This window comes from Poromitra crassiceps, assembly GCF_964638095.1.
Source record: "Poromitra crassiceps genome assembly, chromosome: 13".
Classification (NCBI taxonomy): Eukaryota; Metazoa; Chordata; class Actinopteri; order Beryciformes; family Melamphaidae; genus Poromitra; species Poromitra crassiceps.
This window is the reverse complement of record NC_139644.1, coordinates 11,202,015-11,274,103: the sequence shown is the minus strand read 5'-3', so window position 1 is coordinate 11,274,103 and position 72,089 is coordinate 11,202,015. Positions and strand designations below refer to the sequence as shown.

The window sequence follows — 72,089 nt, the reverse complement described above, 5'->3', positions numbered from 1 at the left end:
GACAGTTGTGTGTGTGCTGTGTTTGGATCCAGTGTGAGTTGACCTGAATATTGTAAGAATCTGGCTCTGGTCTTGGGCTCTGGTTGTGGCAGTAAAACATTCGCTTCACTCACTGTCAATGAGATCTTAGTCCATTCCTCTGTCAGAATGTCCTGTAGTTTCTCTCTGGCCTCTGACAAAGCCGCAGTCACATCGTCAAAGTGGCGCAGAGAGCACATATTGGTGCTGAGTGAGTCTGTAGATTCGCTGAGGCGTGACAGCGAGGGGTAACTGTGTAGAAAGTGGATGTGATTCTCTGTGTGTGAGAGCTGCTCCAGCTCAGCATACTTCCTCTTCAGCTCAGCAATCTCCTGCTTCAGCTTCTCCTGAAGTTCTTCGGCCCGACTCGCTTCCTCTTTCTGCTGAGATCTGATCTGCTCCTTCACCTCAGAGCTTCTCTTTTCAATGAGACGGACCAGCTCAGTGAAGATCTTCTCGCTGTCCTCCACTGCTTTATCAGCAGAGAGATCAATAGCCTTCACCTCCTGTTGAAGCAGTTTCACATCTTTCTCTCTGTCCTGGAGTCTCTGCTGGATTTGTTGCTGACTCACCCCGAGCTCTTTCTGCCTCTCGCTCCTTTCTGCTGCAGCTGAGACTGTGTCGTGGCCTCTATGGTCATCCATGGAGCAGAGATAACAGATACACTGCTGATCGGTGCGGCAGAAAACCTTCATCACCTCATCGTGACGAGAGCAGATGTTCTCCTGAAGCTGCACGGTGGCTTCCACCAGCCTGTGTTTCTTTAGTGGAGCTACATCATAGTGAGGCTGGAGGTGCTGCTCACAGTAAGAGGCCAGACACACCAGACAGGACTTGATGGCTTTGAGCTTTCTCCCAGTGCAGAAATCACAGGCCACATCTCCTGGTCCAGCATAGCAGCGGTCAGGAGGTGCAGCTTGGAGTCCGGTCTTCTTCAGTTCTTCCACTAAATTTGCAAACATGGTATTTTTCACAAGATCAGGCCTTGGTGTGAAGGTCTGTCTGCACTGGGGGCAGCTGTTGATTTTATTCTGCTCCTCTTCATCCCAGTATCCTTTAATACAGCTCATGCAGTAGTTGTGCCCACAGGGAATAGTCACCGGATCTTTCAGTAGATCCAGACATATCGAACAGCAAATAGTGTCTTGGTCCAGCTGAATTCCTTGCTGCGCCATTTCACTTCTCAATGTGAATGTCAAATAGTTTCACTTTTCTCTCAACAGATAACAGTTGTGCTGATCTGCAGTGAACGGGCTTGTCAGCTCTTGCACTCCACGTACATGTTTACACCCATCTTTAAACTGGCAGATCTGTGAAAGGGGAAGGAACAAGTGAGACCAGGAAGAAGAGGGGGAGGGGTTATCAAGCATTGCTTTGTTCCAGGAAGAGGAGCTGTGTTAAAGAGGCAGTGTGTTTTTAGCCCTCATTTACAGTATGAAATGAAGATCATGAGAAATAAAAATGGAATTGTTAAACTTGGGGTCAATGACTTTACTAGGATTTAAAAATCTCGCTCTTTCTCTCTAGTCACACCGTTACACATGAGAAACCAGTATCATGAATATGTTTTATCTTTGATTGTTCTAAAGATTGATTCCCTTTAGTTTTTCCACTTCCTCTCCTCACCCAGTTCACTTCCTTTACCCCACTTCTTTCCCTAGCTTTTTAGGCCGTGTAGCATCTTTTTCTGACCGTTAAACGCTGGAAGTACGCTGGGGAGCACTGATCTCAGCGCACAATATGCAAGGAAGCAGTCTGAAAGTAACGTTAGCTCAGTGAAGTTAGTAACTAGCTTGATAGCTACAGCTAATATTAGCTAACAACACATAGTGATTTAGCTCAACACTCACCAGAAATATTAAGTGTCTAGCCAATCTGCTCCCACAATTGAGCCGTTCTGTCTCGGTTGTGATAGTTTCTCCATATGATTAGTTGTCTGAAAGGAGCACCCGACACCCTGGTCTTTCTGAAAAGTTAAAATATTTTCAGCTGGGAGCTGGGCGCACAAAAACGCTGGAGCGCTGTGAAAACGCTGGGCGCTGCACACTTTCTCTAGACGTCCGTGTGCGCCAGGATACGCTCGCTGCTCATTGGAAACAAACAACTGAAAAAAGACGCTAGGTGGACACAGGCCCTAATTAGTTATTTTGTTCACCTGTTGGTTCCCTCGATCACTGATTGTCCCCATTCATTTCACCTGAGTTCCCTCCCTCCTTATTTAAAGTCTGCACTTCTCAGTTTCCTCCAATCCTTCCACACCAATGCATGGGGCGGCATGATTCATAGTCTGGGCACCTTCCACCCCGCTTTTTGTCATGGGGGCGTAAACCCCGGACCCAGAATTAACACCGGATGGCAATGCGCCTAACAACGTCTTTGTTGCCGTTAGCTTGACGCGGTGATGTTACCTAAACTAGAGTCTGATCAAAACAAAGCTAGCGTTACATAAAACAAAACGTTTATGCAATATGGCATCTCCGCCAGCACCGCCTGACACACCGGTCAAAACGGTGAAAGAGGATTCTGATACTTGGGTCAAATTGTCAAGTTAACGTGAAAGTTGACGAGCTAGAAACGCTGCCATCCGGTCTAGGGCGGGCTCTAGGCCGGAGCCAGTAGGGTGACAAAATCAATTGTGGGCGGGAGCCAGGCTCTTTCTCGCCGAGAAGAGCCTGGTGACGCGAGGTTATGATTCATAGACAGCACTGCATTAAAGGGCAGCTCCTGTGTTTTTCCTTATTGCCCAAATATTGTGTGCTGGAACAATAAATATTTTCACCTGGACAAAAACTGTTTCTGAACACTCATTATATTTTCTGCATCCTGACCGATGCCCATGGTGACAAGTCAAAGTGAAACTTAGAACCAGAGCTCTCCTTTACATTGATCTTTCGATTGTAAGCCTACTATGAAATCATTAGAATAATATTGAATTCAGATAGATATTGGAACATAACTTCTGTCTTTGAGCCCTAGCAAAGAAACCACATGATCAAAACCACATGGCTTTATCGGTGTGATGTATCGCACCTCCAGATCGCCTCGCTCGTGGGCTCAAAAGTCGCTTGTCCCGATCTTGACTCTTCTCGTTCCTGGCGCCACAATGGTGGAATGAGCTCCACCCTTTGGTCAGAACTGCCGAATCGCTGCCAATCTTTCGGCGGAGACTAAAAACTCACCTTTTCAGGCTACATCTGGGCCCTTTTTGAACTAACATCTTTTAATAAATAAAAAAATCATTCTCAAACCTACTAATGCTGCATGTTACTTCCTTCTCAAACTACTTCCTACATGGTGCTACTCTAGTCTATCCAAATATCTTAGCTGTCATTGATTGTGTTGCATAGTTGTTTTCTGTACTTTTGACAAAATGTGATATTGTAAGTCGCTTTGGACAAAAGCTAAATGACGTAATGTAATGTAATGTAATGTAATGTAATGTAATGATGTCACATGTGGGGGTGTGGCTAGCATCAAACACAAACACACAGTGGCTGGATCCCATTTGGCCTCTCCTCCATCCTCACGGCCTCGGCTCCTCGCTGACCCGGCATCACAAAATAACCCGCCATCATGAAGGACGTTCCATTTGGTTAAAAAAAAAGCATGAATGATCCTACACGTTCTTGTTCATCGTTCTTGGACGAATTAACTCGCTAGGTCACAACTGGTACCACACTTTTAAATACTTTTAAAAACCCACTTGTATAGCCTGTCGTTTTTATAACTTTGTTTCTTTGCAATATTGGTTTTATTTGTCTTTTAACTTTGTTTGTTGCTTTTATTGTTGAGTGTTTGCATTGTATAAATTGTATTTTTACTTGCTGTTTCATGCTGTGCAGTGCACTATTATGCATTTTTATGATCAAAACTGTAAAACACTTTGTGACTGCTGTATTGAGAAGTGTGATACAAATAAAGTAACGTAAAGTGAGTAAAGGGTGTATCTTGGGGTGTATGCGCAATAAAGATATCGAGTCCAACATTTTCTAGGAAAAATGTTTTCTTTTAAATCTTTGAACAGCTGAGGAGCTGCTGTAATTAAATTGCTGTTACTCTTTTGCAATCAGGCAAGAAAAAAAAATCAATTGTTGTCTTGAGGGAAAGATGAAAATGAAGAGAGGAAATCAATCCTATCGATGCAATTCGAGGGAGGGAGTAAGCGTTCCTTTGGTTGTTCTGAACAATGCTGAACGGGACAAGTCTTTAAACCTCAAGCCACACACAGGAAGTGGCACTTCCACTGTCAAAGTGGAATTTTACCAATAAATCACATTAGCCCAATGTCTGACGGAGCAGCTCATTGACAAAACTGTCACCAACAACTTGACCGTAATCTATTCGCGTTTTTCTTTTAACTGGGTAACTGGGTATTTTAGATGGTGCTGAAGAAGGGACCGCATGCTCTCACTATCTGAACTGGATCAAAGTCAAAGGCATGTTTTTGTTCTGCGGTAGCCTGTAGGCCTGATTACCATTCAGACAACATCATCATCCTTATAAATGAACCAAAGAGGAGCAAATCATTCATAGTCAAATCATATCAATTTAAGTTAAAGGGGCAGTGAGTAAGGTTTTTACTGGCCCATAGCTGAAAATGACCATCCCCATCTGTGTGGGCTTTGATGGGGTGGTTAATCAATACTCAATGAGTCTTGGGCAGGTGCAGAGATTTGTAGCTTTCGTTTTGAAAAGCAGGAATCACTTTCCAGCCTGTAGTCTGTTTTGGAACATCAACTCCCCACTCACTGAGTTTTAAGACTCTCACAGCCTGAGATAACAAACCCAATATGCAGAGAGAGAGAGAGAGAGAGAGAGAGAGAGAGAGAGAGAGAGAGAGAGAGAGAGAGAGAGAGAGAGAGAGAGAGAGAGAGAGATGAATACTTTATGGGGCAACAGTTAATTACATTACATTACATCACATTACGTCATTTAGCAGACGCTTTTATCCAAAGCGACTTACAATATCACATTTTGTCAACAGTAGAGAAATCAACTATGCAACACAGTCTATGACAGCTAAGACTTTCTGAAGGAATAGAGTAGCACTTCTAGAAAGTAGTTTGAGAAGGAGTAACATTAGTTGGATTTTTTTTTAATGAGAAATGTTTTAATGGCATTTTTTTATGAAATATTATTAAGCTGAATGTGATTTTCTGATGTTTGTTTGATGATTATATTGAAAGAAAAGCTGATCTGTGTGAGCTACTAATCTACTTGCAATACACTTCAAATAAAGGGCTTTTCAAATAGAATGTCTTCATTCCTTCCAACAGTTTGAGATTGTTATAGCGTCTATTGTAATGAAGAAAGAGTTACTCAGGATACTATATTAGAAAAAAAAACGGGTTGCAGAAATGGGGAAAACAGTGCTTGTGATTATGATCACATGCCATAAACTAATAAAGTGCACTCAGTAGTGTGCAGATCTCTGCCAGGCACCGCTACACCAGGGCCGGCACCACGGGGGGGTGGGGGGGTTGTTTGGCAGTGGGATTTCAGAGGCTGTGGCATTTTTAAAGGTAGAGTGAAGATACTTGTATCATATGAAACTAGAATTCCTAGGCATCTGTTGGTACCAACCCTGTCATGCTAGCTTGTCGGGAAGTGGGTGCAATAATGTTCCAAATTTGAGCTAACTTTTGGTGAGGGAAAAACTGCCGTGGCCATTTTCAAATTGCCCCTCACCATTTTTAACTGACCCCTCAGTCACTTCATCCTGCGCTACGCCTAACAATGGCCAAACCGAAACCCAACTGCGAAGGGAACCGCTTGCCGATAACAAGGCAACACATTGTTTAATTGAGTTTGGCGTACAGAGAAGAGTGAATGGCACATATCGTGCTTATAGCCTGTCTTACAGTGAGTAGCCTATATACAGTATCGTATACAATAAAGATTTACAAGCTCGTTGGATTCAGTTACGTTGGAGAAAGGGTGGGGGGAAATAAAAAATAAAGCAATAGACTGCTGCCCCCGCCATACAAAACGAAAATCCTGGTTTTCATTCACGTGAAATGCCAACATTTTATTTTGGCGATTGGGTTGCTTTATAATGGGGAGATGTAACGTTAACGTCACAGGGTTTTCAATGGGCTTTCGATGGCCAGAAAAAAATTGTTGGTCACATTTCAATAACCGTTTCAATAATCGTCCAAAAACTGTCTCTGCACTGTTAGCCGTATACGAGGGATCAGCCGAGCAGCATTTTGGCAAACAAACCGCGTCACTGGGTGGCAACGGCAATGGAACCCTATGGAGCCCAAGTGGCGCGAGGCTTGATTGTCTGACTCTAGCCAGTTAACTCTGTTTACATTTTTAAAACTGCGACAGTTCACACAACTTTAACACGACATGCATATATTATACATCAAACTCTTGAGCTACTTCTGCTCTCACTCGGAATGTCAAAATATAAGCGATGTGATGTATAGTTTTTGAGATATTAACGTTTGTTTGGCACAACTCATACTATTAACTGCTGCGGGGTTCCGCATTTCTGGGTGTCAAGTGACGTCACGCTGATTCGTCCTATTCAGACAGCCTGTCCCGGCTGACAGGGAGACAGGGAGGTTCTTGGATGTCCCCGTCGCCAATAGCGATGCAATTCTTTCTGAAATGCTGTCACAAACGAAATACACACATCCACACACCCACAGTCCTTTGTATCTACATTAACCTTAATATTCAAATTTGTTTGTAACTGGGTTTAGGCCAAAGTCAGGTTATAACTTTTAAAAGCTCTGGTTCTCGGCCTCTCTCTCTTGTCTAGTGCTCTGTGGTGTGAGAATGAGCTGCCCAGCCCCGCCTCCCTGCCCCGCCCCACCCCGCCTCCCCGCACTGCTCTCTCTCCCATTGACATATAATGATCTGTAGCGAGCAACAGGGAACACACTCACACAGACACACTCACACCAGGCCCGGCGTTGGGGGAGGGGGCAGACCGGGCCAGGCCCCCCCCCATTCCCCAAACAGGCCCCCCTGTTAGTACAGTGTACTTTCACAGAAACATACAGGTGCTGCAACACACGTAACACGCCCATGCACACTGTCTTTGTGTTTCAAAACTAGCACAGCCTTTTTTGTATTTATTTATTTATTTATTTATTTATTTATTTATTTATTTGTGTGGATTTCCCTGTTAATTTTCCAAACTCATGTTGATATGGAAGTTTGAACGTTAAATTTAGACTTTTGACTTTAAAGTGGCAGCCCTATTCAGCTATTATTGGAGACGACTTGTGGATTTCTGCTCATTCCGCTATAATCCGGTCATGCAAGGCTGTGGAGTGAGACCAGATGAATGAGGCCCTAAAGGAGGTAGGCTATAGTCCAACAGAGGCCACAATGCTACCACTGCACCACCGTGCCCCCTTACATTATTTTTTAAAAATAATCCAACAGTATTCATTATGTATCATCATCGATTATTATTCTCATAGTGCTTCTTCGAATATATTCAAATACTTGTCGCTTCGAAGCTCAAAAATGGTATTTGGGACAGCCCTAGTGGACAGTCTACGTGTGTGCAGTCTAATGCCGGTGGATTTCTTGCTGTGTCAGCAACTCCAAGGCTCAGCGGATCGAGGAGGACCTCCTGAAACTGGAGGACGTCCAGTCAGTGGATGAGCTCAACGTGTGGTGTGGGCGCTGACTGCTGATAAGACTGGTGCATCTCCAAATTTGACTGGACACATGACTTCAGTGCATCCAATAAGAGAGAAATAAGAAATCTCTACATAAGTACCATCAGTACCAGCAGTGAATGCATTCCGAGAGCAATATGACTTCGGATTTCCAACATAAAAAACATTCTACATAAGTCTAAAGCACACAGAAGCCATTAATTAAATAGTTTTATTTTGAAAAGCTAGCAGAAGCTGGCTACTAGGTAGTGAAAATGGCTCCGCCTGTAATATTATCTGAGTCAGGGGAGACAGACAGACCTCTCACACACATGACCCAACACATTATCTCCTGGCAGAGATAATAAAACAAAGCGACTCATTGGCTCAGGACCAATAGCTGCTCTTTGCTCTGTCCAAATGTTACGCTGAAGCGATCGCTGCAGCAAAGAAACGGGAAGATAAGAGATGCAAAAATAACAAGCAATAGAGCAAAAACACATAGCAGCAAATTCATACTTTTCTGACATATGACTCTGACATATAAATTGACTGCACTTGAATAATAGGTTAACTTCATCCAACACTGCGGTAACGCTGCTGCTGCAGTATGGGGAAAATTCATGAAATCACTTCCTTCCACAGAAAGCGGACGGAACAGCCCATCATCTCGATTGTTTATGAGAGCCGGTCCCCGCGGTCGCAATTCACGGCGGCCGTAACAAGAAATGGCAATTTTACCTCACGCTTCGGAATGGAGGATAATACACCGCCTGACACGCGAGATCAACCTTTGCCTCGGGCTGGCAGGCATGACGCCTCGCTGATAAACAACACATTAGCCTATCATTCACCTGGAACGTTCAGGGAAACGTGGAAGAGAAGCGATCGACCAGACTAGAAAAAGTCTCTGTTTGGAGAGATTCGTGAAAGGGGGACGTCTGCCCATTGTTCCCCCGAGACCCCAAGAGTCTGAAAAATGTCCACCATATTGGACCGAAAGCCCAGCCCACGTTATCCCTGGAGGTGGTTGTGTTTCTGCATAGGGGTCACTGTTAGGATTAGAGCAAGCTTACGGACAAAGCTGTCAGAACAAGGTACGGTTGTGAATGGAGATACCAGAAGAGATACCAGACAGGAGGTGTTTAGAAATGGAAAACCTTTCATGAACTTGGAATAGGCGTATTAATTATTAGTATTAGTATTACTATTACTATTACTTTAAAAGTGGAGTATTATTGCCGTTCCTGTTCTGCAAAGTAATAGTAAAAGCAAATATTGTGCGATGTGGCACTTAGGCAGAAATTGCCGAATCGATTTACAGTAGAAAGCCACCTTGTTCTTTTGCAATTTGCTGTGAGAGCCCCAAACTGTTTTCTCCTGAGTAATCTAAAGTCTGCAAGGCCACAGCGCTCCACGGGGACTTTCCCCAGGTAACGCAGCATGGCCACCATATTGAATTTCCAGCATGCAAGAAAATAGCCCTCATTTATCTTGATTAGGCCTCAACATCTGTACGGCCTCGGCCATCAAACTGTCATTGAACGTTGGACCCGCCGAGGACACTCTGCGCCGACTCACGCAAAAAATATTGAGGTCTGTGATGGGGAGGGGGACGGGGCGGGGGTAGAGAAAGGGGACGGTAAAACACTTATCCATATGACCGTGAGACCATCTCCTTACTGCTTAAGGGGCGTGCCGGGTCGATACCGACCATCGATCGGACCCGCCGCTCCGAGGGGGGGGATTAGCATTTCAAAAGGATCTCTAGCTACAGCTGTGATATTACATCTGCCTGGGGGGTTCTCCATCCGTGCGCTTTTACAATTTTCGAGACAAGGCCGCGCACCTCCCAGATCAACCCGCTCATAATAAAGTGGCACTTGTCAAAGCTCACTCATATTTACGGGGCGAGGGTGGCGGCGTGGATGGCTGCACTGCTTTTATTCCTTTGACCCCTGCTAGATTGCTCTTATTTCCCATGGTTCAGGATGCCGCGGAACCCCTACGGTACGGTTTGAGTCTCTCTATTGATATCTGAAATGAGATGTCAGAGTGTCTCTTGTGAAGCACCATCATAACTCGCTGTATATTGCTTTAGCTGGTTTGTAACCTCGACGGAAGCCTCTCAACCCCCCGTTTTGGGGCTGACATTAGAGCTTTATTGCTTTTAGGAGGATCATACAGAACTGAAGATGGCACGCTGTAAAGGTCCCCCCCCCCCCCCCAAAAAAAAGAAACGCAAGACTGAGTTTTTGTTTATGGGATGGAGTTTCTCTCTCTCTCTCTCCATCCTCTTCCTCATTTTGTGTGGGTGGGTGTGTGTGTGTGTGTGTGTGTGTGTGTGCGTGTGTGTGTGTGTGTGTGTGTGTGTGTGTGTGTGTGTGTGTGTGTGTGCGTGCGTGCGTGCGTGCGTGCGTGCGTGTGTGTGTGTGTGTGCGCGTGCGTGTGTACAGTACTGGACCTCCTGTAAAATAGCTGAATGTGTAGGATGAAGGATCCTCCAGAAAATCCTAAATAGTATCGACACATTCAAGCCTCACTTGATCTCAGATGGCATCTTGAAGATGTGATATTCACAACTAAGAGATGAAGCTGTCTGCTGCCATTCCCTCTAAGACAGCGATGTCAAACATCCTGGCTGGCTCGCCAGAAGGTCCGATCTGGCGCACGGCATGAGTTTGTGAAGGTGTGAAAATTGCACTAATGAAATTAATGAGATGATGAAACTATTTTCATTACTCTTGAATATAGAGAAAAATTGCTATTGCCGTCAATTACAGTTGACACTAGACTTGATTGTTTGCTAGGCCAATGTTAACTGAGATAATTAGCCTGGTAAAACCATCCGGTCACGTGAACTCACGTTTGTGTTTCGTTCTGCGAGACCGTCTGACCTCCGCCCCGGGGCAGGGGCTATTTCAGAATCCACAAGGCGGACGGGCCAATCAGGGACCTGCCTCGTAGTTGACATCGTAACCGGCCAATCGGGAACGCCGCTGGCAAAACCGTTATGGCTGCCTCCATGGCTCTCAGGCGTCAACGTTTGTCGAGTTAAACAGCCCTAAGTGCAGTTATTGCAGAAAAACACTCAATAACAACAATTAACACATTGAGTGCGACGCCATATGGCGTCAAGAGAAATTTACCGTAGGCTGCCAGCGACGCCAAATGGCGTCAATAACTCCAAATTCATATTTTGACGGGGGAATGTCGATCTAAGCCTCTTACATCGCCTCTTACAATATGGGAGCTATTGAATGTGTCTAACCTATTTTACAGAACCCTTAGGTGGCGACAGTGCCCTCCCGATTAGACAAAGGCCAGGAGAAAAGAGAGAAGAAGTCATGAGGAAACGGAAATCGCCATTGATATGCTTGAAGCATAACGTCGTTAGCTGTGCCTGTGAACAGCAGTCATCTGCTGCCACAATTGAGCCCCATCCGTGTCCGCTGCGATAGTCCATCCATATGATTTAGTTGCCGACACGGCGACACCAGCGTCTTTATGAAAAGTTACATTATTCTCAGCTGGGAGCCGAGGACACGCTGTAAAAAAGCGGAGGGTGCAGGCAGCGGACTTTTCAGTGCAGAGCAAACCGCAGCAGAGCAGAGACACTCGACTCCTCCCAGCACGGAGGAGGAGGAGGAGGGGGGTGGGGCACGCAGGGCACTAACAGCATACAACCATTGACAGTACACACACACCCAGGCAGCAGCAGGCTCGCATTTTGTTCAACTCAAAGCAGAATTCATTCTGTCGCCTTTCTAACATAAAGATGTGATTATCTCAGAAACTAATTTCAGCATGCTCTTTTCGGTCGAAAACACTCTTTTTCAGAGGGGTGTATTTCCAAAATGGAACGGTTTATAAACACAGTTTTTTTTTTAAATGAAACAGAAGGGTTCAAAGTTTCATTGAGGCTATTGGTTGTCCATATAAGAGGAACACAAAAAATGATATGGCTATATTAAAATGCATTGCGGCCTATGTGGCACAGTACAGCACCTTTTGCCCAAGGGCCGTGGCACTCAAAGTGTTAAACAAGAACAGGAGTATGCAATCTGAGTGGATTTGGATTTGACTGGATCCGACGCAGATTATTATTATTTCAGTTTGGATGTCTGTATTAATACAAGTACGGCCATTAACCTGCGCATTTGACCATTAATCGGCCCTAATTACGAAATTTCAAAATCTGGCTCAGTTAGATCACCAGCAGGGGTGCTCTTTACACCTGCTGAAAGATTCAGCGCGATCTCATGTAAAATGGCATAGCTCACTCCCACACAGACAGACAGACAGACAGACAGACAGACAGACAGACAGACAGACAGACAGACACTTTGCATTCTTATTAGAGGATTAGGCTATAGGATTATAGGATATCTGACCCGTTTTCAATTTATTTCTCCCCGCAAAAGTTATCTCTCGAATATATAATGCAAAACTATCATCTCCTTGTTGCATTTTCATTCAAGGAGGAAAAGAAACCATTCAACTTATTCTGGCGTTTTCTCTTCCAAATAATCCAGCCACCTAATCAATTCATGAAATGCATTAATAAATATAAGGTGACGCAAAACAGAAGTAATCCCGATGTCATCAACACGCCCACTCGCTCGCTCTGGACAAAATACTATATATGGCATGCTCTGCGAGCGACACGGACGTTGCACTAAGGGTGCCGTTGGTTAAAATCTGTTTGCGCGGACGCACGCTCACAGCAGATAATTGTCTTCACACATAAACCTCATCCGAGTAATGTCTGGATATGTCTGGAAAGTATGGACTAAGACAATATTTCGATTAATTTGCATGAGTTACTTATAGAATATTCCATTCATATCCCCGTTTACATGCTATATAGACTATAGAGCATAGTCTGATTAATGACTCAATACGCACACCCACATGACGTCCTATGTCTGAGTTTCCCTCCTGAATTTAACCTGAAATCCTTTCTGTCATGGACAATGTTATGGACAATAACGTGCACGTTGCAAAATGTTGTGAAAACGTGAATAGGCCATAGGTGTTTACATGTCTATAACGGGCTTCACTAATGCAACTAACATAGGAACACTCCACGTCTATTGCTTACTCCCACTATGACCTTATGCCGGTGAAGGTCATCAGAAAATGCTGTTTATATAGCATTGTCTTATCCAGACTAGTATTGTCTTAATCGGGTTAAGATCGTCCATGTGAACGTACTCAGTGACTCCTTTGTTTTATGATTGATTTCTCCCCTAAAGCACAATGTTCACGCAGAACGGCAGCGACAGTCCTGGAAGTGAGCTGGCACCCACAGGTCACGTTCCCCACAGTTACCTGAGCTGAGCTTGATGTAAGAGGCTCTTTAAAATTCCTGCCGTTCACACCTGTTCCTCCCTCTGAATACAAAGCTGCTCTTTGCATTCCCTTTCCTGCTTGCACTGTGATTCATATCTCCCCCCATCCATTCATGGTGTTAAAAAAAAAGTCTGATGGTTTAGATTTGAGCGGAAAATGATGATACCCTGAGTCGTGTTTAAGCTGCACTAGCCACTGTGCACTATGGCGGCCCCAAGTGACAGCGAATGATAACGGTTTGAGTATTTGAGATTTTGAGGGGGGGGGGGGGGGGGGTGATGGGTGGGTTCGAGCACACACTGTTCTATGGTGTTCCTCAATGTCTTAGTAGTGTCTTAATGTGGTATTTTGGAGGGATTTTTCTCTCTTTTAATCAATCCTCAAGTGGTCAAATGTGGTTGAACCTTGCACCAAATCTGTGTAACAAATTGTATCAACCCAAAAATTGCTGCAAAATGAGACATACAGATGTTGCTCATGTAGTTTGGCAGTGCTGCTGCGTTACTGCTGCAGCGGTAAAAGTGGTGGATTTTGAATTTGTTCTTTGTTCTTAAAGGAATACTCCGCCCATTTTCAACCAGCTTTGTATCATTAGAACATCAGTAGTATATCAGAAAACTGTAAACTGTTTTGAAGTCTGTCATTTAATTTGACAGTTATTGAGTGTTAAAGTGTGGACCAGTGACATCACTGGTCCACACTAACTCAAATTAATAACTCATTAACTCAAATCAACTCTCAATAACTGTCAAACTATTCATCATTCATCTAGTTTGACAGTTATTGAGAGTTGATTTGAGTTAATGAGTTATTAATTTGAGTTAGTGTGGACCAGTGATGTCACTGGTCCACACTTTAACACTCAATAACTGTCAAATTAAATTACAGACTTCAAAACCGTTTACAGTTTTCTGATATACTACTGATGTTCTAATGATACAAAGCTGGTTGAAAATGGGCGGAGTGTTCCTTTAACAAAAGCCCCTGGTTAACAAAAGCCCCAGTGCGAGACTAAAATGAGAATGTGTGTGTGTGTGTGTGTGTGTGCGTGCGCGTGTGTAAATGTATGTGTATACTGTATGTATGTGTGTGTGTGCATGTATGTATGTATATATATGTGTATATATATATGTACTATATGTATGTATGTATGTATGTATGTACGTACTGTACATACGTACAGTATGTATGTATTATGTATATATCTCAACTCGTGCTATTATTAGGAGCGCTATTGATGTTCTTTGACCAGGCCAGCAGATTTTCATGAGATTAACTTCTGGGAAATTAAATAATGGTGAAGTTTAATAATTCAGCAGTTTTCTGGGGACCCCCTGGAACCCCCTCAAGGACCCCTGGTTGTCCTCGAACCCCACATTGAGAAACACTGGCATATAGCACAGACTATCTGTGCCGAAAACAATGTCTATTCTAACCCTATAGGCTACCTGTGAGGGTATCATTTAAGTTTGTTGAAACAGCATATTTAAATCTTATGAAAATTGTATGTACTTAGTATTCAAGGCTCAAACTTTCCATCTTGGATAGGTCCGACTAGTCAAATTCTTGCCCCAGGTTGAGAACCACTGGCCTACTGTACCACGGAAGAGTCCCAAAAATGATTGTCGGGGTGGGGGATGCTCTGCCTTCAGTTCCACTTTCCTTTCCTCAGCGAGCCAAGGCCCGTCTCAATTCAGTCAGAACCTACAGTATCTATTCAGTCAGAACCTACAGTATCTATTCAGTCAGAACCTACAGTATCTATTCAGTCAGAACCTACAGTATCTATTCAGTCAGAACCTACAGTATCTATTCAGTCAGAACCTACAGTATCTATTCAGTCAGAACCTACAGTATCTATTCTGCACCCTTCAATATTCCCACCATGGAGGAAAAATAAGATGAAAAAAACAAGCCGGCAGTGAGCCCAGAGAAGCCAGATCAACAGGAGTGTGGCGCGTTTTGTTCTCACCCAATTATCAGAGTGGGAAAACAAATGTGTGAGAAGTGAGACCTGGCTGAGCTATTGATCTGTTTCCATCCACACCTTCACATTAGCACTGTCTGTCTATCTCCATCTCTGACATGCCACAGCAGGACGTCATCAAGGCCTCCTGAGGTCCAGAGGACAGCAGCATCAGGGGACCAGCATACCTTTCCTTTGACTGCTGCAGGCATTATGCATGCTATTTTTATTCCACTAGTTGCCCACACGTAACAGAGAGAACGTGGTGGTCATTGCCCACATGTAATGGAGAGAACATGGTGGTCATTGCCCACACGTAACAGAGAGAACATGGTGGCCACTGCCCACACGTAACAGAGAGAACATGGTGGTCATTGCCCACATGTAACAGAGAGAACATGGTGGTCATTGCCCACACGTAACAGAGAGAACATGGTGGTCATTGCCCACACGTAACAGAGAGAACATGGTGGTCATTGCCCACATGTAACAGAGAGAACATGGTGGCCACTGCCCACACGTAACAGAGAGAACATGGTGGTCATTGCCCACACGTAACAGAGAGAACATGGTGGTCATTGCCCACACGTAACAGAGAGAACATGGTGGTCATTGCCCACATGTAACAGAGAGAACATGGTGGTCATTGCCCACACGTAACAGAGAGAACATGGAGGTCATTGCCCACACGTAACAGAGAGAACATGGTGGTCATTGCCCACACGTAACAGAGAGAACATGGTGGTCATTGCCCACACGTAACAGGGAGAACATGGTGGCCATTGCCCACACGTAACAGAGAGAAAATGGTGGTCATTGCCCACACATAACAGGGAGAACATGGTGGTCATTGCCCACACGTAACAGAGAGAACATGGTGGTCATTGCCCACACGTAACAGAGAGAACATGGTGGTCATTGCCCACACGTAACAGAGAGAACATGGTGGTCATTGCCCACACGTAACAGAGAGAACATGGTGGTCATTGCCCACACGTAACAGAGAGAACATGGTGGTCATTGCCCACACGTAACAGAGAGAACATGGAGGTCATTGCCCACACGTAACAGAGAGAACATGGTGGTCATTGCCCACACATAACAGAGAGAACATGGTGGTCATTGCCCACACGTAACAGGGAGAACATGGTGGTCATTGCCCACACGTAACAGGGAGAACATGGTGGCCATTGCCCACACGTAACAGAGAGAAAATGGTGGTCATTGCCCACACATAACAGGGAGAACATGGTGGTCATTGCCCACACGTAACAGAGAGAACATGGTGGTCATTGCCCACACGTAACAGAGAGCACATGGTGGTCATTGCCCACATGTAACAGAGAGAACATGGAGGTCATTGCCCACACGTAACAGAGAGAACATGGTGGCCACTGCCCACATGTAACGGAGAGAACATGGTGGTCATTGAATCAAGGAAATATGGGGGAGCTTTATTTTCCTTGCTATAAAGAGATTGTTAAATTAAAGGAAAATTACACTCTAGGACACTTAACCGCTGTAAAAAGAAAAAGGGGGGGGGGGGAGCTATTAGCAAAGCATTTCTGGGTCCACTTTATTGTTTGAAGGTGGATTTCACCCCCTACAGATAATTGGCCACGTCAAAGAAATTCCCAGTGGCAGCGCTCCAACAATGCAGTTTAATAGCAGGAAATGTTTATAGCGGTAGATGTTTCGGTGTCCGTCCAAAACTTCTTTATAGACTCCCCATTTCTGCACCAACATTCAACAATCCAACAGGGTTGTGTTTTGACGTTTTGAGCAAGGGGTTGTGGCCACGAACACAGACTCACCCTCGTGTTCACAAACTAGTTGGCTATGTAGCTGCATTTACACACCCACGTCTGACTGAAAGCAACAAGCTCCCATAACAGTTCTCTAAGAGTTGTCAAAAGGCATTCTGTGAAGCATAAGAGGAACTCACTCAAGCAGAAGAAGACAAGACAGGTTGAGGGAAAGCTGGCACACCAAAAAAGTAAACTACAAAACATCACAACAAATTAATTTCTGGAATGCATTGAACATTATACACACTGCTGATATTTAACAGTGTGAGATAGAGTGAATATCCAATCATATCTCTCTCTGTATCTGGGTGGATTAAAGAATCTATACTGTTAGCCTACGTTGCATTTGTTTGCATACAGCGCTCGCCCTATGGCTCTGCACAACAAAAAGCTGTAAATATGCAAAGCAGATTAATTAGCAGGATCCCAAGGTCACTGAGTCTATACCAAATATGGATCCGTCGTGGAAAATAAACCAGCAATATATGACCTCATGTGGTTTGTGTGCAGATGAATGGCTGCAGAATGTCATTGATCTTTGCTCAGGAGTTAAGGAGGACCTGTGTGAGGCTTCATTTGGCCAAAAGTATGTCTCCCTAATCCTGGAGAAGATGAGGGTTGGACTTGTTAGAGCATCTTAGTTCTGCTGGCTTTAACCGCAGGGCGTGTGCAGCGACCGCACCTCAAAGTCCACACTTCATTTGAATCGGCTCTTAACACTGTTTTCTTAGCTTTTCCAAAGCAGCTAAATCAGCATGCTGACTCCAGACCAGGCTGATTAGGTCTTAATCCCTGCCACAACTCTCTGTGTTTGTATTAGCAAATAGGATTAGAGCCATGTATCCGTTTGCCCATATATTGGATCCATATTGACCTTTTCTTTAATAGTTATCAGCCAATCAATGTGGTCTACCTCTGATAGGATGGCGGTTTCCTGACCACAGCTACAGAGAAACGGCCTGGACCCTGACCACAGCCTGACCACAGCTACAGGGAAACACCCTGACCACAGCTACAGAGAAACACCCTGACCACAGCTACAGAGAAACAACCTGACCACAGCTACAGAGAAACAGCCTGACCACAGCTACAGAGAAACAGCCTGACTACAGCTACAGAGAAACAGACTGACCACAGCTACAGAGAAACGGCCTGGACCCTGACCACAGCTACAGAGAAACGGCCTGGACCCTGACCACAGCTACAGAGAAACGGCCTGGACCCTGACCACACCCTGACCACAGCTACAGAGAAACAGCCTGGACCCTGACCACAGCTACAGAGAAACGGCCTGGACCCTGACCACAGCTACAGAGAAGCAGCCTGGACCCTGACCACACCCTGACCACAGCTACAGAGAAACGGCCTGGACCCTGACCACACCCTGACCACAGCTACAGAGAAACGGCCTGGACCCTGACCACACCCTGACCACAGCTACAGAGAAACAGCCTGGACCCTGACCACACCCTGACCACAGCTACAGAGAAACGGCCTGGACCCTGACCACACCCTGACCACAGCTACAGAGAAACGGCCTGGACCCTGACCACACCCTGACCACAGCTACAGAGAAACGGTCTAGAAAACCAGAAATGAAACTTGCACATATTATGCTATTTGTTACCACCAGCCATCAGCGTTGGCTGGTATGGTTTTCACCTTGTGACTGTGTGTGTGTTTTGAGTATTCTACTTTGCCAGGTGTTTATGTCTGTCTGTCTGTCTGTCTGTCTGTCTGTGGCCTTAGATTTTGCAAACGCGATAGCATCAAAACCTTGCAAGATGCACTCACGAAACTTTACTGGTGTGCAGTTGACATCAAAATGAAGGTCAAGTTTGTGTGAGGTGTGATCCCCCCCCCCTCCCCTCCCTCATTGGCCCCACCCCACTTTACGCCCCTGGCCCACATTCGTTTTAAGTCGCGGGCGTCGCAGAATGCATGGTGTGATCCATCGCAAGAAAGATAGTCTCTAGTTTAACGGTTTACTAATGTTTTTTTACTGAATTAAATCTTCTTTTAACCCCCACTGGTGAATCGATGTGGTGAGTCACCCTGTTTCATTAGCCTGGCTTTTTAATGGAGACTTTTAGTTTTAAATGCTGTTTCAGAGGTCTGACGAGAAACTAAATACTGGGGGGCAAACACTAAATACTTTAATACTTTACTTTACTTTAATATCTTTTGGCATGAAGATGGTCAAACTTAAAGATGTTGCCATCTGCAGCTTCCATCAAAGATATTGGTGTTGCCCTTGAAAAGCCCAGTTGTATCCTAATTACAGTAATGCAGTATACATCATAGAAACTTTGACATGTCTTTGTTATCCAAGGACTTCCTGCTCATATCTCTAGACTGAGGTTACTTTTCCCCTGACTTCAACGTCCCCTCTAGTCTCCACAACCTCCTGTCACATGCAAGTCTGCAGCTGCACACATTTTGTCATTGTGTTTATTCAGCAGTAGAGAAATTACCCTAAATGACTATGACCAAGCAAAATGGATGCAACCAACTTAAATGGACCATTAGGATCATTAAGGACATCATAATCACAAGCTGGCACATTACATGCAATGGCTAATTAATTTCTCACATGTGGCTGTGAGATAAAAGACTTTCCTCTAATGCACCTCGGGAGCGAACAGGAGCCTGCAGTTTATAAAGGTGATTAGCAAAATAAAGAATAAAACTATGTGTAATTATCTCTGTATGTAATACCTCACTAACATTTAGCCTCCTACATGATCCCACCCAAGTTGAATCATTTGCCCAAAAGAAAAAGTCACATGCCAGTACTGCCCTCTGCTGGATTGTTTGAGTCATTGCATTATTGACAGGGTGCATCAAATGTGTGCGACGACAAGGGGTGTTGTGTTGCTGCTGCTGTGTTACCATGGTGCAGTTCAGACAGACAGATGACAGCGATAATGCAATCAGATTGGGGGCGAGGGCTGTTTTTGGGACAAGAGTTGACTCGGTAGTAATCCTAAAGGGCCATTTCCCCTGCTTAGGAGCCCTCTGTAGGGCGTAATTGGGTTAAAGTGAGGGGATCATGTTCGGATCAATGGTCACAAACGGACACTTGTGCCTTTCCAAAAGAGCACGCGAAGCAACACGCGAAGCAACAAAGTCACAAATGTAATATCCAGTTTAATGGAAACATGAGTGTCATATTGCAACAACAGCTTTCCTCTCTTGAGTCTGAGGCTGGAAACTGCAGGAGGGCGGGGTTGCAAGGTGGAAAAGATTCTCAGTTTGTCCAGGAAAACAAAATTCTATATGCTTGACGGCCACTTTCTGATGCTTGATGATGCCACATAGATGTCATTGATCTCATGTTCACAGAACAAAACTACAACTTGCGGATAATTGCTCGAGGGTACTTTGTGGTCGATACGATCCCAACATATCAGGCTGTATTGGAAAGTCTGTGCGGGTGATTGCTTGCTCCATCAATCTACCCATACAACAGAGAGCCATGTCCTAGCCGCTGCCCTGCCCAGCTATTCTTTGTGTGGAAAATATTTCTGCCATTTGAGACCGTTATTTTTCACAGTCATGGAAACTCTCAGGCGTTTCCAACAAAAGACAACGTCCGAGCCGTCCACAGGAGTTTTTTGAAAGCACTGTAGCCTGCTACAGACCAAAGAGAGACGCCTGCTTGAGTGGTTTGAGGTCTGACTTCACTGCACTGGAGCTTCTATATGGATATCCTCTGGGGACCGGAAGGCAAGCTCCTCGCCCTGGATGCACCATCAGGACTGAGTGCTGGCGATGGCAGATGATGGTTAGGGATGATGGTCAAAGGACAGTCTTGAGGAGGTGGAGAAAGCAGAGGAGGGTGGTATATCTGCAGCACTGCATTGCACTGGTTTCACTGGCCGGACAGCCTGCGGGAGTTTCTGTCAGCTTTTCCTTCAGATTTCTGGATGTTTTCTGATGGGAAAGAGATTTGAACTTATTGTCCATTCCTCAGAAATACATCCAAAGTGACGTGCTCCAGATTTGAAAGGTAAGTGGTTATTTACTTTCCATTTTGGTCCTGGTTTGAGTTATATCAGGCTTTGCCTACAGCAAATCAGTGGAAAATTTGCATTTTTGTTAGAGCTAGGGTGATTTAGGAAAACATACGCAGCCATAGCAATATAATAGATAGACAATAGATGGACTTATCAGTCCATAGTGTTGAGAAACTATGGACATGGAACATTTTAACAGTCATTTTGCAAGTTATTTTGTTTTATTGGGATCAATATATAGTAATTGAGTTTCTTACCATGGTTTATTGTGATGTGAAGACAATATTACTCTCACTGTGTAATATGCTAATGTTCAAATCACGAAATAACTTCATTAGCCATCAGTCATAACTCGCCTACGTCAGTTTCCACCCAGAGACTCGAGACTTCAGAGAGGCTGAGCTACTCCCTCACAGCATAATTCGTATTGCACCTCTCTCCGACAGAGGAGTGACCAAGGCTGAGAGGCGGCAGAGGAGGCCATGCCGGGCAGCCCGGAGAACATCCCCTTGGGGGAGTGCACGCTCTCCCAGTCCAGGGACCAGCTGACCCCGCCGAGCCGAACGGAGAGCACCGTGTTCAGCCTGTCGCGGAGCGAGTCCGTCTGGACCACCGAGACTCCGCGCACCAACTGCGAGATCTACTGGTTCCCCATCCATCTCATGTCCACCGGGGGCAGCTTCCTGGCCTGCGGCATCATCATCAGCGGCCTGTACTTCGCCGGCCACTGCAGGAAGGTCACCAACATCCTGGGTCCGGCCCTGCTGTCCATCGGCCTGATGGTGTTTGTGGTGGGCGTGGTCCTGATCCCCATCACCAAGGAGAACAGGAAGCAGCCCACCATGAAGAGGCCCCTCAGTTACTACAGGCCTCCCATGTTCAATCTGTGACCACCATGGGCGTTGCCATTTTGTCACAGCACTTTGGGAGGGGAAGTCTGATGAAGCACGCCATTCCGAAATGAGGAACTTTCCCCCAAAAGCACACTGGATAGAACCTTTTCAGCAAGATGACTGTTTAAAGACCCTGCGTGGTGATGATAATGTTATTTGTTTGATTCAATAAGACTGGCAACAATGTGCATGACAAGATACATTGTAGAACTAAATAACCATTAAGCATTGTCAAAAGAATGTGAGCGCACAAGGACAACAATGTGCTACATAAAAGGCAATTACTCGCACATATTTCCAGTTTGGCGACAAGGAGACTGGAAAACTGTCCTGATGATTATTTATGAAGGAAAGGGTGTCGGGGGATTTCCTCATGCTTTGTGGTACATTATTATATGTGGATTCATGAATAATAAAGGCTGTAAGAGCTCATAATTGTCAGTGCCCAGTTTACTATAGTGCTGCAGCATCCAATGCATTGAGCACTATCAGTCACTGTCAAGGATGTGCTTGACAAGGGTGTTATATTACCCAGAGTGCATTGCACTCCTCAGATGTCCAGGACAAGAATTTGACTAGTCTGACCTACACAAGACGGAACGTTTGAGCCTCGAATACAAAGCGCATAACATTTTCATAGGATTTAAATATGCTGTTGCAACAAACTACATCACACACCCTCACAGGTAGCCTTTAAGGGTTAGAAGAACAGAGTGAACTCTGAGTTACAACATTTTTGTTTTCTGCACATATATTGTGCTATATGCCTATTTTGATGGTAAAGTTCATGTTGGGTCATGGGTTTGCAGAGGCCTGTAACGTTATATAATAAGGGAATAGTCATTTGACTGTCAAATTAAAAAAGTCCTTCGCCAGTCTGCATCATTTGCATCTGGGCAATGTGACATGTTGGCCAGCCTCTGTCACAAGCCTATTTTGAACTACACATAGGCTATTTGTAAAGTCGGCAGTGTTATCTTTGATTATTAGCACCACAATGCAAACTAGCGAGGACTCACAGCGTGTTTAAAGTGGACGCTGCGGCTGCACACAGGATAAGCGCAGGGAAATGCCTCGTTGTATTTACCCTGTGCAGAAGGCGGGGCGTGTCCCCACACAGGTGCAGCTGAGCTCAGGACAGGTAAAGAAGGATGCAGCATCCTCCCGTTATACAAGCAGCTCGGGTCGCTCGGTTGTAACGCTCCCAGCATGGACGTGGTCAAGTGCCTAGGCGGCTGCGTGCTTGTGTTTTTCATAGCCATCGTCCTGGACGTCTTTGGCCTGATCATCATCTTCGTCGGCATCTTCGCCGACCTGCGCATCGACGGGAGGTTTTACGGCGACTTCTTGATCTACAGCGGGGCGCTCACCATCTTCGGCAGCCTGGCGTGCTGGCTCATTTGGTACATAGGCAACATCCAGGTCAAGGACCAGGACCTTAATATTATGCACGGCTCCCTGAAGAACAGCAGCAGCTTCGTGCAGCTGGCCAGGAAGCTGTCAGAGAGGCTGAGCCAGAAGCTGAGGACTGACGGTCCTCTTCGGGCTAAATGTGTGGAGGGCGATGATGACGAGGACTACAGCAGCAGCCAGGGGGGTCTGCCCCCCGCCCCGCACAAAGCCAGCAGGGTGACATGGGGGAAGGCCACCGCCTACCAGAACCAGGGCTATGATGCCAGCCTAGACATCCTGCCTGACAAGACCAGCAAGAGGCCTGGATTGCCCACAGCGGGTAAGCTCAGAGGTGGAAAGTAACTAAGCACTAGCACTCGAATAGCCTACTTGATTATTGCCATTTGATGCTAGCCTACTTTATAGCCTACTTCTAGGCTAATAGCCTACATCTCAGAGGGAAATATTGTAGGCCTATGCTACTCCCTACTTATACTCCACTGCATTATTTGACAGCTGAAGTACTTACGCTAAAGTTACTTTGCAGATTCAGAATATTAATAAAAAATATAATCAACTCAGAAATGGTGATGTATTATTATAGATTAGCCTACTGTAAGCTACCCTGCAGTATGTAGCCTAGTGGAAATCAGCCCCACCTTGTGATGTTTACAGATTGCAATGATAATATTATTCTGAAATGGGCCATTCTGTATAATGAGTATATAGCCTACTTTTACCTTTTCTGCTATGGGTAAATTTGAATACTTTTGTACTTTTACATTTTTAATGTATTTTACTGTGGTATTTCTACTTTTACTTAAAAGTAAAAGATCTAAGTACTTCTTCCACCGCTGAATAGCCTATAAACTAGAAAGTCTCCTCTGATGTTGATAAGCTGCCTGTGCTGAAATAGCCCTCAGGAAATAGGCATAGGCTACAGTATCTTTAAATAGCCTGTGTATGGATTTGCAAAGAATAATATTTGTTTTCCTGCAGCTTAGAATCACAAATAACTTTTTTTTTTTTTTTTTTTTTTTTATGGAGACGACTATCCCTAGGCCTGCGACGCCACAAGTGTCAAGACCTTCTGCACGCCTCATCCAAAAAAACCTGAAGATCTTGGTTATCATCATCACCATAACACCATAACCATGACTCAGGAGAAAGGCTGTTAAGTTAAAAGGGTGTGAGGTGAAATGTTCTGGTACTCCTCATATTAACAATGCTGAATGAAATGCTTTGTCGCCTATATTCCACAGATCAAATGTAGATTACAAATTGTATTTTGTAGCAATGAGTCCCGGTAGTGCAGAGGTAAGGTTGTGTCCGCCTCGGGGGCAAAGTAGCATGAAGTCTTCTTGTGTGCTGCTGTTTGATCCAAGCAACAACAACACTGGTCCGACTGGTTTGGCTTTGTGGTGTGCATGGGTCAAACAGCCCGGAGGCCTCGGCAGCCAGGGTGTCATGTGACCTGGGGGGGTTGCTTCTACACATTATGGTTAAGTTACACAGAATTTCATGCTTTGACTCATGCACTTTTGATGGAAAACAAAGCCTCCTGGGATAGGTTTTCATAGAGTTACAATAATGACACACCTTTTGCAAATGACACGGCTCTGATGGGAACAGGTTAATAACTATCGATTCTGTCAAATAGAATGTTATAGAAAAGGGGTTGGCAGTGACCCTTCTATACTCAGCTGAACCCGCCTGGTTGCCGGAATAGAATGTACTTTTCTGCACTCCACGGATAAGTAGAATATGAAGATTTCTGAACCAAAATACGTTGCCGATTTCTAAATCCGTGAATATTAACGTCATACACTTCATGAGTCTGCTATTTGAAATAGTGCGGTGGCTGGGGGAGGGCGTAAACACTTGCCTTTCACACCGGAAGGGCCATGTTTCCAATTCCCATGTCATGATCACAGCATGTTCAGAGTTTACATTTCAACCGTGAGTCACATTTAACGTTTGTGTTTTTGTCTAACGACCTAAACCATTACTCCGTCCTAACCATAAGCAAGTTTGACTTGCCTAAACATACGCAAAGTTGTTTTATTATTTATGTATTTATTTATATCTGACGTTGGAAAGGCAACAAGGTTTCCAAATTAACTGCCGTTTTGTATCAAATTTATGTTGAGACTGTATGATTGAGATGTAAAATGCCACATCTCAAACTCACCAATAGCGAGCACACTCGATCCCAACGTTCAACTTAGCTGCAAGGCCAAAATAAATCATTAAGTAAATAAGGGAGCAGGTCAGCACTGTGATGTCCCTTTCAATATTTAACCCATTGATACCTGATGCAGCATTTGTGTGTGTATCCCTTTAAGACCGCGAACCGCGTCACAATGAGGCCACAAATGAGGGATATACACGCAAATGCTGCATCAGGTATCAATGGGTTAATCAGCATCTGGGACAGACAACAGCATAACGGACGCGTTTCAGCACGAAAACGCTGATGAAGGCTTCATGCTGAAACGCGTCCGTTGTGGTGTTGTCTGTCCCAGATGCTGATTAAATATCGAAAGGACATCTACAGCGCTGCTGGCCAAATGCCACATTTTAGAAATGTATTTTGCCCCAACGTTTTGTTTCAAATTTGGTATCACTATCTACACATCCCTGGTTTGCCGACATGTTTCAAATGTCAACGTTTTATTCTGGCGATTGGGTTGGCTGAACATGACTGATAACCATAAGCCTCTATAATCAAACTCTGGGCGTTACAGTACATGAAGATAATTCATCAGTGCTACCTCCTGCTGCTGTCACCGAAGGCAGCACATTGTGAAGTCAAAGCCCCATAACATTGACAAACAGTGGCAGCTTGACTGGTCAAACAAGGTCCTCAGTTGTAAGTTTCCATTGCATTCATTTCCTCTTTATGCCAGTCACCAAACAATAGGCGTCATTATTAAAGTCAGGCATGAAGTATGACTTGGCAGATGATCAGGGAACGCATGAACGCAATGTACACACTCACCACCAGGGCTGCTTCCAAACGACATATAAAAAGGCTGGCTGTTTTCAGGTGCCGCTTCGCTTCGTTGCGCTCGCTGGGAATAAGAGTACCGCAGGGATGACGTATTTTTTTCCAGCTCAACCAGAAGTCGCCGCCATTTTGGGTCGTCAGGGAAAAAGTGAATGTAGGTCACTTAAATGCATCAAATAAGGTCTGTGCTTAACAAAAGTTTATGGGATCATCTTCACAAACGTTAATCACTTTTACGCCTTTTGAAGCGTTTTCAAAAAAATTGCGTTTAAAAAAAGAAACGCATTTACGTTCCAAAAGTCATAAACGTTATTCACGTTTGTGAAGATTATCCTGCTGAACCCAAATCCGAGCTCCCATAAACTTGTGTTAACCACAGACCTTATTTGATACATTCAAGTGAAACCCCCATTCTAAAACCCCATTCTTTTTTTCCATGACGAACCAGGAGGTATACTTCCGGACTCATTCCTGCGGTGCTCTAAAGTGGAGGGGAAGCCTTCAATAATCTGATATAAAATGTCACACGCTGGGCCCTGAATTACTTTAGTTTTTATTAAGAACGCTGATTAACTACACTACTATCGTTGTCTAAACTAAGGTTCAAGTGGCAGCTGATGAGGAAATACCATGTCCATCATCTCTGTCATGCAGAGCGCAGACAAAATGTTGATCTCATGACATTAACATGAAAGGTGTTAAACAAGTCAGCAAAGGAATGAGGTTAGACTGCGAAGCTTTTGTTAACGAGTCGTCAAGAAGAGGAGTTGTGGTTGGATACCTGTCCTACCACATGTCCTCTGCTATGAGAGAAATGTGAGGCGTGATGCGAAGTGCTAAGAGAAGTGATCCAGAGAGGGTAGAAAAGGCACTTTCTGGAGAGCTCTCGTCTCAGTCCCGCCGCACCTCCAGACTACGCCCGGACCTTCTCTCAATCGGACCGACCGTCATGGCGCGAGCATTCACCACTCTGTTCCTGGTGCTGGCTTTGATTTGTGACATTGTGGGCATCATCCTCTTCTTCCTGGGGATCTTTGCACCGTTCAGTTTCTGGGACTTCTTTGTGCTGTCGGGACCTCTGCTCATCTTCTTCAGCTGCTTCTTCTGGATATTCTGGTACATGGCGCACCTGACGGTGCCGTACGAGGAGCTCGTCCAGCAATGAGACACGGCACCGCGGCCGTGAGTGAAGCTCGGGCCCCCAGTGAAGGCTGGCCTCGCTGCGTCAGGAGGGAGTTGGAAGGTCAGAGCGGAGCAGGAGCTTCTCGTCAGGTTTTGGACGTCAAGGCTCTTCTGACTTTTTTGAGGTTTGTGCCTCAGTGAAGGATGTGCGATGGGTCCACCGCCAGGCATGACCAGGACACCACTTGGCTAAACCCACGAGAACTCGGGAGATACACTGAGACCGCATTCCACCCTTTGATAAGGGAAATAACAATTCCTGCGATGTCATCTGTGGATCGCAGTGATGCCTCGGGATCGTGTCGGAGTGGAAAGTGCATTTCTGTTTCCAAGCACTTTTATTGGGACGATTTTAAACCTGCATTATGAATGTGTGCTTTAATTTATCTCATTGTCATCACCTGTGTACAGTGTCAATTGCTATTTATATTTCATAACAAATGTGCTGTGCTTTATGTCGCAACATGATGTAAGACAGACCAGCTTGAAAAAAGTGACTAAACACACACATGCTTTAAAGTGAGTGTTGTTGTGTTCTTTGTGAGACTGCCTTTTGAAAAACTAGCCAAACAGGCACTGTAGGTATTGACTCTGGCATATTTGAGTGAGATCCACCCAGTCAAGAAGGAAAGAGGCCAACACATACAGTAGAATACACATCCCTCTCTTCAACTTCCACACAAAGAAAGTTACCGGGGCACACACCAGTGTTGCCAGATGGGGCGGTTTCCTGCCCAATGGGCTGGTTTGGATTGCATTATGTGGGGGGGGGGGGGTGGGCTTGTGCGGGTTTACAGAGTAGCTTATTTCCATAGACCTGCATTTGCTTGCGTGGTTTTGTGTGCGTTTTGGCGGTTTTGGAACACTCTTTGTGCTGGAAACCATCGGCTGTATCTGGCAACACTGGCACACACACACACACACAGAGACTCGGCAAACATGCTCTCTCTCCAAAGCAGTGAAGCAAGTGAAAAGCTCCAAAGCCGAGCGCCCTCGTCAGACATGACACCTCATTCCCAACTCGTGGCAAAGCATTTTGCCAATTAGCGGGCTTTGCTTCACATAGCCTAAACGTCAAGCGAAGTTCTACGCCGGCTTGTTCATTGTAGCACAGCACAGTGGAGAGAGTGAAACTAGCACTGCTCCTCCTCCACACCCATTTCTTCCCTGCCTTAATCAGCTCTCGGGGCACCATTAGCTCCCTCAGACATGGAGAGTGTTATTAATGTGTCCATTTGCTTCCTGCCCCTGAGAGACGAAATGGAGGAGAGGCCTAATGGGGCTCTCTTTGCAAAGATGGAGAGGGAGGGGGGGGAGGAGGGGGGAGAGAGAGGGAGGGGAGGGAGAGAAGGAGGGGGGGGGGGGGAGATGGAAGCCCTGCTGCTCAGCCTCCCTGCCCAATGGGACACCGACTTCACTGTTAATGCTGAAATCCCGAGTCGTCCTGATGGTAAGATGTCATTACGAGATGCAGCTTGATCACCACTCTTCTCATCACGGCACATTATCGCCTCCCATGAGAAAGGCAGATCAGGGGGATTTGCCTGGAGCGCAATGAGAAGGTCCCCTCAAATCACCTGGTGCAGAGCGTAGTCGTCGTACGCCCTTGTCACTTTACAGGTAATGCTCTGCAGATATGAATCGCAATCAAGGTTTTTTTTTTTTTTTTGTGTGTGCTTCTACACAGTCTGAAACAGCTTCACTTAATAGTTTATACTTAGGATACCGATTAGATACACCACAGAGGCTGCTAATCTTCCTACAGCCCATAGTGAAAATGGGACTGACTGTCACCGCACTAGACAAACAAGTATTTACCACAAGACAAATACATGGAAAACACTGGAAAAAGACTACACAAAGATGCAAATACATAGTATGCTACTAGAGGTCTTCGGGTATGCCCGAATACCTGAGGAGCCAACCCTGTTTGCCGTGGGTCTCAGGTCTCTGACAATGAAATGCCGGGTCCAATTGGACACGAGTGGACCCGGTGAGTGGCTGTCACAGCTGTCAGTGTCACTCCTTTTGATATCATCAAATAACTCATTTAAAACAAACTTATCAGAGAAATTTGCACTTGAACCTACTAGAGGTCTCCGGGTATCCCCGGACCCCCGAATACCCAACGACCCGACCCGGACCCGGCTGGGTCTCGGGTCCATTCAAAAGAAGTGACTCCGGGTCTGGCATTTATTGGCTCTGTACGGGTCCGCGTCTCATCTTTCTAATAATACCCGGGTCCAATTGGGTCCGGGCACAACTTTCCCGGGTCCATTAGGGTCCGGGTCTGTCATTTTGGACCCGTGAAGACCTCTAATGCATACACACAGATCTAATGATTGGATGTATGTATACAGAGATAGATTTTTTTCTCTCCCAAAATGAGATATCCATAGATAGGTAGACAGACAGACATTAATCAAATAAAGCAGGAACAATATGTTTCCAGCTACGCCCTTTTAAAAGTCATCAGGCTGACAGGTTCAAGAGCGCTAAAACTTTCAGATATGGATTTCTAACTATAGCTCCATTAAATCATTCTGAGAAGCACTATTACCTGCTGTGACTTACAAAATCAAAGCAGTGTCAAATCAATGAATTGCTGCAATTAGGCGTTGTATTCTAATGTGTATTAATAAGTGCGTTAGTGAGAGATGGGGAACAGGCCATTAGGCAGTCTGGGGAAGTCAGCCAATATTGATCAAACCTGCACTACCTGCTCAAGTCCAATAGAAAAACAAAGTACAACAGACTGGCTTTAACAATCACCAAGAGCTGATGTTGGCTGTCTGTCATTTCCTCAGGTGACATGTCCTGTGTTCACTCTTGTCATCTCTATTTTGAACACTGCTGTGTTTCACAACCTTGCCCTCAGGAGCCACATTGACAACAAAATAAAAATAAACAATTATTAAATATTTATTTATTTATTTATTTATTTATTTATTTATTTATTTATTTATTTATTTATTTATTTAAAGTAGGACCTAAAAGACCCACAACTAACCATAAAGGAGTCACATGTGGCTCTATAGAGCCTTGGGTTGAGTATTAAAATGGCTGGTGAATTCATGATGCCATCTTGAGAGGCTTGTGAAGGTGCAAGCATGTCTCCCTCCAGTGGCTGGTAGAGTTGAAGTTCTACTGTCGTGAGTTGATTGTGGCAGTGTTTCAGCTTTCAACTCATCACTGATTCAACCTCAAAAAGGGGGAAGAAAGAAAAAATAAACACAACATCCTGTTGTATTTCAGTATAAGATGCTGTGAACTCTATTCTTCAATTTGATAGCCGATTTGTACTAAATGAGAAGAAGTTACCAATGAGTTTGAATTTCTTGGCAAGCCAGTGTCTTCACAACTCAATTTAACGACGTAACCATTATTATTATTAGCTACTATCCATTGCAGCCATATTCCTGTATACAGAGAAACACCACAGTGATCAAAACAATTTATTTCAAGACATGATTTGAAATGCTGTTTCACTGCTGTTTTTTAGTAGGCCTACAACGACAGTACATAGTATAGTTAGTACAATAAGTATTGCATTTGTTTGTTGCGTTTTGCTATCTTTATGTTGATTCATATCAATTCCCAGTATTTATTTATTTATTTGTTTATTTATATTATTTACAATCTCCACCATCATTTCTCAAACTATATGATCATAACACAAACAATTAAGGTTAGGAGTAGGCTATGTCAATTATAAGCCCTCTCTTGGGGTGATGCCGCATTCACTAAAAATAGACTAATGCATGGATATGACATGTTGTTGATGAAAATAGGTGCATTAGATGGTTACCAACATGCATGTTCACCACAATAATATGGAAAACAAACCTCAAGAATACTGTATCAATCAAATACAGGGGAAAATAAAACAGATGGTTCAATTTAGTGAATATTTAATTATATCATTTGAACAGGGTTAGTGTTTGTTTTCTGTATTATTATTATTATTATTAGTAGTAGTAGTAGTAGTAGTATAGAGACAGTCCGCATGTCTGGGAACACCCATACAGGCTCTAGGAACGCCCACAATAGACACTGGGTTAGCCTGGGGGCGGGGTCATGGTGGGGTAAATTCCCCCGTTCTATCCATTCAGCAAAGTTAGAATTTAGCTGATAGCCCAGCCCAGGCAGACACGATCGGGGATTTAACCACCGCAGTAAACGCACATCTGAGCAGACGTCTTGTGTTCTGCTCTAGAACCCCCAAACATGTAGTTTAGAGCCGCAGCACCATCTTTTGGTGAGTCAGCCCATGAGATATATGGGCGGTTTTACCCCACTCGCGCGCCAGCCGTTTAACATTTTGTGGGCGTTCCCAGACATGTGGACTGTCTATGACGAGACGTGGCCTCAACCTATTGTTGTTGTTGTTGTAGTAGTATTTTTACCTATAAAAAATCAGCAAGGTATAGGTATTTTATATTTAAATTTACTTGTTTTCTTTGCAATAGTAAAAATATCTTTCAGCACAAATTGGCATTACGTATTTAAGAAATTAAAGCCATTGGTACTAAGTTTTCCCCAGAAGTCGTAGACTGCTTCACAGGAACAGAATGAGTGTCAAATTATTGTTTCCAGCAAGGAGCACACATCATCATTATCACACCATATAGTCACAGTGATGTTTCTCATGCAGATGCACCATCTTTAATTGTCAACTGGCGATGAAGTAATGACAATTAAATTAGTTATTTGTGGTTGTTAATGTTTACTCCTTGATGATAATCATATCAGTTTCTAATGTGTTGTTCCTGCTTGGCCTTCTCCCTGTTGGCCTCCTCCTCCCTGTTTTATTTCAGTGTTGGCATTAAGTATTTAAGAAATGAAAGCCATGAGACCAGTATTAAGTTTTTCCCAGAAGTCGTAGACTGCTTCACAGGAACAGAATATGAGTGTCAAAAAATTATTTCCAGCGAGGAGCAGACATCATCAGTATCACATAGTCACAGTGATGTGTCTCATGCAGATGCACCGTCTTTAATTGTCAACTGTTGATAAGTAATGCATTTTATTTTATTTATGTATATATTTGTGGGGGGGGGGGGTGATTTACTTCTTAATAATGATTCATATCAGTTTCCAATGTGTTGTTCCTGTTTGGCCTTGTCCCTGTTGGCCTCCTCCTCCCTGTTTTATTTCAGCGTTCTCAAACTAAAAATGGGTTCAACAGAGCAGCGCTGCAGTTACTCTTGTTACGAGTATGTTAATGATGAGTCTTGGTCTCAGGGTGACATTGCATTCAGTGAAAACATACCATTAATGCATGTTCATACTTGTCACCTCTCGTGAGAGGTGTGATTGACCTGAGAGGTGGTAGGTCTGCTTGAAGGTGCTTACAACCCCTCCCCCCACTCACACACACACACACACACACACACACACACACACACACACACACACACACACACACACACACACACACACACACACACACACACACACACACACACACACACACACACACACACACACACACACACACACACACACACACACACACACACACACACACACACAGACTGTTTACAAACAAGTCTCTTTGGGCCACAGATGGCAGGGTCATTCACCCTGTTCCTGACAATATCACTGGGGCTTACAGACAGCACCACTAGCACATATTCATATTAAAAAGGCTATAAACAAACAAGGCTATAAACAAGTAGCTGACGATAAATCAGAATACAGATTATAATAATGATTATTCTAAAACATGGACAAACTCAGTCATGATTATAAAGTAACAAGCTGCTGCAGAAGGAGGGGTATTCAAAACCAGGCATGGATTTTGTAGTGGACGAGGCAGAACATTTTGTGATTTTGCGCCGGTGCGATGTGGTGACTGAGCTCTGAGCTGATTTTCTTGCCAGTCGATTACATCGCTATGATTTCCTCCCGTCTCATTATTGCACTGTGTACATTATTGTCGATGCACGAGGATAAATTGTCAATAACCACCCCCATGATGTGTGATCATTATGGGGGATGGGGGGGGTTGCACGTGTAAACTGATTTAATCCTTCCCCTTCTCGTTTAAAGATCCAATGCCATGTCTTATGTCTAACCAAGCATATGCGCGTATTGCTACCGATCAACCGACCTTGAGTCTGTCCTCGGGTTAATGCCTGCGTCTGATTGGCCGCAGCCGCGTAGCTGCATGCGCTTCCTCGCATCTAATTGGTCAGGAGCGCTGTCGGTCAAGGCATATCCGCCTCTTGCACTGTTGTTTGGTTGGATCTTTCCGCTACCCTTTCTCTCGGCGGTGGGTCGGAGCCGCTGTCCCTGGCCTCGCATGTTCCCCTCTAAATTCCTGTATTTAATTTGATGCCCCTGTTGTAGATTTGCTCCATTTACGACGCCTTTGAAAGGCCGCAGTCAGGCGTCTGCATACCGGTGTTTTATCTTTCAAAGTATTCGGCGTTTCGACCCTTTTACCTGAAAATGGCCGTGGTGAGCGGATCGTCTGGGCCGGTTGCCCGGCTCGAGGGCCGTGAATTCGAATACATGATGAAAAAGCGCTCGGTGACCATCGGCAGGAACTCGTCTCAGGGCTCCGTCGACGTGAGCATGGGCCACTCCAGCTTCATCTCCCGAAGGCATCTGGAGATATTCACGGCCAGCGACGACGGCACCGGCAGCGGAGACTTCTACCTGAGGTGTCTCGGTAAAAACGGGGTGTTTGTAGACGGAGTGTTCCTCAGACGGGGCGCCCCTCCTCTGCAGCTACCACGAATGTAAGTTTCCCCCTTGGTGAACATGTGCATGCTAATGCTATCTGTTGGTGTTAGCCAAGCCAGCTAAAGTCAACAGTTATAACAACATTGGTTTGTGTTTGCTAGCTAGGTTGAGAGGAACACGTGTTTTAGCTTGTTAGCTAGGACTCCGCATCCTGTCCACAATGCCCTTTTTCTTTGTTGTCATTCTCGTGAGTAAACGTGTTAATTGGCCGACTGGCTGACTCCCTCATTGCCTCCAGTGGCTAGCGATAGCCGCATTCCTCAGTCTGTATCGTGTCTAATTAGCCATCACAAGGTTTTAAATGCGATGCTATTGGTGATATGGTGGTGTAATGTTAATGCTAGTTGCAGTTTGTCACATCCACAAGTCACAAGTAACGTTATACGGTTGTTGTTTTTGACATGCGTTGACCCACCAGGTAACCAAGTTAGCTATCAGTTAGCTGTAGCTTCTCCGTAGTTGTGAATGGAGCTCCACTCGACCCCTAAACGTAAACAAACCAGTCGTCCCCGCCCTACCAGGCTCACAACAGCAGCAGGACGGGGGCCTGCTGGAGGACCTTTGGCCTTCCGTTGAGACTGAGCTAGGCCACTTTACAATATATTACCAATCATCTGCTTAACATTTAGCATTGTATATTATGTAGGCTGTAGATGTAGCTTTATCAGACCACGTGTCGCCATTAATAGAAAGTTAATGAGATAACTTGGCTAGCTGTAGGTAACTTGTAGCGTCTAGCCTGCAATGTGCCATTGTTTAACTTCGAGGGCTGTTTACATGACCGATGTTTGTCTCTTGTATGGCGAAAACATTCACCAATATTCATTCAAACCTAACATTATAAGAAAATCATATAGATTTTATTTGAGAACATGACCCCAAAGGTTTTATAATGGAATGTATGATTTGTTTATTATTAGGATCCCCATTAGCTATGCATAATACAACAGCCGCTCTTCCTGGGATACACCCAAAACATAGCTGTGATTGCACTTCACTTTTTCAGTTCATTACATTGCCTAGACTTTGTGTTATTCTGGAACAGTCTGTGCAGTCCACAGAGAAAGGAGAGAGGGGACAAAAGGCAAAATAAATGATCACAAAAGGTTGGCATGGTGTGTAAATAACCCAGCATACAATATGTAATCTATATCGGTAATCTAACCCCCCCCCCCCATTTTTCTTCTTCTTGCTCTTTTTTAAAGTTTATTTAGTTTAGTTTAGACAAACTCACCAGCTACAGCCAATATTGACCAGGATTTTCCAGCTTTTCCATCTTGCTCTAAACCAAATCATTAAGTTGCAATTTGAACCACGTTATTCACGCTAAGCAACTTTGTGCAAAACATTTAGTCAACTTGTTTGGTTTGATGCGATTTCTAGACTGCTGAAAAAGTCTAATAGTGAACATTACATCTGCTGTTGATTTTATGGTGTGTTTTATATGGTGTATTTTGTCATTAACTACATTCTTTGTCTTAACTTTGCTTTTGTTTGTTTTTCTCTGCTTGATAGTCTAATCCAGTTTCTGCACAGCTGAATGAACATGGACAATACTTTTGGTCTGTCATTTATAGTTGCAGGCTTGTGGATACTATTGTAATATTTTTTTGTATTTGAAATTATGTTGCATTTGTTTTCGTCAGCGTCATTCATGTTCCCATTTGTTTTGTTGTGCCGTAATTAATTTGACAGGAATTGTATGTTTAGAGTACACTGATGTATTGGGACATGATTGCGATGTGAACGCCTGTTCCATTAACTACACGTCATGCAGCCAGCATGACGTGTAGTTAATGGAACAGGCGTTAACTGTACTATGAGGTGTATGGATCAATTCCCCTTCAAGGAACACCAAGTGGTTTCATGTTCTCATATTGATCAGGTCGGCTGGCACTAAAGAGCTTTTAATCAGCCGCAGTCCTAATAGACTTGCATTTACTCCTGTTGCTTAAGACACTTCCTAGCAAGCATGGCCGCGACCTTCCTCACATGCTTTATCGTAATCTGTAACTAGATAGCGCAGTTAACGTTAACAACCCAGACCGTAAGAAGGGTGCCGGTAAGGAAGCAGGGCTGACAGCATGAGAGAACTGGCTGAGCTCTGGCCCAGGGGACAGGTTGGTTATATTCCAGGGATTCCTCTTTGGTGATGTAAACAGACTGAAGTGAAAGGAGCTGCAACCCCCCCTTCACGCCCCTGTCTCCACACCCACAGATTTTCTCCCAAGTTGTTGCTCTTGCTCTCGCTGACTTCTCTTGTTTACTATCTGCAAAATTGGGGGGGTGGAGCGGGGTTAAAAACCCAGTAAATATAAGTGAAAACTAAAGTGAACGTGTTTACTCTAATACAGAGTTGGTAAACCTTTTGTTGAACAAGCTTTGTTTGTTGTTGTCATCCTCACAGCTAAGCAGCATAGCAACTGTGCGTTTGTGTTTTGGAGTTCAGGCCTCATTCTGCATGGAGGGGGGAGGGGGGGGGGGCAAAGAGGTCCCGATGAATACATTGTTGTGACGGTGTGTGTGGGATGGGGGGGGGGGGTTGCTCAACAAAATGAACAGGGCTTTCTATTCTGTGAGCTTGTTGCATTGAGATTTCCAACATTAATTCAAACTGAAGTGTTGCATTTTCTCCCCTCCACCCCCCCCTTGAATGTTTATAAAGGCAAATGCCTGTTAAAGTAGTGGCTGTTTGGGTGATCTACTTCTCCAGGGGAATTTATCAGTCGGACTTGTTGAGTCAACTACAGCAACAACATATTAACACTATCTTCCAACACATGCACACACAGTGTGAACTTATAGGGTTGTAAACCCAGCATGCGCTGCCTTTGTAATCATACACAGGCAGCACTCGGTATGGAATGTGACGTCTAAAGCCGAGCATTCCTGTGTCAAAGACGCCCTAGTGGTTGCCAGGAGAAGCCCGGAGTCCAGGGCTTGTTTTTAACGAATTGTTTTACGGCCAACATGTTTATTTCAGGCTAGTTAGTATTGGGTGTAATATTAATGTTTGGCTTTACAACAACAACCTGCAGCAGGTAGTGACAAACAGGATATGATGTAATGAAAAACACGATTGTTTTTCACATTTCTAGTTCTATTTACAACAGTGTATTTCCTGTTCTCAGAGGTGTGTCAACATTAACCTGCTAGGTATACATCGTAGTTTGGATTCTGAGAAATGCTCTCTGATCTGGTGTAAGGATCTTCCATAATTATCAGATCTTTATATATTTTTTTGTGCTGGAGATGGCAGGCTACACTCTGGAAAGGATGTTTGGAGGGCACATGCATAATGAAAGTGTCTCCCCTCACCCGTCTGCTTCCAGGAAGTGTTTTGAGTCTCCTTCTGTGAGTGGCCAAGCTAATTTGAGACGTAGGTGTCGGCCGGGGACATAGTTCTCTCTGTACACGCCAACTCTGTTAGGGCTTGGCAAAGAAGTGCTGTGCCTCAGCCTGCCACTCTGAACCCAATGAAGAACGGGGCCTCGGCAAAACGATCTGGGCTCGCTCCGTCTCCATGGTGTCGGGCTGACCCAACTTTACACTGATTTAGAACGGTTCCCTCAGTGGTATTTGTGAGTGTTGCAATCATGCACATTTTCCCTCAATTGTCCCCCTCCTTCCCACAAATATAAACCTCTATCGTGAAGGAACGAGGAGCTTTTTTTTTAATCAAAACTGAAAACTCTTAGTACCCTGGGTCATAAAGCCCCCCCCCCTCCAGTGTATTTTTCTGGGTCATGTGCTGACGATGTTGATTAGCCACACCGATCGCCAAATATTTTTTGACGAAATAACTTGCTTTTGTGCTCCAGTTCAAAAATGTAAGTGGGTTGGTAAAATGGGGAGATGATGTATGACTATAAATGGAACTATAATCATACGTAATGACAATTTGATTCTGACCGTGGACGAGCTGGCATGCTAATTAGCTGTTGTTAGCTATGTTAGCTAAGCCCGCTGCCTACTATCAAAACGCATGGTAACCCCTCCCCCCCCACACACACTCACACACAAAGTGGTTGAACGGTTGGCATTGTCCATTTACCAGGGTTTCCCCTACCTGTACCTGCCGGGCTGCGGTGTCTCACGTTTCACTCTTTATTTAAATTGGCCGTACAGAGGCTCGTTAATATTAACAAGCCTTATAGACATGGCAACCGAAACAGCCTGTTCTCAGCAAGGCTCAGAGAGATGCTGGAAAATGAAAGTGTAAAAATGGATTGAGAGTGTTTTTGGTACATGACACCACATAGACATGTTTTAATGGGGGGGAACAAGAAGAACACACACATCCGCTCTAGCTAATTTCAGATGGTATTTATAGAAATACCCATCCCCAAACAAAAATAACACGACAGATTGATGACATCGAACGGTGTATCCGAGGGTAGATTTTTCCCAAATTAACTACAGAAAGAAGTGCACACTTCCATCCAAGGCATGCATGCTGTTCCTGTTTACATGCTGCTGAGGGGAGTGTGCCTCAAGCATGCGTTTGTGTTTACCACACCGCCCTAAATTTAGCCATATCCTCCCACTGACGTGTGGTCCCGCGTCGCGGTAGCCATACTCTGCTAGCAGTAATAATAAAGTTGGAGTTTAGTGTGATAAATGCTATTGAGCTTGCTGCTTACATCAGTGGTGTGGTTTGGCAATCAACCTCAAACAAAATGATTGCATCAGTATTCAGATTTAATTAACTAGCATGCATTGTTTCTCCTAGCTAATTAAAAATGGGCAGCTTATTGTGTCTTGGGTCATCACGTCTTGCGGCGTGATATTTTCACGTTAACGTTGGATGTGTCTTGAAATGCTTTTGTCTCGCCAATGAGTGCCTCAGGAAGGGAGGGGGCCATGAGACCTCTGGGTTTTTGATACCACTTCTCTTCTTTTTCTTCTTCTTGTCTTCAGGTGCACTTTCAGGTTCCCCAGCACAAACATCAAGATCACCTTCACAGCGCTGTCCAGTGGCAAGAAAGTGAAGCGTGAAGCACCGGAGTCCCCAGTGAAACCAGTCCAGCCCCACATTTCTCCCCTGACCATCAACATTCCAGACAACATCGCCCACCTCATGAGCCCCCTGCCCTCGCCCACCGGCACCATTAGGTATTCATATACTATAGAAATGGTGACGACTACACTACTTGTTACTGCTCGTAGTCAGTATCCTCTTTTAATTTGATGTACCATTACTACTCCTGGTCTCATTCAAATTTTCTATAAGATTTTAATGTGTTTATTCATTCATTTGATTATCTTTTTTGTATCCATCTATAGACCTTATTCGCTAACCCCGGACAGCCCAATATTGTTGACATACCGTCCTGCAGCTGACAACTATAGTAACGGCCTTATTGTCGTTTCTGTTCCATTACAAAATAGCGATAGTGATGACAGCAATAAAAAACCCCGAGTTGTTGTTTGTATGCTGCCGTTAATGCCTGTAGTAATAATAAACAAAAGAAACAACGAGGTGAACAGACTTTGCTGTGAGGAGCTGTCAGAAAGCTTCACCTGTCTCTCCCAACTATCCACACACCTCTCCTGTGCTGACGTATCCTCCGTCTCGCTCCCTTCACGTCTGTGGACGGTAGAGATAGAAACAAACCACGGGGACCATGCCTAACGCAGGTCACCATCCGAACACAATTGGAACGATACAGGTAACGCTGACGGCGGCTAGCTTCCTATAAACGCTGCTCTCACATAGGTTAGATCACTTAAGAGCTGCAGCGCTATGTCGAGAACATGGCGGCGGTGGGCGTGCCCGTACGTGAGTGACGTCAGTCGAATAAGGTCTATAGTCATTTGTTTCTCCTTTTATCTCTTGGCTTCTTTTTTTTTTTACAGTACCTACTTGCACTTTGTCCTTGTGAGGCAATTTGTAACTTTGGGTTTGAAAAGTGCTCTATCATATTATTAACTGGGTGAAATAGTAAATAAAGTATAGTATAGCTATACATTTAACCCTTATTACTGAGTAAAGCACGGCCACCCAACGCCGCCGACGAGGCTTGCACTTTTGTCAGGCTAAGATCCCAAATCCGAAGAGAAGTCAGTCCCTGGAGGTGTCGACTAACCTTGTCACGGCCTCCATGGGGGGATGTACAGCCTCTATATGGGGCATCTCTCTATCAGCTTAGGCTTAGTTCACTGGATGCAGGGAGAGGAGTGGGAGGTGACCGCATCAGAGTCGTAGATCCTCTCTAACTGTCCAATGTGGCCAGATGGCCAAGAAACAACCCAGTAGACTCAGATCAATACCACGTTTCTCCTTTTGTTAGTTTTGACTCGAGTCTCACTTGAAGGCGTGTCTACTGCACACACGTGTACTGTAAATTGTCTGTGCCAATACAAATCCTAACCAAATTCAATGCAGTACATTGTCATTTAGCAGATACTTTTGTCCAACACGACTTGGAATAAGTGCGTTTTCTCAACTGTAGTAAAATTGACTATCAGTGTTCATCAGCTAAGTCAGTTATAGGAGTAAGTAACATTCTGACTGTATCAGTGTTCAGCTAAGCCTGTTATAGGCGTAAGTAGCATTCTGACTATCAGTGTTCATCAGCTAAGCCTGTTGTAGGAGTAAGTAACGTTCTGACTGTATCAGTGTTCATCAGCTAAGCCTGTTGTAGGAGTAAGTAGCCTTCTGACTGTATCAGTGTTCATCAGCTAAGCCTGTTGTAGGAGTAAGTAACGTTCTGACTGTATCAGTGTTCAGCGAAGCCTGTTATAGGCGTAAGTAGCATTCTGACTATCAGTGTTCATCAGCTAAGTCAGTTATAGGAGTAAGTAACATTCTGACTGTATCAGTGTTCAGCTAAGCCTGTTATAGGCGTAAGTAGCATTCTGACTATCAGTGTTCATCAGCTAAGCCTGTTGTAGGAGTAAGTAACGTTCTGACTGTATCAGTGTTCATCAGCTAAGCCTGTTGTAGGAGTAAGTAGCCTTCTGACTGTATCAGTGTTCATCAGCTAAGCCTGTTGTAGGAGTAAGTAACGTTCTGACTGTATCAGTGTTCATCAGCTAAGCCTGTTGTAGGAGTAAGTAGCATTCTGATTATCTGTTCATCAGCTAAGCCTGTTGTGGGAGTAAGTAGCATTCTGACTGTATCAGGGTTCATCAGCTAAGCCTGTTGTAGGAGTAAGTAGCATCCGATCTGTGTTTCTTTGATATTAAGAGTAGAAGGGCACAGCTGTGCATGTGGGAATCCCAAGCTCCTACAACTCTGTTTGGTTTATGAACATCTCTGGATTCCCAGAGAATGGGCTTTTACTCTGCAAGTCTTCCTTTACATTAAGCCTTTGATACCTAGTTATTCAACCCATTTACTTGATCATTTGAAGTGATTAAGATCCTGATGCTTTATTGCTTTAGGCAATTGTGGGTCACGAAAGGACTGCGGTACTTTCTACACATAAGCTATTTGCATAGGTGTTGGCCACTGCAGCAGAGACTATGGCTGAGCTGAGCTGTCCCCCTTCCTAGAGATGCCAGGCTTAAGAAGCACTTGTTTCAAATCTACAGTGTTGGTTAATTGCTTTTTTCGGCATGTAGTTTAAATTGCCCATCAACATTTTGTTTTCAAATGTCTGTTTGTATATCAGGTGTGTGTGCTGTATTAACAGTCTTCTTGCTTCTCCTCCAGTGCTGCTAATTCGTGCCCCTCCAGTCCACGGGGCGCGGGGTCTTCAGGCTACAGGATGGGTGGTCGCATGGTCAGCTCTGCAGAGCTGCAGCTTCTAAACGACAACTCCCAGCCGGACAACGACAAAGAGGCCTCCGGTGGGGACAGCCCCAAGGTGAGACCAAGCTGTGTTGTTAATGCCTGCATGTTACGGAAAGGTTGCTAAGGCATTATTAATCTACATTTTGTTTGTAGAGTTCACACATTCTGCAGTGTGGACAACTGTCATTCACAAATTGCCCCAAAATATGTAGAGGAACTCCTTCCACATGTGTTGCAATATCGAAATTGATATTTTTGGTCAAAATCATGCAGCAACAACTCAATCTGATCTTAAAGCTGCATTGGGCAACTTCATATGGTTGTCTCCAACTCGCAGCTGTTTGGAAAATCTCAACCTTGATTCCCCCGAAATCCTGTAATGTCAGCAAACTGCACACAGCAGACTCATGATTACCAACCAGGCAGTCTGTGATTATTCTTACCAAAGGCATGCGAGAAGCAGATGATCTAATGTTGACCATACTGACTATAGGGCTGTGAATCTTTTGCTATCTCACCATTCAATTTAATTTAGATTACTGGGGTCACGATTTGATTAAAAATAGATACTTGATTCAAAACTATTCCTGATTCAGTACATAGCGGGTTTTCAGGATCTATGCCAGTCCGCCGTGTCCTAAGAAAGACCTTGTAGCAAATTATGGCATGAAAGCAGAATAAAAGATTGTTCTTTTTTCTTTTGTTTTTGGTTTTATCAACTGATTGCAATAATGTAAACACTGACAGTACACACAAAGGCAAACCTAAGACCAAAGGGAACATTTATTCATGCTAAACTTGCACTACACTGGTTGTAAAAAATGTTTTTTTTTAATTTGTGAATTGATTCAAAATCGTAGAAGATAAGAATTGTGATTCTTACCATGAATCTGTTTTTTTCTTCTGACACCCCTAATACCAACACCAGCATTTCATTTGGGCAAATAGGGGAATGTACTGGCTCTCAATTAGTGGGGATGATACAGCTCCGTTTTGTGAGTTAGCTGTGTTTTTACAGTGCAGCTTAGAGATATGAATGATGTGTTTTTACAGTGCAGCTTGGAGATATAAACAATGTGTTTTTTTGTGTTAAATGATTGCATGATGGCACATGTTTTCATGTGTCTTAACACCAGAGTCTTGCTCCAGTATGTGATTTAACAGCTGCAGTTCCTTGTCTGTGCCACAGGATGACTCCAAACCTCCGTACTCCTATGCACAGCTAATCGTCCAAGCCATAACGCTGGCTCAGGACAAGCAGCTCACACTAAATGGAATATATACTCACATCACAAAGAACTACCCCTACTACAGGACTGCAGACAAGGGCTGGCAGGTGAGTTCTGCTTTCACTGATATCAAGTCAGCGTGACGCTACAACAGACACCCTGTTGCTGAGGAATGTAGGCACCAAGCAGCTGAAATGCCTCAAAACCTACAAGGCCTAGTTGTCATAGTTGAGAGGGCATTTTTCTAGTCATAAGGCCTGCTCTCCAACATTGAATAAGTTGAATATGACCAGTTCGCTTTGTTAGGATGCATCATATACACTATTCTATAGATACAGAACCATATTTCAAAATCTGTCTTTTCTTTAGTCTGCCAGCTGCCGGCTTTGTTGCGGCGAGACTTGCTGTCTTCACCACTAATGTGTTTGCTCTGTTGCAGAACTCGATCCGCCACAACCTGTCCTTAAACCGCTATTTCATCAAAGTGGCCCGGTCGCAGGAGGAACCCGGCAAAGGTTCCTTCTGGAGGATAGACCCGTCCTCCGAGAGCAAGCTCATCGAGCAGGCCTTCAGGAAACGAAGGCCCCGGGGTGTCCCCTGCTTCAGGACCCCCCACGGACCCCTCTCCTCCAGGTGAGCTCTTTAGCAAACTTGCCCTGCTGTCACTCAAACGGTACTTCTGTGACAAACTGTATTAGTCATATTAAACGGAAATCACAGTTTACTGCCGTCTACAATATTGGCTTGATTGAAGATTTGTCCAGCAGAGGCCCCTGTGGTAAAATTACTATTCTAACATAATGAAGACCAATAAACTAGAAGTTAAAAAGTATACAAATTATTTATTTACAAAAAAGCAAAGTCACAGAGCTCTGCTTCAGCCCCCTCCTCCTCCTCTCTTCACTCTGGGGACTGACCCAGAATCACACCATTTAGACCTCTATCAAGCCTCTCACCAAGAAGTCCTAGATTAGAGCAGCTTACTGCAGATAGTGCCCCCTAGACCTTGAGGGAGGTATTACAACAACTCTAAATTCTCTCCACACCCCGCCCCGCTTGACAAAAACTGGTTGGTGCAAGCCGGCCAGTGAGCTCATTTTGTACAATAGAACCAAATGTTTCAAGATGAGTCATCATCTGAAAGCTTTGCAACTCAGTGTGAAAATAACCTGGAAACAAAAACGTACAATCTCTCACACTCAGATTTCAACAGCTTGCCACAAACTATGGGGTTACAAGGTAGTTATTAACATAATCTGTTTACATTTTATGGTGAAGTTTGACACATTAGACCACAAAATGATGTGTTCATGCATGTGTTGTTTTTTGATTGCCTAATTTTAGAGTGCACAAAGTTTTATTTAAATAGTATTTGTTATGCATTTATTGTTTGCAAATCAGTAAATATGCATGACAGCGTATTGTTGATTACATTTAATTTATAACAGCTGTAGTTCCTCGAATGGCCACTAGGCGTCTGGGGCTGTAGGCATTCCCCCCATGTTGTAACAGGATTAAACATCTTTCCAGTGAGGGGCAAAGCACGATTTTGGTCTATATAGCTAATTTCACCTTTTCATAACAACTTTAGGGGGGTAATTTTTTATATACCTTGCCCGTTTGGAGTAAATTTTACTCCAAATGGGCGAGTTATATAAAAAGCCCCAGGGCCTGCCCCGGCCCCTGGACCATCTCAATCCGGCCCCCCAACGTCCTCAAAGGAAAACAAAACAACCCCCAAAAACTCAATAAAAGGCAGAATTATGTTAGTAAATCCCATCTCCTACAGCCATTGGATTTGTATCACTATTATATCGGGAGATTAACGGGAACGGGTTAAAAAGAGCGGGAGAGTTAGCAGGTATGATCTCCAATGTGTGGCCCTTTGCTTACTTTATGTAAGTCAGTATGGCCCTCTGGAAAAAATGTTGCCCACCCCTGTCATAACCACTTTTTTTTCTGAACGCAGATTAATTTTAACATGAGCTTTTTGTGCCCCCATCTGTTTCAGGAGCGCCCCGGCCTCACCCAATCACTCGGGGGTATTGTCCGCTCACTCCAGCGGTGTGCAGACCCCTGACAGCCTATCACGAGAGGGCTCCCCTGTTCCCATGGAGCTGGAGCCCGCCCCCGCCCCGCCCACTGTCATGACGGTCCAGCCCAAACTGGCCGTCATCCAGGAAGCACGCTTTGCACAAAACACACCAGGTACGAGATCATGCTCAATTAAGTGGTTGGTTTGTACCTATTAATGTGAATATGATGGACATTTTTCACACATATGCTAGCATGTAAATTCATATATTTCTCTTAATACTATCATATGATCTCATTTGTTATGTATTTTAATTGTAAACGTCAGTTGTGATATGTTTAATACCTTCCTCCTTATATATACAGTTTGGTCTTAGCAGTATCTGCTATGACCCAATTTCCCCACAGGGGTTATTAAAGTTTCATCGAGTCTGATTAGATCAATTAAACTAAACCTACTCAACAGTGATCTATACTCCCAACTAGAACTGCAAAGATTAGTCGATTAGTCAATCAACAGAAAATTAATTGGCAACTATATTTTTAAGTAATTTATTAATTGTTTAGACTAATTCTTAAGGAAAATAAATACTAAAATGATCTCGTTCCAGCCAGATGTGAATATTTTCTGTGTTCTTTAGTCTTTTATGACAGTAAATTGATTATCTTTGGGTTGTGGACTGTTGCTCAGGACAAGACATTTGAGGGCGTCATCTTGGGATTTGGGGGAAAAAGTGATTGAGATTTTTCACCATTTTGTGACATTTTATAGACCAAACGACTAATCGATTAGTCGAGAAAATAATCGCTAGATTAATTGATAATGAAAATAATCGTTAGTTTAGTTGCACCCCTACTCCCAACTGTCGTTATTAATACCAGCGGCGGGGGGGTTGTGTTGGATCTGTTCCAGGTTCGCCTGTCAACAACCAGCCGGTACTAATAGCAGTCCAGCGCCAGTTACCTCAAAGCATCAAGCCAGTGACCTACACCATGGCCTCGCCAGTGACCACCAGCACCTCGCAGCCTGCCCTCCAGGCTGTCCACATCCTGCAGCAGATCCAGGCAGCAACCCTCAGCCCGGCGCTGATCACCCAGCAAGCCGCAAGCATCATCCCCAAGATGGAGCCGCAGGAGAACGGAGAGCACACAGACATCAAAGGTGAGAGACACCAGAGAAATAACCTCCATCTCACATTTCAAAAAAGCCTACAAACATCTGATGCTAGAAAACACCTGTAATCACTGATCCGACTCACCCCTAGGTTTTAATTTTGTTGTTGTTGCTGTTTTGTATTGATGAATGAATGAATGTTTGTAAATGTAATTGTTTTTGTTAGGTCTGTAAAATTGTATGTAGTGAAATTGAACATGTTCTTGTATATTAATTAAATTTGTGTAATGTACTGCAGAACAGGAACCTGCTGAAAACCAGTTTGTAACTGAGTCAGGCCAGTCAAATGTACATTCGAAATGTCATTTTTTATCCTTTCCTGTATAAATAAAGTGAACTGATAAAGTGAACTGAGCTGGGAGCGTGGCGGGAAACCTTTTCCTCTACCAGCCACAGTATATATAGATATATACATAAATACTTAGTTACGCTTTCATCCTGAAGTCATCCTTAGCAACAATAACCTTAAAGATTCATAAACCACTACTTCGTTTTTCATCAGGGAAGACATTTTGCATGGATTTCATGCATATTTACCGTTTACTTCTACTGCTCACACATCCCCACACATGAATAATGCACCTGTCCTGCTGAAAAAATAAGTTGCATTTTGATAGAGCTATCCTTTACTTAACGTGCTTAATTGTTAGCATCTATTCTTAAAACGTTCTGTAGTTGAGATGGCATTTTTAAATTGACACGGTAGGGAAGAAGGTCACTAAAGAAGATAGATTTTAAATATAAACGTTGCCTATTTCAGCCAAGAATCCCTAAAGTTGCAGCATTCAGAGTTGGGCAGTTTCAGCAGTCGCATCAAATTGTCCCAGCTGTCCACTCCATATGTCAAATCTACCCAGTACGGAAAATAATAGCTCACTGCCAGGAATTGGTTTAGCCATCATTAGCCTTTTCACTCTAGCCGTGAATTAACTTTTATTCACTCATGCAATTGTAAGATTTGTAGTTTTGAGCTGACATTTGCTGTGGTGCAGATAATTTAGCAGTTTTTCTTGAACACTCCTTGACACCATTGTTCATATTTCTGTCATCTCTCAGTGAAAGTAGAGCCTATTCCGACCATCACCCACGCCTCTATAGGTGGCTCCAGTTGCATCATCCAGAGCTCCCAGTCAGCCATGCCCCTGCAGACTGTTACCATAGTGCAGCAGGCCCCACTGGGCCAGCACCAGCTGCCCATTAAGGCCATCATACAGAATGGCACCCACAGCATCACCACTGCCATCCAGACCAACTCAGGTGAGCCACAAACACCCACCCCATTCTTTTGTCTGAGACGCTGCACTGTTTGGGTTTGATGTTTTGATGTTAATCCTCTTCATATTCAGAGGTTAATATGACTTTGTTTTGGGTCGTTGCGTCGATGCCCACCCAGTTCTTCTCTCAAGGTCCCACATTATACCATTTAACTTGATAGTATACTATTTATAACATAAGGTGCTATCAGGATAAGAAAAATGTTCTGCATGTTTGCAAATGTATGTAGTTTAGTTGAAAGGGTATTTAAAATTAAACTTCCCATAACGCAGCCCAGGGATGCACTGCTATGAATATTTTGGCCGATACAATACTGATAACCAATATTAACATTGCTTTTATGGCCGATAACCAATATAGATGTTGATATGATCTGTATCAAAACAAGTTTCTACGATAATCAAATTTTGTACATATGGGAAAAACACATGCCAAAAGAAACACTGAATTTGCAAAAGTAATGTCTTTATTTCCAAAACGTTTGGAAAGGCCCAGATCTTAGATTTACAGCATTGTTTCCTCCCAATATGAACATTTTGTCCGATACCAATAACCGATGTTAACATTTCTGTTATTTTGCTCATCGCACCGATACCGATATATTAACAAGTTACTAACCATGGTTCGTACGGTCATGAAAGACCTGGAAAAGTCATGGGACATTTAAAATACAATTTCCAGGCCCTGGAAAAGTTATGGGGCGAAAAAATATTTTTTAATTTTGGAAAAGTGGATGCAAACACCTCATACTCACCAAGTAAAATCAGTGTAGGGTTTTACATTTGATTAAAAAAAAAAATCTGCTGGATGAATCCACTTCTTCCTTAAACTTGACATCTCATCTCTATTAAGCTTGTTCCATGTTATCAGCGCCAGCGGTTAATGTTAGCATGACAGCTACTCCCCGCCCCACTGCCAGAGAACTCCCTCTGCAGCAGTAATTCAACCCCACCAGACTGAAGTCGATCACAAGATCTCCCGACAATTCTTTGTATGTTCAACTGTTACAACAGTCGCTATGCCTCCGCCGAAAGGCTCGGCGCATTCCCCTCGTTCTCTCCTGCGTATCTGCAAAAATGTGTTCTCCATTATCGCACATTAGCAGCAGCTGGCCCAAACCGCCATCCACACAGGCCCTCTGCCCGCAGATGTTGGTTAACCACCGTTTGAACAATTCTGACAGTGAAACATTTCCCTTTTACTTACCCACCTTTTTCCTTCACTTTCTATATCCCCCCTTCGCCGTCCAGTCACAGCTGTGGCGAGCCCCCTCCACCTGCTGGCGGCCCACGCCTCGGCCTCGGCCTCCCTCCCCACCAAGCGGCAGAACGGCGAGCAGACGGCCGGCCAACAACCAGAAGCTAAGCGCATCAAGACAGAGGATCACCAAGTCTCCACCCCCGCCACCGCCGCAGACTCGGACTCGTCGGCAACCAACGACCAAGGCGGCCATCTCAACTAGTCTTATATCCCCACCACACACCACACAACCCAACCCCCCCCACCACCACCACCACCACCATCACACACCTTCTCTAGGTTCTTCCTTCCACGGTTCTTCTCTCGTTCCCCATCGTTTTTCATTTGTCCTCCTTCTACCATTGACTCCCAAAGGTGCCAAACGGAGAGGATTATGTTGTTTTTCTTTTTCAGTTTGGGTTATCTATTCTAGAGCATCGGGAAGGGGAAAAATGCCCACCCCTTTAAAGACTGGAAAAATAAAGTGGGTTGAGAATGAAAAAAAAAAATAATTGAAATGGGACATGGATAAACTCATAATTGAAAGGTGTCCCCTGTGAGACATTGCCACTGAAATAGGAGGGTGACTAAACTAAGACCACAGGAAGCCTTAACAACAATGAACCCTTAAGAGCTGACCGTTGACCTCAAGCGGTCTGACGGGGGGGCGGGGCCTACTTCAGCCCGGGCCGGACGCCGCCTTTCTGAGTCACCTACCTCAGTGCAGACGGGGGGGCTCCGGCAGCCAGCGGGCCCGCCCTCCCTGGGCCAATCGGGACGGCTCTGGACGAAGTGACCAACCAAGCAGCATGACGAGCATTTGGTCTTTTTAAAAAGAAGAAGGAAAAAAAAAAAGGTGACACGGTCAACGATGAGCGCACTCAGAAAGGGATCAAAAACAACTCGGAGCCAATATTCCTGAACCTTTTGGCAGCTAGCCTTTCATAATACTGACCTTCCTTTATCAGCAGCTGTACGTAGATATGCAGTATTTCAGCTCATTCTCACTCCGAACTCGGCTCAGAGCCCCGCTTTGGCAAGCGCCCTTGGCGACCTCCGTAACGCTCAGTGGAGCCTAAAGCGTTTTATGGAACGCAGCACGGGGCGACCAGTAAAAAAGCATTCCGCAGCTGTGGGTTCAGGCAAAGGTCAACTGGATGGTCATGGGTGGGGCGGTGGTGGTGTGCGGGCCAACCTGTGGCAGATTCTGGTGCTGATGGTGGCTGGCTGGACGCTCCGCTTACGGGGAGGTCCTGGACAGAGGCGTGATGTAGTGAATCTGACCCGGCGTGGTCACATTCACCATATCGTTCGTTTGCACCTTAATCTTGTAGCCTGGTGGCAGGAAAGTGTTGAAGCCCATGATGAGGTCTGGATGGCCCTTGAAGAGCTGGGACACACGGCTGATCATCACTGTGTCTATGCTCTGCGACTTGAACTATTTCATGATCTCAAGGAAGTCATTATAAACTTGAGGCTGGTTCACCTGATCTAGATGGGACGAGGCATGTTCACCCTCTGGAGTGACCTCTGCATCTGCAAGTCCGGTTGACACCATCGCCTGTCCATCCTCTTCTGCATCCATGAAAGAGACCTCTCTAATGGGGTTTCTGCGGGTGATCCCTGAACCCACAGGTGCGGAGTGCTGCATTTCATGAAACACGGTGCGGAGTGCGTTCCATAGAACGCCGGAGGCTCCGCGGAGCGTTAAGGAGGTCCCCAAAGGCGCCTGCCCAAGCGGTTCTGCGAGACGAGTTGGGAGTGAGAAGGTGTTGAGTATTTTGTTGTTCATATGTGGAGCATAGGATTCGTTTTTTTAATGTGTTTTCACTTCTATAGATAAGTAATAATTTAATGAAAGTAAAGCATACAAACGGTGAGGTCGGTGACATTTCCGTTGATAATGAGCTAAGTTTAGAAATCTCACTTTTTTCCTTTTTTTATATGAACTTCATTTCTGTTCGGTGAAACTGTAGTTTCTGAATGATACTCGATAAATGGGAGTATTTGTTTCCTTTTCCCGCCCCCTTTTCAAATCCTTGTTCTGTCATATCCATATGAATTGACTTCATTATACCTACATATTTTAATACTTGCACAGATAACCAATTATGATATAAGCATATGAAATCTCCGTGTGTAGTTTCAGATGTCTCCTTTGACCTTGCATGTATCAGACAAGAGAAAAGTAGCTGAGTTGTTAACTGTAAATTGAACAGAGGAAAAAGACCTGCTTTATCCAAACCAGACCTGCACTTGATGAAATGTTTTTTATTTTGCCTCCCCTGTTTGTGTTGTTTTCCTCCCGCCCCTCTCCTCCTCCTCGTTCGCCCTGGCTGTGTTGACTTTGTGGTGTTGGCAGACCCTTTGCTTGATGACTTTACTCTGTTGTGGCGACCTGGCGAGTCTGTTTGCAGATTGTACACGTTCCAAACAAAAGTAAAGAAAAATTGATTGATGTTTGTTCTGCTTCAGTGGAGAAATGCTTTTCTTTTTTAATAAATTAATTTAAAACCTTTATATTCCCCCCTCTCCTGTATCTTTGGCTTTGATATTAGAATCAGACCCAGATTCTCCAAATACCACCCACTGACGTGTTTCTAGCATGCCTCGCTTGTTGCTCAACTGTGCACGCCTTATCGTAGTGTGATCTAACCGTGTTGCTAGTGCCACTGTCATCCACACGGGGGCAGTGCAGGAGTGTTTTTCATCCAGTCAGCTGCTCAGCAAAGCACCAGATAAATCTTGCTGCCTGAAGATGGCTGGAACCTAATGAACCATAATTTATCATGCACAGAAGCGTTTACATTTTACGCTCATTCTAATCGGCACAGCGCTGCTGTGGCCTGTAGACCTTTTATTTATAAAAATGAGACAAAAGTGACAGATGGGATTGCATTTCCCTCTGCTGCACTGCTGTTTTACCTAAAGAAATGACCAAATGTATGAACTCCGATTGTTTCTCACAAAATGGAATGTTCATGAGAGTATAGCAGTACTGTATGTGAGAGCTTTGCTTCATGGCTTCTGATAGGGAGGAGTTGTTGGTTCACGTCTGGGAGGGGAAAAGAGCAATGCCCAACAACGGTGAAACAATTATCCAGTTTTGCACCCTGCTAAGTTCCTAGTACATTCCACCTTTGTCTTGCGAGATCTAAATAAAGCTGCTGTTTCGGAGGCGTTTCCTCACTTGGTGTGTCACACAAAGCCCTCGAACACAGGCTTCACGAAAGCATGGGCTACGACGTGTTGGCAGATGTGTCGCGGCGGTGATGGAGAAATCGACAGCAAGACCCGCAGGCTGTTTATGGAACTGCTGGGAAGGTTTATCTCGCCTCGTTCAACTTTGCCACTTGCCATATCAAAGATTAGGTCTGATGTGACCAGCTGCATCCACCTATGAAACTACAAGCCCATTTTACCCCTTTTGTTATTTGAAATAATGCATGATTGATTGAGCTCTTAGTCATATATGAGAAAATACTCAAATAGTGCTGAAAAATCAGGAGTTTGAATGCTGGAAGCTTTGACCTCTTGACTTGGCTATTTATTCAGGTGGTTTAGTTTAGTCGGATGAGACTCTGAACACTTCAACATTTTGGGAGATTCGCCTATTTGGCATCTTCTCGAGATGAGAGGATAGATGTAGTCAATGGTACTGGCTCGAGGGGAAACACTTCTTACCTGTCATTTTCTTGGCATGGAAATGGAAAAACGGAACTATATTGAATATCAGCACAAAATATCCGCTTATATCAGCAGCTTCGATACAAAAGTAGCAATAATGCCGACCCTCAAAAACCCATGTCACTCGCAAGTAAACAAACTCCATAATATGCTGCACATGTGACTGAGTAATGGACTGAGGTGGAGGCGGAGCCTGGCCCAGGAAGGCTTTTCTCACACAGTGGCAGGTATTTCAGCGGCTCTCTCAAAATAAGGCCGGTTATGTAACAACTCGTAGAACCCTGTCGGCTTTGTGGATCTCGGTTTCCAGGGTCTCTGTTAGGCAGCCTAATGAGTGTGTGTGTGCAATACTAGAGCAGAGGCCCTGACCTCGGCCTCCAAATGCAAAAGAGCAGCCATTCATGTGTAAAACGCACACATCTACCACCTATCTAACCCATCCAGGCTGCACTCAGACGGCAAGGGACGGTAAGAATAGCAGGGGGACAAGAGAGAGAGAGGCATTGTGAACATTTCTATTGCCTCCACTGCTGCCTGTGTAGGTGGAGTCTCCATAGAAACTAGGAGCTTGCTGCAACTGCCTGTAGCGAGTGCTGGTACTCTGGAAGCTGGAAGAGAGTTTGAAGGAAGGAGATGGTGTGCAACTGTAATAGAAAAATAAATAAAAATGCTTTGTTGATTCAATGATCAACAACCAATCAATAAGCAATCAATCAATTTTCACTCACACAACCTCCCTAAAATGACCCCAAACAAGTCCAATTGTCTCCATTTGATCTCTCCCTTCTTTTCCAAAAGGGGAGAGAAGCAGCTATTTCACCTTAAACGAAAGATCTGATCATTCACAGAGTTCAACTGGAAGCTGGCCTGATCCATTACCGGCCAGAAGGGAAGAAGCATGCCGTTTGTTAAGCTTAGTCTCTTCAGGTCAGGGCGGTTGCCTGCTATTTTTATTCCCAGAGTAAAACTAGGCCTATTCCAGGCCTCTAATCCTGCTAATAATATCTCTCCTCTGCATGTTGATCTGCAGCCACTCCGCTGTAACAGGCTGCGCCACCCGGTCATTCACCCTGGTTTCATATCAAGGAACCCTCATTTAGACATTTGATGAGATTTGGCCTCTCAGATCCAAATCTCAGACTATTTCTGCTGTTATGATATTGTGCAGAATCCCATGACTATATTTATTGTAGGTAAAGAGATAATTGTGAAACTATATGATCAAAAATAATCAATGTTCTATATTCTCTAATTTAGTAAACTTCTTGTGAATGGAATAATGATGAGGTTTAACGACTCAATCAATTTGCTGGGGACCTCCTGGGATCTCCTCAAGGCCCCTTGGTGGTCCGGACCCCACATTGAGAACCACTGGTTTAACGCTGCAGTTTCCACGTGGATTCCGTCTGTGTCATGGTGGGGTTTGTTGTGTGATGTCATGTCCATGGTGGGTGGGGTTTTGGTGTGGGATCATGTGATGTCATGGTGGGTGGGGTTTGGTGTGGGATGTGATGTGATGTGATGTCATGGTGGGTATCAGTAGCTGCAGTGTAACTAACTAACTAACAATTGGGCCCAGGGCCTCTTTCTATACCAGGCCCCTCCCCTGTCAGTCACACACCTGAAGCTCATCACTCCATCATCAAATCAATTCAGTTCACGCCCATAAAGGGCGGCTGTAGCTCAGGAGGTAGAGCAGGTCGTCCACTAATCACCTTGGATAAAAGAGGTCGGTGGTTCGATTCCCGGCTCCTCCAGTCTGCATGTCGAAGTGTCCTTGGGCAAGATACTGAACCCCAAATTAAGATACTGAACCCCAAATTGCTCCCATTGGTGTGCCAGCACCCTGCGTGGTAACCTGCCGCCATCAGTGTGTGAATGGGTGAATGTACCTACTGACTGTAAAGCGCTTTGGATAAAAGCGCTATATAAATGCAGGCCATTTACCATAAAGTGCAAAAATTAAACATCACATATCAATATCACTTAAAACAGAGCTTCCCTCAACACCCCCCTCTTCACAAAAAAACATTAAATCAATTTCTTCATTGAGCCCCTTTGGGACCAAAGTGTTAAGCTCAAAAATCCACCTACCGTACTCTCTTTTTGAAGGATTCAGTTCATATCCCCTCCTCTAGGTGGAGACTTCACCACTTCAATCCCCATCAATCTCAAGGCGCTCACCTCATGTTTACACATAATTGAAATGTCTGGCAATGGATTACTTCTGATCGTCATTCCTAATGGCACTTTTATGCTCACTGGTTCTGGTTTTCAATTCTCTGTTTGTTTTAGCTGTTGCAGCTACTGAAGAAGGCAGTGGCCGATGGACATGGACATCATGTAAAATCAGATAAATCAACATTTTTCCTGAGTAAAACTTGACTCAGATGAAACAGTGCTTTTAAAGGGCTCTTTAAGAACTGAAATAAGTTCCATCATCTGGAGATTTCAAGTATGCTGCCTCATTTTTTATGCAATGAACGACCTTTTTGGATTTTGTCAGTCATGTAGATTTACCATGTAAAGTGATATTCCACAAGATTCTGTTTTGTTCTTGTTGTTGTTGTTTGTTGTTGTTTTGTCATATTTGGTGCCAAGTGCTCATTTGGTGTTTTTGCACTGCACTTCCAAGAAATCACTTGTAAATCCAACAGTTCTGTGGCGTCTTTTGCCTCGGATTGCATAAAACAATACCTTGGCAATGTAAAACACATCACTTCCCAGCAAAATCATCTCAGGAAAGAGCAACAAGACAACACAAGGTACTAAACGCTTCCATGAACTGGATATATTTTGATTTGTTGCTGTGTAATATCAATAGGGAATGGCAAAACGGACATTTATTCCTGAAAATATTGCAGGTTATTACCAGTCTACAAGGCTGCAGTACAGCCACCTACCACATGATGCCAGTGCAGAGCAATGCATGTACATACTAGTAGACACACACACACACACACACACACACACACACACACACACACACACACACACACACACACACACACAGCACAACAGCACATTCAGAACTGCTGCTGTAGAGTATGAGAGAGTTCATAACACTTCATGCTTGATCTGCTTGATGTGGGCACTTTTTCACTCTCTCAGGTCTCTGAACTGCTCTGAACATCCGGTGCCACTCAGGCAGCAGGAGCCATCTCTATATGCAGTGGCGAGGAGGACAATTAAGGACAGAGGGATGAGAGGAGAGGAGAGGAGAGGGGGAGTGTGATGGATATGTAGTGGGAGGAAAATAACAGAGATGCTGAGAGAGAGAGGAGAGAGATAGGTGTGGGCGGTTTGGAGCCGAGCGGAAAGCTGCACTGGTACGGGAGAGGCTGTCTGTGTGGGCGCGCTTCTGCCCAAATGAGTGGCTCTGGGTGGGATGCACTGCCTCCCATAGTACTTACACAGACACTCGTGCATGCTCCCACAAATCTCACGGCTTAAACCAAAAAAAATCTGGCAAATAGATGTTAATAAGAGCACTCACTCAGTAGGCATTTCAGTGACAGGCCTCAGCGAACTGTGTGGCCATGTTTACATGTTGATGTGATGCCAAAACACACTCGCTCCTGCGTTCTGTCAACAAGACGTGTTAAAAACAACACATGTCCCTGAGCTGATGCACATGTTCAAATGTATTGAGCACATTATGTGTTGAAGAGTGTAGTCTGAGTCAGTATTCTGTATTCTGACTCATCTGCCCCTCTGTCTCTCCAATTCAAAGCCATGTCATAGGCTACATTTAACTGCAAGAAGGAAGCAAACAAACAAAAAGCAGGGATGATACAAGGTCCTTAAAGTCCTCCTTGAATTTAACTTTTCAAAATGTAAGTACTGGAATACCTGGAAAATTGGCCTATTATGTGGGGAGGTTGAAATAAATGAGCAAATAAATTTGCAGTGTTTGACATATTAAATTATATATTTAATACATATTTAATTACATAAAATATATGTGTGTGTGTGTGTGTGTGTGTGTGTGTGTGTGTGTGTGTGTGTGTGTGTGTGTGTGTGTGTGTGTGTGTGTGTGTGTGTGTCTGTGTGTGTGTGTGTGTGTGTGTGTGTGTGTGTGTGTGTGTGTGTGTGTGTGTGTGTGTGTGTACACATATCTATATACATATATATATATATATATATATACATACATACAGTATATATATATATATATATATATATATATATATATATATATATATATATATATATATACATACATACAGTATATATATATGTCTGATTTAATGTGATTAATTACATAAAATATGTGTGTGTGTGTGTGTGTGTGTGTGTGTGTGTGTGTACACATATATATATACATATATATATATACATATATATATATACATATATATATATACATATATATATATATATATATATATATATACATACATACAGTATATATATATGTCTGATTTAATGTGATGATGGAGTTAGATAATCATTTTGAGTACATATACTGTAGGTATATAAATATGTAATTTACCGTAAGGTGCTGGAAAAGCTTGAAAATGCTTGAAAAGTGCTTGAATTTGACTATGGAAAAGATGTATGAACCCTGAAAAAGGAAACTTATGATGCATGTACAGTCAATAGCTATACAAAGTTAATCACAATGTCTTGAATGATGTCCAGTATCACAGCTAGTTTTTTAGAATCAGTGTTTTCAAATTCTCTCTCTCTCCCCTGGATGGGTTTGGACATGTGTTTGGCCTCTGGGAGCTCTGGGTTGGGAGGTTGCAGGGGTCAAGCCGTGCCTCTGGGTCATGCATGCGGTCTGTAAACATCACATGGGCTCCTCTTGGACCCACATCAGAGGCCCCATGAGGAAGTGCATGGAGTGCATCCGTCCCCAACACCTTTTTTTGCTGCGTTTCACAACACAATATCTGCCAGACTGCGAGTTGCGTTTTATATACATTCTGTATCTGCTGGAAAGCCAATATCATGGCTGGGAATGAATGTATTCCCACCAGCAATCCAACATTATTTGCAAGCCTAATTTAACTGCTTGAAGATTTAGAGTGTAAGATGCCTATAGGCTACTACACTTCACATCTTGGTTTTTCAGTGTAGGTGTAGACTAGTAGGCTGGCCTGGTTGCCAGAGTAAAATGTCAGCATTGTACACTTCTGCAATCCACGGATATGTAGAATATGAACATTTCTGAACCAAAATACGTTGCATAATATGCAACATATTGTAATATTCACGTATTTAGAAACGTAATATTGTCACATTTCTAAATACGTGAATACCGGTATTACAGTTTTTCCAAAAACGTTAAACACTTTAACAGAAACTGTGGCTCAATTTCTCAAAACTCTACATACGAAACTGGCAAGAGTTAACCACCTTGTCAAAAGTCCACAAATGTCTTCTCAAAACTGATTCTTTCCACTAAAACAATATACACACACAGTTATTATACGTTTATGTCTTACAGATCATCAATTACACTGGTGTGATCAATTTAAAACACTAACGTCAAAATAGTGTTCATTTGTGTTTTGGCTTCATGAGGCCATGTTATATATCCAAATGCATAAAATTGTGTGGAAATTGTTATGCCTGTGCAAACGACTGGGACCCAAGAATGCAGAGACGGAGGCAGGAGAACGCTCCCAAGTCTTTACTTGGCGTAAAAAGGAAAAACAAAGGATAACAGGAAGGTGGAATCCTGGTGGCACAAACAACAGGAAATAATACTGCAAATTAACTAAGGAGGATCCACTGCTCCGGGTCCAGGTAGGAATAACTCAAAGTCAATATTCAAAGTCACAGAAGGGCCGCAGCTCCTGCACTTTCTGATCAGACTCACGAGCAGACTTGACAGGGTGTCCAAACAGGGGCAGACATACAGACAGACAGTGAGTATCCAAGGTAGGGCCAGTGTGGTATGTTCATAACCTTTTTCACCCATGTTGAATTGGCAGGGAGTAACACAGATGCAAGCAAAACATTAACGAGGGTCCCGGCATTTGATCATCTAGATTGGAAGTTGGAAACCCTCATTCATTTTAGACACAAAACAGGTGAATTGGGTGGGAATTGAAAAAGATGAATGTCCCCATGAGGATTTCCTGAATGAGAGGGATTTGAATAGAAGCCACAACAGGTGGACCCCATGATTGCTGATTGCCAATACCACGTGCTGGCCCTCTTCAATGGGCTTGGCAGCAGACTGGTCAGTCATCACAAGGAATAGTTTTCTTTTTCTCATTTTGGTCAAATGTAGGGGTTTTTATTTGTCCCAAAATAGCATTTACTATTTGATGCAACACAAATGTTACTTAATGTATGTTAGCAAAACTCAGCACAATGAAAATAAATTTGTTACTGCAATAGAAAATGTTCAGCTGACACCTGAAGACGGTTTTCACAGCATTGTCAGTCGTGTCCTATTGTACTAGCAAACACTGCAACAGATCAACAGTCCTCACACCTCACGTGTCAGGTGGTAAATATGACTTGGGGACTTGGGAAGTAGCAGCATAAAACACAAACAATCTTAAATCTCACAGCTGATCAAATGCCAAAGCATGACAGAACCTGCTGGTCCCTGATGTTTCATTTGTGGCTGACATTGGCGATGTTTGGTAATTGCTGCAAAAACCTGAACTCAATTGGAACATCTATTTCATAATATTGAACTGCCCAATACCCAGGATCTCATGTCTTCTTGCCCCATTCACAAATATTCACTCATACATCGTAACATCAGGTGGGCATTCGGCTGCAGCGAGCGCCTGAAGGCTCAGTTTGGATGTCTGGAATCCAAAAAACACCAATCGAATGTAAAGCCCTGCAGGTGCAAGATGGAGCCAAAGCGTACGTATTTTCAGACTTTGGTTAGACGGATCATTGGAAATCAATGGAAACTTCCCCATCGAAGTTCTGGTCTCTCGGCTGGCCTTTGTCTGAACATTTTGTGCATTTTTTATCATCTCCAGCCTCGACAGCCCCCCACCCCCCCTCCCCTTCCCCCAGATTCAATAGCCTATAATCATGTGACCGCACAATCACCCAGGAGGGTTTGGAGAATTGACCTGAACAAAACCGTATTTGCTGATGAGCCTACTCAGATGTCTGTTTTTATGGTCTTGCTCAAAGCAACTATTCAAAATGGGGAAAAAATAAGAAAAAGCATCAGAATCAGACTCATCATTATCCCATCAAGGTGACTGGAAACAGACTCTTCCCACCCTCACTGTCAAAACACATCAGGGAAGACCTCATTCCAGTAGCATACAGTTTGAGTACCATCCTCTGGTTAATGCAGTGGACTTAATAAAAAATGTTGCACTGTGAATGAAGATGCTGAGCATTTATCCACAGACAAGCGGGTAAATACAATTAGCAAAATTTGAACAAAGTCAATTTTGATATTCTCTTGAGCCAAGCGCTTTCATTATTTATGCCTTTTCCGTCTTGCTAATGTTAATGACATTCTTCACTGAGGTGATTGAAAAGGCTCTTGAAGGTAGATTACCCAGCAGGCCATCTAAGAGGCGCAGTGCGGCCGGTTGATTGGTCAGTGTCATTCTCCCCCACGCGGCGCTCGGCTCCTGACAAGGCTTAGGGATGGAAAGCCTTCTCTCAGTTCCCAAGGAAACAGAGGCCTCTCTCACACTGCGACAGCAGCTTGTCTGAGCTAGAATACCAGTGTGCCATTCATTGTGGGGCTTCCATATCTTGAAGCACAGACATGGACAAAGCACACAAACACACTCTGTTTTAGTCGCTGTTTCTTTGACTCATTTATTCAGTTGCTAAATTGAATTCATGCCGGCCTGACACACACACACGCCTTGTGCCGCTGTCCCAATAAGGAGGCTCTTCCTGTTTGTGTGAACATCACATTTCGCTCCTCGCTCCCATTCAGTAATGGTAACCTAAGCTTATACATCATGATGACATAATGGTTTAGTTGTGACTTTCTGCTGCATCTTATCTCCAGGATGAGCCTTTCATGACAGGTGCAGTTGGCCGTATACGTAACCGCAGGAATGACACTTTTGTAGGCCAACCTGGAAGCATCGCGCTGGGTTTTCTCGTCTGGAAGTCAATAGGATTTTTCTATGGGGATTTTGGTAAGATGCTTGAAATAAGGTCTGTGGTTAAACCCATTGATACCTGATGCAGCATTTGCGTGTATATCCCCCATTTGTGTGTGTATCCCTTTAAGACCGCGAACCACGTCACGCGGTTCGCGGTCTTAAAGGGATATACACACACAAATGCTGCATCAGGTATCAATGGGTTAACAAAAGTTTATGAAAGTGAGACTTTTGTGTTCGGCAAGAGAATCTTCTTCACAAACACTGCCTTTCACACCGGAGGGCCGTGTTCGATGCCTCGTGTTTCCAAAGTCATACATTTCAACCTGATATATCACATTTAACATTATCGTTTTAAGCCTAACCCAAACCATAATAACCATAATTCTGAGTTTAATGTCAGAATTGTGAGGGGGGGGAATCAGCATTCTGATTTTAATGTCAGAATTCTCAGATTAAAGTCAGAATTCGGAGGAAACAAGGGCAACTTCGGCCCAGGACCACGTGCTTCATGTACAGTAGCAACCAGGCGACCAACTCAAGCCCATTCGAGGAAACTACATCTTTCAACAGCCCAAGTTTGGCACTGATGACATCACTGATGACATCATCACTGACACTGATGACATCACTGATAACATCATCACCATTTCAACAGCCCAAGTTTGGCACTGATGACATCAGTGATGACATCATCACTGATGACATCATCACCGTTATCCATTTCTGATTTTTGTAACGTGAAAGTGGGGTCACAAGCTAAAAAGGTTGGGAAACCCCTGGTCTACCATTTGTTTGTCACATACAAAAGTTGTTTATTTGAACAATCAGCTAGCTTCTAGGTCAGAGTCTAGCTAACTACAGCCTGATCACAGCTATGCAGAGTGGTAACTAAACACTGAAATAGTCTACTGTTACCTCGTGTGATCGGTGTGTCCTTGCTATTGTCGCCTGCTGGCTGGGACGGAGAAGCTTGGGAGGGGATATATGGCTGCACCTTCCCCCCAGATCCGAGGACTTCAGACAGATGAGGAGGAATCCAGGATCCTCAGAGTGAAAGTCGTTGCTGGAGTTGGACTGGCCAAAAAGGATATACTTGGTGCCAGTGATCCATATACAAGACTGTCCCTCTATGACCCTGTCATTGGGGAAATAGCAAGTCTTCAGACCAAAACGATAAAAAAGACATTGCACCCAAAATGGAACGAAGAATTCTATTTCCAAGTTTATCCCAGAAAACATTGTCTGCTGTTGGAGGTGTTCGATGAGAATCGTCTGACTCGTGATGACTTTCTGGGCCAGGTGGACATACCTTTACATCAGATACCAACAGAAAATCCTAATACTGAAAGGCAATCAGTATTCAAGGATTTTCTGCTTCACCCAAGAAGCCACAAGTCCAGAGTCAAGGGTCATCTGCGTCTCAAAATGACTTATCTCCCAAAAGACTCTGCCTCAGATGCGGAGGCTGCAGATCAGTCTGAGGTGAACACAGATCCTGGTTGGGAGTTTCTGGAGGGCGCCAGTGACAACCAGCAGCTGCCTGCCCTGCCCCGTGGCTGGGAGGAGCGGCAGGACAACCTGGGGAGAACCTACTATGTCAACCATGAGAGCAGAACCACACGGTGGCACAGATCCACCATACAGGACAGTGAGGTGGAGACACAAAGAAGACAAGACATTAACATGGAGGCCCAGCATGCGTTTATTACACGCAGACAGATCTCAGGCCCCGATGAGAATGACAGGCGAGAGTCTCCTGAGAGCTGGCAGATCATAACAGAAGATGACTCCACCTTCTACCACAGCAGTAACCAGCTCTCATCTCCTCCACCGCTGGAGTTCCACGCTCTCTGCGAGGACCTGGGAAACATCCAAGTAGGGGCCACACCTTGTGAGCAACGCACCTCCCAGACAGATCATGCTAGTAATTCATGCTGCCATTCCAGTCGCAGAGGAAGTGCGCAGACCTCTACAGGAGAAGAACATCACGTTAATCCTGTGCTGTTACCAACCTCAGTGGGGCTCCCTGCAGGCTGGGAGGAGAAGCAGGACAGTAATGGAAGACGTTACTATGTCAACCACAACAGGCAAACCACTACTTGGACACGACCTCTCGTTCAGACGACCTCGGAGGCGGCAGCAGCGCAGAGTGTTTTGTCCCAGAGCCCCACAGTTTACCACCCCTCAATGTCCCCTGAGGAGTCCCACCAGCACTCTCCATGCCCAGAGCCAACACACGCATGTGGCTTTACGCCTGCTGGTTGGGAGGTGCACAGAACTCCCACCGGAAGACCCTTTTTCATTGACCACAATACAAAGACTATGACCTGGGAAGACCCCAGGTTAAAGATTCCTGTGCACACGAGGAGGAGACCCTCACTCGACCCATCTGATCTGGGCCCTTTGCCGCCTGGCTGGGAGGAGAGGGTCCACAGTGATGGGAGGATATTCTACATAGATCACAACACCAGGACCACACAATGGGATGATCCCAGATTTCAGAACTTGGCTATAACTGGACCAGCAGTGCTTTATTCCAGAGATTATAAACAGAAGTACGACTACTTCCGGAAGAAGCTGATGAAACCGGCCGGCATACCTGAACGCTTTAAGATTAAGCTGAGGCGGAACGCGGTGCTGGAGGATTCGTACCGACGCATCCTGTCCGTTAAGAGGGTCGACTTCCTCAAGGCACGGCTGTGGGTAGAGTTTGAGGGAGAGAAAAGCCTGGACTACGGCGGCGTGGCCAGGGAGTGGTTCTTCCTCATCTCCAAGGAGATGTTCAACCCTTATTATGGGCTGTTTGAGTATTCTGCCACCGACAACTACACATTGCAGATCAACCCTAACTCAGGTTTATGTAATGAGGACCACCTCTCCTACTTCAGGTTCGTTGGCCGTGTGGCAGGCATGGCCGTATATCACGGCAAGCTGCTCGACGCCTTCTTCATTCGGCCTTTCTACAAGATGATGCTGCAGAAGCCCATCACTCTGCAGGACATGGAATCTGTGGACAGCGAGTATTTCAACTCTTTGATGTGGATTTTGGAAAATGACCCCACAGACTTGCATTTGATGTTCACCATTGACGAGGAGCTGTTTGGACAGACACACCAGCATGAACTGAAGCTGGGCGGCACGGAGATTGTTGTCACTGATGAAAACAAGAAGGAATATATCCATCTGGTCATGCAGTGGAGGTTTGTGAACCGGATAAAGAAGCAGATGACAGCCTTCAAGGAGGGTTTCTATGAGTTGATACCCCAGGATCTGGTCAGGATCTTTGATGAGAGTGAGCTGGAGCTGCTGATGTGCGGTCTTGGAGACGTGGATGTGAACGACTGGAGGGAGAACACCAAGTATAAGAATGGCTACTGCTCCAACCAGCCAGTCATCCAGTGGTTTTGGAAGACTGTGGTGCTGATGGACGCCGAAAAGCGAATCCGGCTTCTGCAGTTTGTGACGGGAACATCCAGGGTGCCCATGAATGGCTTTGCTGAACTCTATGGGTCTAATGGGCCACAGCTGTTCACCATCGAGCAGTGGGGAACACGCGACAAACTGCCCCGAGCCCACACATGCTTCAATTGGCTGGACCTACCCCCCTACGAGTCCTTTGAAGAGCTGAGGGAGAAACTTCACATTGCCATAGAGAACGCGCAAGGCTTTGATGGCGTGGATTAGTGCAGGTTTGAGTTGACTGCTATCAAAGTGAATCCAGGCAGCAAGATGCAGTGAAGCTATCGGGAGAAATGCTATTGTTGTAAGTCGCTTTGGATAAAAGCGTCTGCTAAGTGTGGTCGCAGATCGAATTTCAACCCATGAAGACCGACCTCCATATCCCACATCCTCATATCTGATCAGCCCGTGACGTCAGTCAAGTATGAGGTCAGTTATGATGTATGACGCCAGTTATGACATCAGTCGTCACGAGTTTCATCCTAGTATATACCGTATAGCGAAGATTTTAGCTCACCTTCCTCTCTGGCTGAATCATAGGGCAATTCTCTATCCTAGCTAAACACATGCCCTCCCAGTCAAAACGCCGCCGAGGAGCATCGGCTGTAAGATGCCAGCGCCTGCCGTAAGACGCCGAGGCCAAGGTCGAAGGCTAGAAATAACAGTCAAAGCGCCGGCTGTAACACCTGTTGAGCAACGACTCCAGTGCCTGCCGTAAGACGCTTCGGGAAATTAGCTCTGGAAATTAGCTCTTCCTTTGGGGGGATGCTCCATCCTAGCTAAACGGATGCCCCCCTCCCACCACAAGAGGGGCGTCATCTTATACTGGAGTCATACGCCAAAGTAGCTGCCATGCCATGCCATTTGTTGAATAAAGCGCTTGTTAAATCTTACCAACTGGTCTCTCATGATTGAAATTACATAATGTAATGTAATGTAATACACAGTACAATAACTGCTACTTTCCATTAAAATAATAAAATAATAAAACAAGTCTCATTATGTGCGGCAAAAAAAAACAAAAAAGCTCCCAGGAAGCTTGAATATAGATGCAGGCAAAGTGAGGTCAGAGGTGGCTTACAAACCTCCCGTTGGGCCACATATTGTGACGTATAAGAATCGATGTGATTGCGTGTCACCAGGGATGCAAAGCCACAGCACGGTGCACAGTGACCATCGGTAATGACAAGCGTGCTCCTCAGAGGTGCTTCAGCCACACTTCAGGTTAATTACCAGCATGCTCCTCAGAGGTGCTTCAGCCACACTTCAGGTTAATTACCAGCACAGAGCAACAAGCCCTAGGAACCAAGCCTTTGGTTTGGCATCCCCACAAAGCCGTATTGTCACATTATTGTCACAGACAGCTCAATTATTCCAGCCTAATAGAATTTTCTTTCCTCATTTCCTGTTTTACATCACTGTATTGGTTTCTATTGCATTTAGATTACGATTTGTGCTATTTTCCATTATTTTCCGTTATTTTGAATATTTTTGAAACACTGTCTGAATATTACCAGTTAGGCCTACTCCCAGTAACGAAGACGAAGGCAACAAATTAAAGGCATAATTGTGTAAAATGTAGCTTTAATTTCCTTTACATTTTATGGACAGATCATTGACAGAAGTGTCTTGCAACATTGGCTTGGCATTTTTCTCTACAAAAGTGGAAGGTACAGTACATAAATTCACTGGGTGTAGAAATGTTTGCACCTGCTGTCCATCCTTATCCATTGATTGATTTTTAAGTGTCCAATCCGGTTTGCGGGGCGAGTCTCTCAGTGTCTGCGGACAGCAGCTGCGGGAGGTTAACGGTTAACCCAGCGGTGTGCCTCGTCACCCTCGACTGAGCGAGGTCAGAGGTCAAACTGCCGCAGTATAAACCTTCATTATGTCCAAGGTAGAGAGAGAGTAGCCTAGTATTTCAGGTGAAAGGAGGAGGTGGCTCACTTTGTCATTTTGGTTTCCTTTATTAGCTGGTCCACGACTAACGGCACCATCTAGCTACAAATGCAAAATGTCTGTCGCTGAGTGATGAAGTTACGCCATTAGTTGGCTGGAACACGTGGTCGAGCGGAACACAAGAGTGAGAGAGAGAGAGAGAGAGAGAGAGAGAGAGAGAGAGAGAGAGAGAGAGAGAACACGTGAGTGAAATTAAGTCAGTCCACTGAGCCGAGTGAGACGCACGACTGGCGACAAATCTGGTTGATTTCTAAGTGCAAATAACTTGAAGCCCATGGGGCAGTGGTGTGTCCCAACTCTATGACCTTCCTATCCCTATAAGCCCCCCTATTCACTAGCCATGCCCCATCTTTGCCCCCCACTCCCTCAACTCTATGACCTTCCTATCCCTATAAGCCCCCCTATTCACTAGCCATGCCCCATCTTTGCCCCCCACTCCCTCCCACCACCCACATGTCACTACCCACCCCTCGAATCCCAACTCTCTCCAACCTTCCGATGCCAAGCTATGGCTTTTCCCCTAGCCCCGCCCCCTTCCTTACCATGCCCCGTCCCCCCGCCCACATCTCCCTAGCCACTCCTCGAACCCCGACTCTTTAGGACCTTAGCTATGACCCCTTTGCTCTAGCCCCGCCCACTTCACTAAGCATTCGTGAGTGAGCGAATGACTGTGAGTGTCCTTACTTTGCCAGATGCTGACCCCGGTGGGCCTGCAGGCCAGCGCCGTGGGAAAAAGACCAGTATTGGTCCCAAACCCATATCAGCCCAACGCTAATATTAATTCCATCGCAGTCCATACTGGAGGCCAGTCTATTCACCCTCTGTGTGCCCTATATAATAAGATGTCTTGTCCATTTCTTCCTACTATGACTGCCATCTTATTTTCAGTAGGAATTAAGAACAAGCTGAAGGTGTTACTATTCCAGTAGAACAGCATGGTGCCGCCCGGTGAGGTGTTGACAGTCGACAGTGACACCCTCGCCCCCACAGTCATCTAATTTTACCGGCGAGGCCCCACAACTGCTGCTGATGATGACGTGGCCTACATTTCATTTTGCCTATGGATATGCATACAGTACAGTACCCACCCCTTTCTCAGAATGGCTTTCTCTGAGCCATGCTGCATGACCGCCTGACCCTGTTGTGCTGCTATCAGGGCAAAGGAGGAGGAGGAGGTGAGGGGGGACGCCCACCCCGCAGCACGGCTCTCAGGGATGTATGAGGCGTCACATCTTAGAGCTTTGTGTGAAACATTCCACACGTGTAGTTGAGCCGGTGGACTTGTTGAACGCTTTTATGATCTGTGCGCCTCTCCTTGTACTTCAATACTCAGAAATCCTGCAATATACTCGGTAATCCTGCAATATACTCAGAAATCCTGCAATATACTCAGAAATCCCGCAATATAGTCAGTGAACTGCACACAGCACACTCACTGTTTAGCGTTTGTATTTCACTCTTAAGTTTCAATTTGCCACTTGATGCGAGTGGAGGCAATTTCCCGACAGCGACACAACACGAGAATTTCATTTGGGCAAATCTGGCAAATCTACAGTGATGTCGACAGGTGTAGTTTTACATGAATAATCTTGTCTAGGGCAGCTTTAAACTGGCTGGTCCAACTCCTACTAGAGGCCAGAGGCATGAGGATGATTGACCCCATCCTCCATTCAAGTTACTGTGTGGATAACTGTCCCCTGCTTCAAGGCAAAATCATTCGCTGCTATTGTTTCAGATCTAAGACGGAGTCACGGATCATTAAAACTTATGAGATGTAGTAGCACGCATTAATTATGCTCGTTAAGAAATGTAACGAGCCCTTATCAGCCTCTAATCAACCCCGAAATGATTATGTAACACGCATGTTAATGGCACTTTGGCAATAAATCACCGTGATGAGACAGATGAAAGAAAGATGTTTCGGTTTTTTTGTTCTTTAAAAAAAAAAGTGGCTTTGGGATTTATGTGTGCTTTTCAATTTTCCGTCCACACAATGCCTTCCATGTCACTGAGGCCATTTACACCTGGCATTAACATGCCTTTTCTGCCATCAGACTGCAATCAGATTGTGCTTGACCACGTTAGCCTGATTTCATTTACACCTGGCGTTAACATGGGTGTCCTTGAGAGGACACATTGCATTTACACTTGTGTTCAATGTGTACACAATGCGTCCCTGACCACCTCCGGCGGTGGTTTGGCCAATCAGATTGCAATCCGTCTTCAATGTGTCTTGGGGGCGTTTACACCTGTACTTTTCAAGTGGTCAAGCACAATCGGATTGCAATCTGATGGCAGAAAATGCCAGGTGTAAATGGCCTCAATGTCACAAGCAGCAGATCACGCTCTAGCAACAAGTGCAAAAGTCACATCCTATAGACCGAATCAGAATCAGAAGAATCAGAATCAGAATCACTCTTATTGCCACAGTATACAAGTTACATACGAGGAATTTGTCTTAGTGTCTGTATGCAGCGTACTGCATCACTGTAATGTAATCACTGTGATGTCACCCTACAACAGTCACTTCCGGGGTAGACAACTGCTCATTGATTTGAATTGCAGAGATGTCGACAAAAATGTTTAATGTTTATTGCTGTTTGCAGTCATTTTCAGCCCTAACTGTAACGTTTAAAGATATATGCTGTACACAGTGGTCCGACCAATCTGATGTTTCTGCTGTGCTTATTTTAGGTACTGTACTGTGTATTGATAAACCAAATCTACACAACAGCGACAGGTTTTTGGTCCGACTTCTTAGGTACAACTCACTCAAGCTGTATTTTCTTTAGTCTGTGGCTCAACAGGTAAATTAGGTAAATTAGGTCTCCAAACTAACGGTAGTGAAAGTGTTGTTATTAATGAGTTATGAAAGCATAAAACATGCAGACTTTAGACTTTCTCTTTATTTTCTCTTTATCTCAGTTGTTCCTCCTTATTCCTTACATTGTATGTACGTGACGCAGGGCTTTTCTACCCGGAAGACATTGTAAACAATGTGCTTGGGTATATTTATACCTGCAGCCCCTGACTGAGGTGATGCGCGATGGAAACAAAAGGTGTGTACCAACAGAAAGAATGCCGAAGGGGCAGAAAAGCACACAGGGTCAGAAAGTGTACATTGCCCAGATTGATGGTGTGACACATGTGTGAGGCCCTGTGTCTGTGAACTGCATTCCTTGTGCAGGAGGGCCTCCAGGATAGGGGCTCTGCAGTGTTCTTGTGCCTGCGTGTTTAATCACATTTGCGGGAGGCCAGAAGATGCGGCCGGGGACACCAAGGCCCTCTGGACCGGACTCCCCCGGCGCTCAGTCGAGACTGCTGGCCGGCTGTGGCTCAACACACACACACACACACACACACCTCCCGTCTCCTCTCCTCCCTCATTTGCATCCGCTCCTCCCTCGCCGGGCTTCCTCGGTCCGCCTCCGCCTCCACGGGTGGATTCCGCTCCGGGTCTTCTCTCTCGCATGTTCCCTGCTTGGAAAAGTAGGTCACTGTTTGCTTTGTATTATTCAGCAACTGGAATGATTGTGCGGTGAGGGTTCTTGCCTGTGATGTGATCTGTGATCTGTGACATGCAGCCGGGCAGTGGCCACAACACATCCCACTGGTTCATTAAGATCTCTGAACACGCTGTCCCTAATGACTGAGCGGGTGTGGACACCACACCCCGGGCTGGAGAGCAAGAGAGGTGACTTCACATGTCTCTGTGCTCTCTCTCTCTCTCCAGGGCCTTTTCGGAGCATTTGGGAGCCCTACGCAACATCTTAGGGGGCATATAAGGCTGCAGCTCAGATGGAAGCCTTAAATGCCTCCTCCTGCCCACGTCGTTCCATGAGATCTTAGGGTTCTAAATACTGAACTCTGTTGCCATCAGCATGAAAACATCTCCTCCTTCTCCTTCTGCTGCTGCTGCTGCTGCACACAGAAGACAACAGATGCATCCCTAATTAGAAGGCGTGAGGAGGCCCATAAATAAACAGGGACAATGTTCTGAGCCGGGGGAGGTTATAGCTACACGGGTTCACCAAATGTTAACATGGAAGAGGAGATGAAGAAAAAAACACAAACACAAACACACACTCATCTCTTCGAGATTAACTGTCCTTAGGTCAGTGGTTCTCAAAGTGGGATCCGGGGACCCCCAGGGGCCCTTGAGGGGGTTCCAGGGGGTCTTTGAGGGGGTTCCAAGGGGTGCCCAGCAAAAAGGGAAATCATTTATTTTCACTATAATTCCATCCATAAGTAACACAATGACTTTTGCTCATGGTATTCATTCATTTTCTGTAATAAAAAAAAAATCAGATGGGGGACCCTGGGACTAAATCCTATTAAACGGGGCCTGTGGTCTAATTTGTGTCAGTTTGGGGGTGCTTGACTTGAAAAAGTTTGAGAACCACTGCCTTAGGCAACAGACTAGTACATTGGGTCAGCGAGGTCAGTAAGGTGTGAGTGTGTGGGCATGCATGTGTATACAGTTTGCATGCGTGTGTGTGTTTAATCTATGTGTCCTTTAGGCGTGCACATCATGTGCCTTTTTCATCTGGCAAATTAATCAGTATTCAGTCCGCCTGCCGGGGCTTTGTCCCACGCTAGGATCCTATGGAATGCAGCGGTGTTACATAACACAGAGGACCTTGGATGATCTCTGATCTGATGCACTTTGTAGCATGATGTCTGATCTGATGCACTTTGTAGCATGATGTCTCATCTGATGCACTTTGTAGTAGGGGTGGGGGAAAAAAATCGATACACCATAGTATCCCGATATTTTGCCTGACGATATTGTATCGATATTTGGACGCCAAGTATCGATAAAAAAAAAAAAAAAAAAAAAAAAAAAACTTTTTGCAGGCCATGCCATGCCAGGCCACCGGGCATCTGCCCGAAGCGCCCAATGTTGCAGTCCACGCCTGCAGTGGCGTATTGAGTCCAGAGAAGCTTAATAATGTAGCCTACATTTTGGGCAAAAACAAAACAAAACAAAAAGACACTGCATGTTTTGCTTCCGGTGAGGTCAAGGAAAAGGTAGGAAAAGGAGTTAGACAATATATCGAAATATCGCAATATTCAATATATCGCAATATTCAATATATCGCAATATCGGCGATATCGCAATATCGCAATACTATCGTATCGTGACTCAAGTATCATTTTAGTATCGTATCGTGGGCATCTGGTGATTCCCACCCCTACTTTGTAGCATGATGTCTGATCTGATGCACTTTGTGGCATGATCTCTGGACTGCCTCCACCAGAAGAGACACCAGGAGCAAACACACAAACACAAGCACACGTACGCACGTGCACACACACACACACACACACACACACACACACACACACACACATGCAAGCACACGCAGGCACGCACAAACATACACACAGATGGGACAGTGGTAACACTACAATAAGGGTACATTGATTAAGGGTTAGTTAATGATTAATAAGCATGAATCCTTAATTAACAGTTAACTAATGTGTCTAGTAATAATTTACTGATGGTGCTCATGTTAACTAAGGTATTCATTTATACATTAATAGTTTAGGTTGAGTTCATGGTTAGTTAACAGCTTACAGAGTCTGTAAGCTGTCATATTTATTATGGTCTTTCTCTTTAACAGCTATATGGATCTATGATGCATGATGCTCTGAGCCACCAACTGTTATAATCAGTTGTAAGACAGAGGAGTCTGTAATGTTTCTAATGGAGGCGGCTCTGCAACAAAACCCTGTTACAATCACAATATGCACAAAGCTGGAGCGTCATGTACATAATAAGCTGATTGAAGTATAGCAGCTTAGCTCACCTTTTAGCTGTTCACACATTCCCGCAATTTATCTTTCTTTCTTTCGTTCTCTCTCTCTCTTCCTGTTTTGCCCTCCTCACAGGTTATGCTCGCTTGCAATGGCTTCCCTGCAACAGACTGACAGAAGATGATGTAAGTTGTCACTGCATTAATGCCAGAGATGATAACGCTGAATGTCTCGGAACATTATAAAAACATGAATGCAGGTTTCAAATTGAGATGCTGCCCAGAATAGAGACATCATATGAGCAGGGAACAAAATGGTGTTTCTGATAACCTTTCCTTTCCTCACTAACGGACAGAGATTACGACGTTCTCTTGTTTTCAAATCTGTCATGTTCCCATCTCAGTGCTGATAAAACCCCATCAAACAGATCTGTCATGTT

The 72,089-nt window shown here is 44.6% G+C and overlaps 4 protein-coding genes and 1 pseudogene across 5 annotated transcripts in view; 4 read left to right on the top strand and 1 right to left on the bottom strand.

Annotated features, from left to right (window-relative positions):
- Nucleotides 1–1,251, bottom strand: part of LOC310787957 (tripartite motif-containing protein 16-like) — a 2,038-nt gene extending 787 nt beyond the window's left edge. Inside the window, exon 1 of the mRNA XM_083649403.1 lies at nt 1–1,251. This exon is cut by the window's left edge and continues 787 nt beyond it. Within this exon, the coding sequence (XP_083505529.1) occupies nt 1–1,193 (1,193 nt within the window). The 5' untranslated portion in view covers nt 1,194–1,251.
- A 19,305-nt stretch (nt 1,252–20,556) lies between these two features.
- Nucleotides 20,557–21,681, top strand: pirt (phosphoinositide interacting regulator of transient receptor potential channels; the record flags this gene model as incomplete). Its single annotated transcript, XM_083648849.1, has 2 exons — nt 20,557–20,784; nt 21,238–21,681. The coding sequence occupies exon 2, from the start codon at nt 21,274–21,276 to the stop codon at nt 21,679–21,681; it is 408 nt and encodes a 135-aa protein (XP_083504975.1). The 5' UTR covers nt 20,557–20,784; nt 21,238–21,273.
- A 1,174-nt stretch (nt 21,682–22,855) lies between these two features.
- Nucleotides 22,856–25,392, top strand: tmem238l (transmembrane protein 238 like). The gene is made up of 2 exons (XM_083649233.1): nt 22,856–23,416; nt 24,124–25,392. The coding sequence occupies exons 1-2, from the start codon at nt 22,894–22,896 to the stop codon at nt 24,135–24,137; spliced, it is 537 nt and encodes a 178-aa protein (XP_083505359.1). The 5' UTR covers nt 22,856–22,893; the 3' UTR covers nt 24,138–25,392.
- An 8,160-nt stretch (nt 25,393–33,552) lies between these two features.
- On the top strand, nt 33,553–51,231 carry foxk2b (forkhead box K2b). Its single transcript, XM_083649491.1, has 9 exons — nt 33,553–34,017; nt 38,942–39,136; nt 41,682–41,835; nt 42,952–43,098; nt 43,431–43,624; nt 45,003–45,199; nt 45,939–46,187; nt 47,256–47,456; nt 48,725–51,231. Exons 1-9 carry the CDS (start codon nt 33,725–33,727, stop codon nt 48,934–48,936), a joined length of 1,842 nt encoding a protein of 613 aa, XP_083505617.1. The 5' UTR covers nt 33,553–33,724; the 3' UTR covers nt 48,937–51,231.
- Nucleotides 51,232–61,456: 10,225 nt separating this feature from the next.
- On the top strand, nt 61,457–64,156 carry LOC310787330 (E3 ubiquitin-protein ligase NEDD4-like pseudogene; annotated as a pseudogene). The gene has a single exon. The product of its transcript is annotated as an E3 ubiquitin-protein ligase NEDD4-like pseudogene (transcript).
- The last annotated feature ends 7,933 nt before the right edge of the window (nt 64,157–72,089 follow it).

Coding starts and splice junctions, on each gene's coding strand:
- tmem238l (XM_083649233.1), top strand. CDS start 22,894: ATGGACGTGGTCAAGTGCCTAGGCGGCTGCGTGCTTGTGTTTTTCATA.
- foxk2b (XM_083649491.1), top strand. CDS start 33,725: ATGGCCGTGGTGAGCGGATCGTCTGGGCCGGTTGCCCGGCTCGAGGGC. Junction 43,099..43,430: donor CTGCAGACAAGGGCTGGCAG/GTGAGTTCTGCT, acceptor GCTCTGTTGCAG/AACTCGATCCGCCACAACCT. Junction 45,200..45,938: donor CTTTGCACAAAACACACCAG/GTACGAGATCAT, acceptor GATCTGTTCCAG/GTTCGCCTGTCAACAACCAG.